Source organism: Ruditapes philippinarum, unplaced genomic scaffold (assembly GCF_026571515.1).
Source record: "Ruditapes philippinarum isolate M1 unplaced genomic scaffold, ASM2657151v2 ctg2370_1_1_1_1, whole genome shotgun sequence".
In the NCBI taxonomy this organism is placed as follows: Eukaryota; Metazoa; Mollusca; class Bivalvia; order Venerida; family Veneridae; genus Ruditapes; species Ruditapes philippinarum.
In genome coordinates, this window is record NW_026864186.1 from 1 (window position 1) to 59639 (window position 59639).

At 32.3% G+C, this 59639-nt stretch overlaps 1 protein-coding gene across 1 annotated transcript; it reads left to right on the forward strand.

Annotated features, from left to right (window-relative positions):
* Positions 1-8590: 8590 nt before the first annotated feature.
* LOC132724786 (inositol 1,4,5-trisphosphate receptor type 3-like) lies at positions 8591-54726 on the forward strand. The gene is given in 62 exon segments (XM_060709750.1): positions 8591-8623; positions 10687-10764; positions 11483-11563; positions 12044-12147; positions 12995-13082; positions 13327-13414; positions 13750-13857; positions 14397-14575; positions 15175-15253; positions 15679-15767; positions 16273-16398; positions 16640-16690; positions 17456-17592; positions 18243-18372; positions 19423-19647; positions 20032-20139; positions 21365-21433; positions 21946-22072; positions 22646-22731; positions 23164-23304; positions 24039-24168; positions 24510-24603; positions 24810-24862; positions 25078-25189; positions 25421-25508; positions 26371-26478; positions 26982-27118; positions 28930-28997; positions 29355-29410; positions 29856-30017; positions 30310-30542; positions 30760-30841; positions 31447-31634; positions 31915-32028; positions 32893-32971; positions 33176-33262; positions 33884-34060; positions 34816-34945; positions 35358-35496; positions 37369-37521; positions 37919-38075; positions 38815-38912; positions 39364-39463; positions 39722-39823; positions 40067-40100; positions 40102-40343; positions 41816-41944; positions 42253-42402; positions 43134-43235; positions 43587-43682; positions 44207-44275; positions 45862-45967; positions 46573-46691; positions 47296-47465; positions 48435-48527; positions 48995-49147; positions 49671-49773; positions 50647-50770; positions 51202-51296; positions 51772-51921; positions 53781-53858; positions 54499-54726. Coding segments are annotated over 62 exon segments (7200 nt in total). The 3' UTR covers positions 54712-54726.
* Positions 54727-59639: the final 4913 nt, after the last annotated feature.

Genomic DNA, 59639 nt, shown 5'->3' on the forward strand with positions numbered 1-59639 from the left:
TGAGAAATGTAGGGAGGAGTTGCCGCACAGAAGAAAATGGTTTCACATATATTAATTCTATATAAGGAAAAAAAAACAAAGGGGGCCATAATTAGGGGTCAAATATTAATATCCAATCGCAAAACCCCGGGGAAAATATGCGCCAGGGCACTTGATGAACAAAGTTCTTGTGAAAAGTTTGGTCAAAAGTTCCGTTGAAAATGTAGAAGGAGTTGGCGGCACAGAAGAATTGTTTTACGCCCGCCCGCCCGCCCGTCCGCCCCGCCGCCCGCCGACATACCTCAATCTAATAAACCAGTTTTTTTTCCTTCGGAAAACCTGGTTAAAAAGGACTTTGGCTGTTGTACGGGCCGTTTGGTTTTAGTAGGTTGGCCTGCTGCAAAGCGGGTGAAGTGATCAGTAAATCACAAAGTTATATTTTTCATAACCCCCTTTGCAGCCCCATTTTAAAAGTTTTAAAAAACCCATACAGACTAATTAAAAGGGGTTTAAAAAGATTCAAGGGGGAACAAAAAACCACCCCAGAAACTTTGAAAAGGGTTTTTTCCAAACCAAATCCCACCCGGGGGCATTTTTTTGAAAAGGGGAATGTTCAAAAAAATTTTTCTATACCAGGCAGAAAAACCTCGCCTTTAAAAAACTAAAAGTTCTCTCTCTCGCCCTTGATGTCCGGAAATCTTTCATAAAGGGCCCTGAAAACAAAATATCAGGGGAAAATTTCCCGGGAAAAGAACCAATTTTGTTTTAAAACAAAAGGGCCCAGAAACATTTCCTTTACAAAAAAATAAATTTATGGTCTTTGATAAAAAGAAAATGACCTTCCCAAAAAAGGTTTTAAAAAAAAAGACGTCTGGGTTTTTTTTTTCAAACCTGGGGAAACTAAATGTCGGATGGCGTGCTATGGCTACATCTTTTCCCTGTTCTTCAGCCCAATCAATATCAACTTAAATTGGTGTTTCTAACGGTTCATCACCCCATCTGCATCGGCATGGTCCTAACACAGACTGAGAAAAAGAATTACACTCAAGAGAGGGGATTCCTGGGGATCAACTTTAAGTACCAAGGCAAAGTGCCTTTACTTACATCTGAAAATATAACAGTACCAGGACAAGAAGATGTAGGTAATCGTGAAAGTGGCGTCTGCATCAACGTTCGACTTACCACTGCGATAACTGATTGTAAAATCGAAAAAATTAGCTTAAGAAGCTAACCAACGGTGAGACGTTGCATCAAGTTTCGCAGTGGAAAAGGAACATAAGTCAAAGGATTAAATTATCATACAGGAATTGGAAAGAGTTTACCATACAGATAGTCTTTAAAACTTACATCCAGGCCCATTTTAGAGAAAGAATCTAAATGAACCCGGGAAATTGTTCTTTTGGTTTTTCCCCAAAGATTTGAAAAAGCAAAACACCCGCTCTTTTCCCTCATGCCCCGGGTAAAAAGGGCCAACCAAACCCCCAAACGGGTTTTTCGAAAATTCACTAGAAAGGACGGGGAAATCAGCATATCCAAAAGGATGGGGGGGGAAACTAAAACATGAAGTAGCAATTTAAAGGCCGATTTTTTGATTAGGCCCCCCTTTTCCAAAAGGTGTAGCTTTATTCTTGGTTTTTCCCTGGCTTTTTTGGTGGGGATGACCAATAAAGGCAAAATCGTTCAGGGGTTTTTGGTTATCTGAAAAAAATCCTTTATGTACCCCCTTTTATTTAACCAAAAAACCTTTAAAAGTTTCCCTTAACCCCCTTTGATAGATTTTGGGACAGGCCAATTCTTTAAAACAGCAATCTTGTCGGGATCGGTTTTTTCGACACCATGTTCACTTGACAATATGGCCCCCTAAATACTTCACACTGGTTTGAAAAAAATTCACATTTTAGAACCTTTAAGCTTGAGACCAGCTTTCTCCAAACCTAAAAAACATAATTAAAGACGCTGAAAATGCGCTTTCTTTTTTGGATTTAGAAAAGATGATAATGTCATCTAAATAGATGAGACATTCAGTAAGGTTGAGATCACCATAGCACACGCTCCATCAGAGGCTGGAAAGTAGCAGGGGCATTGGTTAGGCCCAAAACCCATACGGGTTACACTCGTAAAAAACCGAGTGGACCAACCGCAAAAGGCTGTCTTAAACTTGTCGGCTCCTTCATGGCAACTTGCCAGTAACCTGATCGTGGGGTCAAGTTTAGAAAAAAATTTTGGGCCCAATTTAAGCTATCAAATTGGTCTGGGTTATCCGGGGGAAAGGGCCCATAGCACCCTTGATGGTTCTACTTTTTTGACCGAGGGTTTGGGTCAATAAGAATTTTAAAAGCCCCCTTTTCCTTCTTACGAAACAAGGATACATTCAAAAGAAAGGGCCCTTTTTAGATTCCCCTAAGGGCACCAGAGCTAACTATCTTTCGTGTTTCCCTGATTCAACATACATACCCGGGGGAAAACCCGGCCGGGAAAAGGGCCCCTTAAAAAGGGGTGGGATTTTGAAAAGTTCAATCCCCATGTTCAAACAATTTTTGGTTTTAACATTCAAGAATCTGTTGGGGCCTAAATTGAAAAATATTTTTTCCAACTAGAAAAAAAATTTTCTTTGGGCCCTTAACAGGGTTTCATCTACTGTAAGAATATCAGTAGGAACAGAAATACCAAATCCTCAAGTGACTTGTCTGCATTTGTTCATCTTGGCAGTAGTGAACCTTTCAAAAGGATCTATTCTTCTAACGGACATCTACATCTTGAAGACGACAAAGAAGAGAATTGGGTTTAATGACCCAACAGGATGGGCAGACATATTACACATTCTCACAGGTATCCTACAAAAAGAAATTGTAGGTTTCACATGAACAAGGTTTGGACAAAACAGATACTGATACATTATTGTCAATATTCTCAGTAAACAGCTTCAGACATATTACAAAACATTGCGAAACCTTGCCAATAACAGTTTTGGTCTAAAAAGGTGGGATCTGAACACTGATATCACTAAGACTTCTGACCAGGAAGGCCAATTTACAGAAGATAAAACATTTAAAAACATCACTCCATTCAGCTGGTACCTGACAGGTTTGGGGCCAAAGTTTTAAGAAAAATTTTAAAACATTGGTACCTACAATTAAAGGAACTGAAAAGAATACTTGGTATCGCTGAACCACTAACAATGGAACAGAAACAGGGTTTAAAATCAACCCTTTGGTATACCAATATCAACAATAATATAACCAATGTAAAGGAAACAGAAGAACCATTAGCACTGGAAATATCCAAACTAAAATCTGTAAGGGCTGTGAAGTTCTGGTCTAGGAACTAAAGATGAATAAAAAAGATTCACTAATAGAAGAAACCATGCTTCGGGAATCAAGAAAGACCTTTACATTGAAGTGTCACAAATGAGAACGTTCAACCTCATTGGCATGACCTACCAAAGGTGCAATATATGGGCCTTTAAAAAATGGCTGACCTCCTGTTGGGCCCTGTTGAGAAGGTCACTTCCGGTTTTAAAGGATTCTCTGGAACCTTATCTGCAACAGGCTTGTCAGTAGCCTTAGGTGTTTCTTTGGCTGGACCCTGCTCCTTACTCTTATCACTCCATCTGCTCCTATCTTGGTATCCACCCTGGTAATTTCTGGACTTCTTCAAACCCTGAAGTTCCTTCTCAACAGTGCCAACCCTGGAATTCAGCTGCTCAATCTGGTTTTGGTCAAATCCTGTAACTGTTGAAGAATCTTATTCTCAACAGATGAACATTAACAGGGAAGCAGGTTCAAACCTTGACATCTGGAGTTTTCTTACCCTCAGGGGATTGAACAACATGGGAGGACTTAGCCTTACTCACTGGAAGTGTGAGAGAAGATGGACTCTTCTTATTTAATTCTAAGTCCTGTTCCATCTGTCTGAGCTCCTTCCTAAGTACTCCATAATCATGGGATACTTTCAAATTTATACCTAGAAACACTTCTGAGATGTTGGTCATACAACCCAGACCACAACCTATTACATAACATTCTCATTCTTGGTGGAACTGCTCAAACCTAATGTTAGACTCGGACCAAAAGCTGTTCCAATCTAAGGCTATAATCTGCAATAGATTCAGCAGGTAGTTGCTGAGCACAATAAAACTTCTCCTTCAGCTTCTCACCACTGGAGACAATACCATATATAACCCTCCAATTCAGACAAAATATCCTGAACAGAAGCATCCTCGCCAAGATGTAAAAGAACTGTACGGGCTTTACCCTTCAGACTTTTCCTGATGGATTCAAGCAAAATATGTTTCAGGATACACACCATTCCTGATCAACAGTTGATCTCATACCTTTCAATAAATCAAAAGCACAATCAATCAGGATCCTCAAGAAAAACTCAGGCAACTTAGGTACTCTAGAAGAGAAAATTGAGCAGGGTTTTGCTGTAAACCTATTAAAGAGTGAGAAAAAGAATACTGTATGGGGTGGAGAAGGTATAGGGGGTGGAGGAAGTGGAATTATTATCAAACAAGTTGGTGTATTCACATAAGGTTTAGGAAAATGAAAATATCTGGCAGCAGGGGTACATGGAAGATTCTCTCCTGGAACCCTGTATTAAACAAAGAATGCCTACTGGGATGGCTGGTACCACATGCACCAGTTTTCCTGGTAAAGGGGTACCAGTGCTATATCTTAAGCAGCAAATTCTCTAATCAGGGTATGAGAGGTTTCCATGGGCAAAGTAGGAGGGGCTGGTGTGCTAAGATCCACATAATAAAGATGGAACTTTCCGGAACGACGGATAATATCAGCATATTGTTCAAGTGTCACGGTCAGTATAGCCTGATGCAGTATTATTCAAATCCATGACGACAAAAATTGACAAACAAGGTGACAACTATGGTAGAATTGTGCAAAAATAAAAATCACACAATTCAATCAAATAATATCACTTCTATACAATGTACAAAAATGATATTTCAAACAAATAGCTCTTAAAGTAATATACTTTAAATACCAAGTACTAGGTATAGTTACTTTACATTTAAAAAATAATATGTCTCCCTAGTATACCATATATATTTTCTTTTTTTAAAAAAAAAAAAATAAAAGAAATATCAACTATACAGGTAGAACTCTATCTCAGGTTAAAGTATTGTAACTGTATATAAAACAATTGCAATAACAAAACAAGAATCAAATTCTTTTGATCCTACTGGTACACCATACTTTCAAATAAATTTCAAAAGAAATTTCCACTATCTGGTAGAACTGTTTTTTAAAAGTACCTGTATTAACAAACAAGTGCAACAACAAATTAAGCTCATAACTATTAGGCGACAGACTTTTGACACCACTAGCATACCTTAACCTTTAGATAAACACTGTAGCACAACGTCTCCTCAAGGTCAAAACTATATCAACATTTACCAAAAATAAAAAAACAAAACCAACTTCAGTTTATATTTGCTTTAATATAACAACATTTCACATTTCACAATACCTTTCCTTACAGTATTTCGCCAGCAGCTCCAAATAAAAATACTTCCATCGACAAAAAACATGAAACAACTTCCACAAAATTTCGCGCAAACTGTCTTGCTAGCAGTACTTATCTGACTCAATATCAAACAAGATCTGCTTTCAAGTATATATCTTCTCAAACTAAATAATTTATAACATATACTAGTTATAAACTATCACTGGTTTCAGTAACTTGTATCAATCAATTAAACCAACTTACTATTTCATTTATTTGAAACAATATTTAGCTCAAACTGAAATATTCTTCACACTGATTTATATTCATAGCTGTTGGTGAAAATAACTTGTGACCATCTTCTGCACTACAGCATTAACTAACTCATTCCTGTTCAAACACCTAAAGTACTAACCGGTAAAGAAAAATATCCATTACAAAATAATAAAGTCAACCGTCAAAGTCAATTTGTCAATATTGTCCACAGGGCTGTAAAAAATACTATTTATAAATATTATGACCTACAGTTAAATTAAATGAATTTTGACAGACTACTTTTTTTTTTTTTTTTTTTAAACAAACCAGCTGTCGCTATGCGAAACTATTAAGCCAAAAAGTAAAAGTATGCCAAAAATACCAAAAGGAATAATAGCTGGCTCTGTGAGGAAAAAAATACAGTATGAATATGTAGATACTAGTAAATATCAGTCAAAGTTTACAAAGATATACTGGCATGCGAGCAGTTCCCGTACAAAAATCGTAGTTACTTAAACATTATTTTTTATTACGCTCACTCACCAAAATTTGAACGTTACACATCAATATTCGGCTCGTCACACAAATCATGGAAATTCCATCATGTTCTAAACATAGAATAACCCTTAGTTATGAGGCCTCATATGGGGTACCGAAATAATCCATTATTTTGTATGAAGAGAAGTAGTTTCCCGTACATAAAATTTAACCCTTTATAATTAAACAATTTTATTATATCGGACCTATTTTTCATTTATAATTGTTGAACAGACCATTTTCTAAGAGATATATAGATGTAATTCAGGAAATAGAAAGTAGACTAAACGCGTGTATCTATTACCCGGTACCGTTACCCCCAACGCATTCAACATGCGATGGCATGCTTGTATGCATGATATTTTACGCATCAAAGCCATTAAATTTATTTTATATTTAATATTGGTCAAAATTCTGATAATGTAACAAGTTTTCATCACATTGCCTTCTTATCTGTAAACAGGTGTATAAGTGGAAAACCCTTTAACATGCCTCACGTGTAAGTATGTTTGCGCATGCGCGCAAGGACGGAATTCCCCCAGATAAAACAAGGTCACGTTTTGACAACGCACAGGTGAAAGTGATTTAAAATGAGACTTTTTAATACGTACTGACGAACTGACACTTAGATTTTGTCTCGTTTATGTATCTGCTTGATTTGAAATGAATTTTTGAAGAAGGCATGTAAAAATCAAGCGTTTTAAATGAAAAATACGGGTACTGCTTCTGTACGGGAACTGCTCGCATGCCAGTAGGGCTCAAGGGAATATATTATTTTATCATGTTAATATTAATCTCACCAATACCAATTGCTGTGAAATGCTACATGCTTTACTGTGTCTGTTACTGTGAATGGCAGCTGACAAAATCAATGAATTCACCCAGTTCTGGAAAAAATAATGTAAACAATTACACAATGTACATGTATGATAAAATGTAAACAAAACAGTAACTCAAGTATAAATGAAAAGTTTCACTACATCCTAATTCAGTAAAAGACTATATGAAGATGAAATATATATAACTACATGATATACTGTTACAAAATGGTGTACTAGAAAAACAAAAGCTTATTGGTAAATCACAATCTGTTAAATGTCAAGAGTCTACTTTCACTTTCAATTCCAACGATGATAAATCCTGTAAACAAAGTGCACTGTAATTATTTTGAAGACCCGTTAAATATGATGATATCTAGTTGAAATAAACCGGTAAAATTAATGTAATCCAAATAAATGAAGAGTTAGATCGATCTATATAATAAACGAATAAAAACAAATCACTCCATGCTACTTAGGGAATTCCATGTGTATATGCAGTGGACGTAGCAGAAAAATGTGTAGCGCTAGCTATGGCGTTGATTGGCTGCTCTGAGGAAGTCCTGTGACGTCATGGGAAACACCTCGATTCGTCCACAACGGCTTCGCCCCAAAACACAAAAGTCACACTGGCCACCAATTTGTTACCTTCTATAATCGTCGAAGGGTTTTTATAGTTCTCTCTTGTGATTGAGACTGTAAAAACACACAGAGGCAGCAAAATAAATAAATAATCAACACAAAGACAGGAGTTAGGTTTTCACTCTACAACTGTAATTCAAATCTGCAGTGCATTTCATAAATATACAAAACCGTCAAAAATCATGAAACAAACGATGAATGAGAAAATGAAGAATGAATATATATCAATACACTTATATAAGTAAATTACCTGTAAAAACACACAGATGCAGCAAAATAAATAAAATAATCAAACACAAAGACAGGAGTTAGGTTTTCACTCTACAACTGTAATTCAAATCTGCCGTGCGCGCATGCGTGGCGGTAAATCATGAGCGAAAAAATGAGGCCCGTCACCAGTTACTATAGTTAGTGTATGATATATGATGAATGATATAAGGCTATGGGAGTAAATATGAGATGAAGAGTGGATGGGCAAGGAAGAATATATTTATAAGAAATGCACTATATATCATATTGGATATAATAATGGTAAAGTATATACATGTATATATAATGACAAATGACCCTGTGACATGTCCTAACATCAACTCAAGAATGTTGACCTTTTGCTCACGGGTTTTCCTGTCAGCTTCGGCTACATCCTCACCGTCGTTCACAAAGCCTCTGTGGGTGCAGTTTTGGTCTTTTTCTGCCATTTAAGCCCAGCCACGAGAAACGGAGCAAAGTTCTTGTCTAAAGAAAGGCTGTAGATTAAGTTCTGTCTCCAGTTTTCAAATGAGTTTACAGTTTCATGTTTGGTAAGGCACCATTGTTTTGGCGCGCGGGTAGAATTTGCCATTGTCAATGTTTTTTGTTTAATACACTTGCGTTCACGGTAATAATTCTATTACGATATGACGTACACAGGTCTTTATCGAGCGTGGGACGTAAATTCGCTGCCACCACGCCAGTATAATGGATGTAGATCAACACACAAGAGTATAATCAAATACGTGATTTAATATGAACAAATGGCGTAGGACAGATAAAGGGAGAGAAATACATCATTTAGTCCGAAACAGGCAACGTTCCGAATGTATGTAAATACACAGTCTGACACAGTCTGGCGATGTGTGCTGTCATGTAAAACACGTGAACAATGCCATATATTAATATCATAATTAATGAAGGTACATTGTAACTTTTATTTATAAAATCTTTTGTGAGTGTAAAGCTTAACTTTATTTTAGTATTTTTAAATATCATAAAAGGACTTGTCCACCTCTCACTTGGAGTTAAAATCATTTATAGCTCTTTGTGTTTACTATTATTTTTGTCCATGGGCCCGGATTTGATCATTTAATCACTTCGATTTACAGCTAAAAATAAATCCGCATTCAAGAACTCCTTTCGATTTCAATATTGGTTTCCCCTTCGGTGATTCGCAACACGTCATATTAATGAATGAGAACAGGTAAGCAGTTCTGCTGTACATGAATTCGAAAGCAATGTTCTGATTTTTGACACTTAGGTTATACATTTGTTATTTCCCTTTTTTAGTAGTACATGAAATTATAATTTGTTACACTTTGAATTACATTTACACACAGCATATCAAGTATACTATTAATGATTGAATTTGTCAATATAAAGAAGATTTCAGGCAGAAGACTTTTTTAATTTTGCTTTTGATAATTATTCTTAATTTATATTTATGAAATTAAATGTTTAATAATAACATGTTGATATATATATTGGTTGTTTTGAAATAATTAAACTTAAGTATATTAGGTTACATTTCATTGGCGACATTGATACAGCACACCACTTTGTGCGTTAAATTGGTATGACTGGTGACATGTCCGGGGCCGTACTCGACAGCGAAACCTGTATTTTGTGGCCTTACGAGCGGAAGGACCCTCATTAAGCATAGGCTATAGATAGATAGCATCATTGATAACAACAGAAACTTTGATCTGTATTTTGAACATGAAGTGTAATGTTTTTATTAATGGTTTTAAAGCAATTCAACAAAAAAGTACATTGATCTCCAAATAAATCAATTAACAAAAGATTTTTTATATAAATCACCAATGTCAAATAGCTTTTATATCTTTGACTTGCACGAACATGATGTTAGTGAATTTCCTCATACCTACCTTAAATTCAGGTAACAGTCTTCTATTACATTAATAAATACTGCATCACCATGTAACGCGTGTATAACATACAAAAAATTCCTGAATTTGGTCTTTTTGAAATTCATCCCATTTTTTTTTCATTCCAGAGTGTGTTCTACTTTCTGACTTTCAGTATTGAAAAAAACATTTTTTTTTAATTTGACATGAAAAAATGCATGTAATATTACTATATTATAATAGCAGTCCCTTTTGTTACTATTTGTATATTTGTTACAATTTTAATAATAAAAAAACAGACTTTGAAATTTTTATCATCTTATGTTACTGACTACAGTAGTGACACAAACAGAACCATAGTACAGTCATGTCACATAACATTTACAAGTCTTGTAAGTCTTGTTTGTATTCAATGGAATTACTTTCCTTACCAAGTAGGCATCAGTGAAAGCTTTTTTTATATTAAATATCTTTCCCCTCTTTTTAATTAATGGACAGTGCATAAGATAAGTATAATTATGCAAAAATTGGTTTACAAAGCATTCGGAAAAAATTTACAATAGTACTTAATCTGAATATAACATGACCTGTGCGTAGGAATAATTTGGTAAGGTATCTGTAATGAGCGCAATTTTTTTGCGCGGAGCTTCTCAATTGCTGCATTGCAGCAACATTTGTACTTGTCATTTTTAGAAATTTCAATTTATGAAGTGTAGTGCCGGCTGATTATGGTTTGCACTTGTCGCAGTTGTGGCCTTTAGGCTAAGTTCTAATATAAGTCAAAATGTAGGTCAAATTGGTACTATATGCAATATCAGGTTTAAAAGTGAATTTTGCGTTCGTAATGTTTAATGTCCTTGTTTTATTTCTAGTTAAAGCACAGATTTACACGGAAGTATATACATGTCAGCACAGCAGCCACATCTCCTACAGAAGGGAAAAACATGGCGGTAATGTATCATACAGTCTTCTTTTTTTTAAATGAAATATAGAGGAATCAATCGAATCATATATATCATTATCGTCCTCCTCCTAATCATCATTATCATCATAAACAACATCATCAATAACAACAGCAGCAGAAGCAGCAGCAGCAGAATCACCACTGTAATCATCATCATAATAATCATTATCATTATCATCCACAATCCTTCTTCAACTTTTAATGAATACTTGTATTAAATCAAGTCAGTTTACATCATTATCATCAGTAACATCATCAGAGGCAGCAGTAGCAGTAACAGCAGCAGAAGCATCATTATCATCATCATCATCATCATCATCATCATTATTACAATAAGTATTATCTATATTTAAACCTCACTTTATTATTATTATTGTTTTCTTTTATTATTATAATTCTTATAATGATAATAATAATAATAATAATAATAATAATAATAAAAATAATAATAATATTAATAATAATATTACTTTTATTATTATTATTATTATTATTATTATTAAAGGCATCCGTATTAAGTACTTATGAAATAACGGTAAAATTTGATCCATATTCCGGTGATACAATGTTCATACACCACTAAATTATGACAGAAATTAAGCGTAATAATACTTAAAAGCAGTCAGTCAATTTACTATTGAATTAGTCAGACTTTGAATAATTTCACAGGTATTAGGAAAAAAGGTTTCTTTTACGTTTTATAGATTGTTTTGCTACCATATAACGCAAAGAACGCCCAATTCAAGGTGATGCCGAGATACAAGGTCAAGGCCGAAGGAGATGTGGTATATATCATCACGTTGTCATATTCTCTCATTTATAATACTAGTAATACTAAACAAGGTCTATCCTCCCTCACAGCCAGTCATTTTTGACTCAGATGTAATTTTAAATTATCATTAGCTTTTCGGCCGAAGACTGTTTGTTACATCTTGACTTCCGGTGAATTTATGGAATATTCGCCATTATTTTCCCGGTATATGCCGGATATTTTAACAATGACACGCTCAACATTGTTTTTGCTAAAATCTGTTATTAACGATGAAAAGAGGCTTACCTTGGCCAAATATATTTACGATATTTCTGGTTTTATCATTTGAAGAGGTCATGACACATGACAACAAATATGATAGAATTTTACATATTAACCTTAATGAGCTTCTGTTTTGGACACAAAAATAACACAATTTCATTTTAATGTAAATTCAGGCCTGATGATAAATTAACTATATATAATTATATCATTTTTAAAACTTTTATTTAAGGTACAAGAAGGGGATCAAATAGTTTTTGAAAGTGTTAAATCTGCGGGGCATTACGTACACGTATCAAAGGCAACGTTTGGTAATCAGTCTGTTTATCAAAGAAGGTAAAGAAGTTAGCTAGGCATTTATCTTACTATAAAAGAAATACTGGACGAATACATTTTGTTAATCTAATTCTCTTCTCTGTTTGGAAGTCCCCATCAGATTTGTCTCTAATCGTTTAAACGAAAAGTATCGCATCCGCCTCAAGGTAGCAATAAACTTTTTTATTTTACATTTATCTTTTTCTAATAAAATATTAAAGGATACCGATGCAATATGACCGTTTGCAATGAGACATGACCTTTTTTAGCGTACATAACCATTCTGTATTGAGACATGACTATTTTGTAATGGGACATGACCATTTGTTATCGTGATATGACCATTTGTTATCGTGACATGACCATTTTTATTGGACCTTGACCTTTTCTCAATATGACATGACTATATCTAATTACTTTTTTCCAAAACAATGTGATCAGTTTTAATTCCGCATTCAAGTTAAATGACATCCAAATTGTTCTAATTTTCCATCTCAATGACAAACATTTTATTTTGATTTTCATCTCAAGACTTTTACATTGTTCTATTCTTATCACCAATGAAATGCAAATTGTTCTAATTTTCCGTCTCAATTATAAACATTTTATTTTAATTTTCATGTCGAGACATTTTCAATGTTGTATTTATATTATCAATCTCATGCAAATTGTCCTTTAATGTTCTTTACATAGACAAGCAAATTGTTCTCAAATTCTTCTTCGTAACATGTAAATTGTTTTACATGCATACTGTACTAATTTTCTTCTCAGTAACATGCAAATTGTTCTATTTCTTTCGTCACAATGATATGGATTTTGCTGCTATTTTCTTCAACCTATTATGCATATTTTCTATTATTAATTTTAGCCATGAATTGAACTTATCAGTCCAACAGTCAGGATTTACAATCTTCAGAAAATATAAACCGACACCTGATGACAATAAGAAAGTCAAGGTAAATTTATACTTATTGTATGTGAAGTGTAGAAGACGAATACCACTTTTTTGTGGGTTTTTTTTCGCCAAATACAAATAATTGTTAGATAAATATTTTGCATACAATTAGTACTGGTGATTCTGTAAATAAAGAATTTCAAAAATAGCTAAACGAAAGAAAAGTGTCGAATAAAAAAATAACAAACCCGCATTTTCTCAAATACAAAAATATTTTATACTAGAAATAATACTCTTCATTTTAGATCGGAAATATAGTGAGATTTTACCACAAAGAAATGGAAGCTTATTTGGTCGCAGAAGGACTTTTCGATTTTGAAGTAACAGAAGATGGTAAAATCTTGTTTCGGTTATCTAAAGATTCCAGTCTTCAAAAAAATCTCTGAAAATAAAAAAGTAGATTTGAGTTCACTCGCCAAGGGAAGATTTGATATACATATTTTTTCCTTACACTAATTTAAAATTCTAGAAGCTTAAAAGACGAAAAGAAAGTCCGGTTTATGTCAATGTATCTTATCAATGCTTCTAAAGTCCGCATCTTAAGTCCGTTTCTATTTCAATGCATCGAAAGTCCGTTTCTATTTCAGTACATCTAAAGACCGTTTCTATTTCAAAATATTTAAAGTCCGTTTCTATTTGAGTACATATAAAGTCCGTTTCTATTTCAGTACATCTAAGATGCAGACCTGTTGTTCCAACAAATCCAAAGAGTATGATTCCGAGCACATCCGCAGTGACCTATTGGCAGATAGAACTACAAGAGGGATGTGTCGCTGGTAAGTAGGATTATCTTGTACGGTTGTCGCCATGTCCCTGCAAGATATAGTCTGTTTCAACAAATGCATTATACTTAAATGTTTGTAACAATTTATTTTGTATTTTAACCTAATCTTAATTCGAAATTTTACGTTGAGGTAAAAGCCCAAACCCCTAACCTAATCAATATGTCCGTGAGATTTCCGCGTGACATGGTCGTTTTCTGGACCGTCGATTTGTTCTTTTTTGTATATAAATGATCGTAAAAAGAACCATTTTCTCGAGCCAACCGTTTAAACACCATTTGTCCGATTCCTTTGCAAATTCGATTTGGTACAAGTTTTGAGCGTCTTCCTTACACATTATAAAGCCCAAAGTCCTAACCCAATCAATATGTCCGTGAGATTCATGTATTGTGTTACGTTAAAGTCTTGTAATTTGGAATGCCATGCACTTTAATATACGTACATGTATTGTATTATGTAACAGTCAAGTAATTTGGTATACTGTATAATGTTTCAGTTAGATTATTTTATATGCTGTAATTATTTGAATTCAGGTGGAGTATTTCAGTTTGGACAGCAGTGTAAGTTACTTCATATGTGTACCCGGAGATATCTATCTGTAGAAAGTTACGAAAGTGCCAGAGGTGACAACAATAAAGACAAGTTTAAAGTGAACCTGACCTCCGATCACCTTGACCCGAAAACTGTCTTTAGACTGCACCCAGTGGACAGAGTATGTGTCTTTTTTGTATTTATTTGCATTACTAGATCTAGAATGATAGTATTTTACGTAAAGTTTGGATGCATGAATTTCCAGATTTTGTACAGATATGAGGAGAAATACCACTTATATTATGTGTCTCCAAGATAAAAGCCCAGCACGTCCCTGGCTAAGTAAATCGGGTCGTTGACTTCGGTCCACTCGGCCCTCACCGCTGATGATTTTGAACTTAGGATTCTTCCACGTGAGGTAGCTAGTAGCTACATTGTATTATTGTATTAGCTAGCTTCCGGAATGTCTGTGGCATTTCAGGTGCAGGACAGATATGTTAAGAGGGGGGAGCATGTGACGTCTTCCTACACAAGATAAACTAGAAAGTCTTCTTTAATGTGTTGGTGTCACTTAAAAACTATTCAGCAAATGCATGATAAAACTTGTCAACATAATAACCATGTTGAGTGATTATGAAAACAAGATGTGTTGCAGAATTTGAAGAAAATTGCATACAGTGATTTACAATTTAAATTGTTAATTACTTCTAGCTATGTTTAGATGATGCAATTCATTTCTTTGAAGCGTACATTTGTAAACGTTTGTCGATTTTATTTTAGGACAGTGATGATATAATTGATGGAAGTTACTGCAGAATAGAGAATGTTGTATCAGGACAGTGGCTGCATGCTTCCACAGGTATGATTTCACCTTACTTTTGAGCTTTATGCATTCGTATAACGCCACCTGGTGTTCGAAATTAATAAATTTGAATTTCCTTTGGCCATTTATTTGCTTTTGAAATGAATTCTAGTTAAACTTGACATCAAGAACGGTAATGGTTGATAAATTATTATTCATTTAAATGTATGAGTGTTTGTACGTGCGTGCGTGCTCGCGTGTGTGTGTGATTGATTTATCTAAGCGCATATGACTTACTTTGCTTCCCTATCGTCTCAAAAATATACAATTACTTTGACTAAAAATTGCGAATTAGGAATTATAATTATGTTTATATTAAATCATAAGACATTTAACATAATGTTAAAAATGTCACTGAACCATCTTATTGATAGTTCTAGATGTTTTTCATTGGCATTGTGTTATATCATATGTGATTTTAGATGAATACATAAGAAATCAAGTGAAAGCACTGAACGAGGAGAGTACATCTATGGGTTCTTTAAAATGGAGTACCGCTGCAATGAAGAAGGTAAAGATAGTTATATTATGTGTATTATACATGTCAATGAAACATTGTAAAACAATGTAATTAGTATTCTTTCATAAATTGTACTCTGTTTTTTCGAAAACAATATTTTCTTCTGTGGCTGAGATACAATCAAAACTTAACTTTACTTTCCGTTTAAGTTCGAATTTTTGTTTCCTCATGGTCATATTGGAGCTCATTTGATATTCAAATGTGACGGAAAGAAGCAAATTTTTCCGAATATTCAAAAGGTCTGGACAAAAATCATGTTTTACTAGTACGAAAACTGTGTATCAATACCTGTATAGATGATGTTGATGATGATGATGATGGTGATTCTAATAACGTTGAAGGTGATGATCAGGATAATGACAATGCAGATGGGGTTGATGATGATGATGACAATGCAGATGGGGTTGATGGGCTGAAGCAGGAGTAGATGATGATTATGAAGATTATAAGATGATGATAATATTGTTTGTTATTGTTGTTGTTGTTGTTTTTGTAGATAACAGTGGCAGAGGAGCAGCAATATGACGACGCGTTTACAATACAGACTGTGTCTCCGCCTCTGGAGAACATTTTCAGCTTTATGGCGGGAATGGTTCCGTTTCTGCAGAAACTTGTACATGATGTTAGTTGTTTTACTTGTTAATAAATTATCTACTTGCGGTATGTCGCACTGAATAAAATATAATTATGCATTTTGTATGCACTTGTAAAACTTGATTTGAATATAATCGGTAAAGATGTGTAACGATGTGCATTGCAAGCTTACTCAAAATAAAAACCAAATAATTGTTTTTTTGTAACCACTATTTCTTTTGTATTTATAAAAATTGTTTTTCATTTCATATGTCTACATTCATTCGTAGAAAAACGCTGGGGTCATACTGAATAAGAAGACGTCTCACGACGCCGTCACGGTAAGTGGTAGTTGACACATTTATCATTACACCTTTTGAGATTAATAATAATAATAATAATAATAATAAAAATAATAATAATAATAAAATCTTTAATTCAAGAAGGTTAAATATAAGCGTACAAAGTTAATAAAAACTAAAATACATCTTGCTTTCATGCGGCCTAGCCTTTCAAAGAAGAAAAAAATAATTAATTATCTCAATAATAACAAGAAATGTTAAAAGTAAAAAGAGAAACAAACAAAAACCCTAAAATCAACAAGAGTTAAATACTTAAACATGTATTCATTTCATGATTTAATAAATAAATAATTTGACGGTCAAATTTACTGGGATTGCACAAAACCGAGCAAAGAAACACGTGCATTTTAAATAGTTTTTAAGCTCTTTGTGCATCATTATAAAGTAAGGCTTTTTGCTTTTGAAAATGTGTAACTTTTTAGACACTTTTTAATAGTAAAATTCTGCACACTGTATGTTTGATGAAGTGAAGAAAAAAACAAAACAAAAAAAAACCCACTAAAATTTTATATTTCGTACGTTATTCTGTTTTCAAGGTTTTTGTCGCATATTTGACACTTCTACCTGGCCAAAGCGTACAGCTAGCTTAAATCATTATTGTACAACAACTTTGTTTTATAATGTACAGAATCTAATGCTTTTAAAATATGTATTTATTTGAATTAATTGGAGATGTCACTTTTGTTTCTCTGCCTTAAATGAACTTGTGATATAATCATTGATTTTGTTGTTGTATGAATATAGGGATTGGAAGAAATTTGCAAGTTCTTGGTTGTCGAAGGAGAACCGATTAAAGATCGACAAAAGTTAATGAGGAATTTGAGAATTGTAGAGCTGCTTGTTAACTTGTTGAAATGTAACTTTGATGCACCAGAACGCGTGTAAGTAAAGTTTCTAATCATGATATTTCCTGGCAATCTCCGTAACTGAACAGTTTAAGTTCGAGGGGAGAGACATGTTATATGTGAGCTCGAGTGGAGAGACACGTGCTGTGAGATCAAGGGGAGAGCCATGTGGTGTAAGTTCGAGGGGAGAGCCACGTGGCATGAGCTCTAGTGGAAAAACACGTGGTGTGAGATTGAGGGGAGAGCCATTTTGTGTGAGGTCGAGTGGAGAGACACGTGTTTTGAGATCGAGGGGACACTTCAGGAAGTTGCGGGTTATTCGACCTATAAGTAACTCCATACCCTTTAAGCTAACCTTGAGAAGAATCTAAAGTCTATCACATTCAGTAAATTATTTTGACAATCATATGACCTTGATATTAAATTCATCCAAAACATATAAAAAATATATATAACTATATTCATGAATGCCATAGTCTCCATGTGAAGTATGTAAATGCTATAGGCCTACACAAAATTTAAAATATTCCGTGTTTAAGTTTGTTCGGTAATGAAAAGAATCATTTATATATTATACAAGTTTTTTCTATGTCTGACTGTAAATTTTATTGCCAAGACTATAATATTATATGTACGGGCTTGAATAAATGTTTAACTAACATTCATTTATACAACTAATTTTATAGGTACAAGGTGAACATTTTTCGTGTTGTCTACAACGTTCTGCGCGTGTATTTGCTAGGACGATCAAGAAAAAACAAACTGTATATCGCTAGATACATAGATTTCTTCCGGACACAGTTTGGTAGTAACGAGGTAAACCGTTAAGTCTTTCAGATTTCCAATGTGCTGAATACATGTGACGTCATTTTAAGGAATCTCGAATAGTAGTTTCTGCCTCGCTTTGAAAGAGCGACTTCCCCGCATATATTTCATTTATTCGTCAATTAAAATGCTTAGTGCCTGAGTGGGAGAGTGTTCTATGCTGATATACACAGGTGATTCTAAAGTCTGATGTAAACTGTTTTTGTCATACCGGTGCTGGAGGGCCCTTGACAGAAGGTGCTGCATTTTTCATCATCTCTCTTTGCTAGACTCTATCAAACCTATTCTTCAATTTTTATATTATATTATTGTTTTCAGTTCGTACGAGGGATCACCGCTTTTCCAGGTTTTTTTGTTTGCTTTATTACTCGTGGTAATGTCACACTGATAAATACTGTTTATCAAAATTTAAATACTACCTCAATTCAATTTGCAAAAATCGAATACATTTTTTTTGAAATTCAAGGTATTGTAATAGGCCGTGAGAAAAAAATCAACATTCCCTAAACTTAATTCGGGAAGAATGTGTAGATTAACGTTACTTATATCTAGGTATGAAAATCAATATATGGAACAAACTTTTCTTAATGTCCTAAGAAGTTAGCTTTGTTTTAGTTTTAAGTATTTCAATTATAATTTGATTATAAAACCATGACGCCTATCTGTCGGTATGAGGTTTCCTTGAAAAATATTGTTATATTTAAGATTTCGATGATAAATTCAAAATTTGTGATTAAATGTACATCGTATTTAATCTACATTCCTTTAAGTACACCTTACAACCCAGCGTCTTACTCTTCGTGGCTGTTACATATTTAGCAATCAAACTAGTCCTTACTCAAACGCTTTAACGTTGGCATGACAACACTTGAGCTTAAACTTACAATCTCTGGTTGTTCCCTGTAAAACGTCTCTCTTTTGTGGTTAGGCTATAACCTGTCCAATTCAATGTTAAAACAGTGAAAACACAGCTGATTTCCCCGAAAACTTTTGAGTGTTAACGGGTTCAACCCTGATGGCACTTGAACTTGAACTTTTTAGGCTGGACTAAATGCTGTTCATATGGTCATGGAGTCCATCAGAGACAACCGAAAGATTGTGGACCTGATAACAGAGGAACACATTGATGCTTTTGTTGAACTGCTGCTGGTCGAGAAAAATTATCGATATCTTGACCTTTTAAGCGTGTTGTGTGTTTGTGCTGGTGTGTCGATCTCCAACAATCAGAACTATATCACTAAAGCCTGGTTGATTACATTTAAACTGGTAACATTTTTAATGTCGAATCTCAACCAAAGATTTTGTTTCGTTAGTTCCCTGGAATCTTAAAAACATCAACATGTTTAGATTAATGAACAGAAAATGACATGCTCTTGAAATCAAATTAATTTTATTGAAATGTAAGAGCTAAACACTCATATTGTTATCGAATTTTGTTAGATTTTGTCACATTTTTCATCTCCTTCAAATTAAAGACAATAGCAGCAGTCATTCTCAAATCGTCTAGGAGTTAAAAACGAATGACACAATATTCTGGATTGGTTACAGTTGATGAAACTTTAACTTTCGAAGTATTGCTTATAAAATGCAACAAAACATGATTATTTTTATTAATTTTGCTTAAACGTTATAGGATATTTTCCTCTACAGCTTTGCGTGTTTCAAACAAAAATGGCAAGCAAAGGTTCGAGTGGAGAAACAGTATGTGTAACCACTGATAACGGCGAAACATGGATTGACCTAGTCACATTTTCAAAAGTAAGGAGTAAAAGGCTTTTTATGAATAAAAACATAAGATAGAAGCGCTGAGTTGAACAAAAATATTTAAAAATGATGCACATTTTAACAAATATTTCCTTTTAAATAGCTATGGTCGTTGACTGTTTGCCACTGTAATGTTAATGATCTGAGGATTTGAATTTATTTTTATGCACCCACAAAGTGGGAGCATATAGCGTTGCACTTGTCCGTCCGTCCCGAAATCTTGTGAACGCAACTCCTCTTACACCGGATGGCAGATTTTGCTTTAACTTCCAGGGACGAAAATCCTTAATGTGTAGATGGTAGTAAATGAAGGATTTTTTGCTGCGACCAAATTAAACAGAATAATGGCCCCCCTTTGTTGATTTTTTTTCACTATATACTATGTAGAAATTTTGTGAACGCAACTCCTCTTAAACCAGATTGCAGATTTTGCTTAAACTTCCAGAGATGAAAAACCCTAATGTGTAGATGGTAGCAAATGAAGGAATTTTTGCTGCGACCAAATTTAACAGAATTATGGCCCTTTGTTGATTTTTAGTTTTCAACTTGTGGCACATGTAGTCCAAAAAATATTTGACCTAGAGTCATAAGATTGACAGAACAGTGGCGTGTGGGGGCATCCGTGTCCTATGGACACATTTCTAGTTATGAGTGTAATATGCTTATCCATCCAAAGGTAAATTGGTGGTTCTATAAAGTGGCTTGCTCTTACTTCAAAAACTTAAGTCAAGCTCGTCCGAAGGATAAGATCATTCATTGTAGCAGTAACACCTTATTTTTCTCCATGATGCATATAATTGTCTCATAGGCCTCCCTTGCATCAAAATAGTAAACATCAAAAAACTCGACTTGCATGCATATTTAGTATCATTCAGTGAATTACGGAATTCAAAATTTATCGGTCACCTTTAAGTAGACAATAATCTTTAAGAACATGAATAGTAACATGTTCGGGGTCCAGTGCCTGAATGGGCGTATGGACCCTCATCAAGCATACAATACATACATACACCAAATACATCAAAGACTTTAAGGATCGATGTAAAGGGGCAGAGGGGCATCAGTGATGGCTTCAAACCATTTAATGCTTGTAACAAACTCTAGATATTAATAGATTTAATCTACATTTGATTTAATACCACCATTTCAGAGTTTACAGAATTGTTTTTCCTAGTAATAAAAATGATAAAACAATCTAATGTTTTTTATTATATTTCAGAGAAATAAAGATTCCGACGAGTATCTGTTTTTTGAAGGTCAACTGAAATTGTTCGGATACCTTGCAAGAGTGCGTACAAAAAATATGATAGTTTATTCATATATCTATATTAATATACAAAAACCGTTAAGCTTACTTATCGTAAATTTGCATTATTTACAGATTTGAAGTTAAGTAATACTTTTGAAATTTAAAAAAAATCTTAATCAAACTTGTTCAAGTTAACTGCCACAGTATTGCCATTATTGTGAATTAACCTTCATAAGTTTACAGGTTCACATAGTCGTTGGATTTGATACGTGTGATTAGGTAATAGTATATCAACAAACGAGAAAAGTTTGGTTGTAACTATTACAATGACTTTTGTATATGCCGCTTAAATAAACACTGACAATATTAGACAAAAGTTACAGCTTTCAAATATTTATAAACGAGTATGATCTACATAGCAACTGTAGAAAGTATTGAACCATACTTTATCTGCAAGAACCTTATTTGCTCATTCATCATTGCTGATCTTAATAGCAACCATAATTTATCTGTAAGAACCTTATTTGCTCATTCATCATTGCTGTTTATAGGGGCAGAATGAAAACTCAATTTCTGTTATCACGAATGAATACCTTACATGGGACGAGTTGTTCATGTGCCTCTGTAACGAAAATCTTCCTGAACAGCTTCGTGCACTTTGCTGTGACCAAATCATAAGTAAGTAAATACCTTATTAGTAGTCGTTTCAGTCGTTTATTATTATTATTATCATTATTCTAATTCTTATTCTTTTTCTTATTATTATTATTATCACTTTTTTTTAACTTTATGCCTTTTCTCAAAGATAATTTTAAAAAGACCTGTTTATTCACCGACGATCAAATTGAAAGCATTTTAACATTATATCAATGTACACGTATATTACAAAAACAAATGTTTCATAAAGAGTTGTATATAAAGCTTTGCAACACTGTTCAGGGTCATGTGGTGAATTTTGACATCATCTTAAGAAAGAAAAGAACAGATTCTTCATCAGGCACTATTTGAAGTACTTCAAGATACCTTCAAGTTGGTATAACAAATAACCTACCGTAATCTAGCTATAAGGTTTACATGATAGAGTTGCACGCTCATCGAAACAAAACGATCAGAGTCGAGGTTCTGATTAAATTAAGCTAAAATACCTTAAAGATACAAGTTATAGAATAAGATACTTGTGATTATTTTTGTTTTCTCATTCTTACTTGGAGTTATTTAGTTTACTTGTGCGATCTATTTGTTTTATTCCAGCACTGTTTGTAGACAGAGGAGGGAACCGCTCGGTCTTGGACAGAGTCAAACTATGCTATGTCTTTGATGACGTAGCCAGTGACGATGTAAGTCTTCTAGTTCCGTTTTTTATTGGTTGTTGGTTGTTTCTTGTCAAATTGTTCGTTAACTTTAATTTGTAACTATTTGATTATTAGATAAATGGATTTAATCTATTTAATAAAGTTAGAAATTACAAACATTAATGTATGTATGTCGAGTGAACTAACCAATTTGTTGTACTCCAAAATCTTTTTTAATTAAATTGACTTTTAATCGCAATAATTAGTTGTCATTCCGGTTGTTTTTTTCACTTTAACACTGCATTTTACTGACTAACCTAAAATAATTTGCATTTCCTTATTGACTCCAACCGTGAATTTATAGATTTATGTTACTAAAATATCGGTTAACCAAACCCCATTTTCTAGGAAAATAAACTTATGGCTACATTGTTTTCATATGTACATATTTAAAACATCTTGCCAATTTCAATTTAGGAACCTGAAATCCTCGCTAGCAATAGTCAGTCTGAAACATACAAATATTTCCCCCACCTCAGTCATTGGATAGCAGACTTCCTCAGCAGGAACACAGAAATGACGGCATCAAATATCGGGAACAACATTCTCATAAAGCAGGTAGGATCTAAATGAGCGACTGATGGACTTACAAATCAAATTAGGAGAAAATTTCATATAAGCCTCAAGCTTTCTTCTAAATCCTGGTTGTGATTTATGTATTGTAATTTTGTTTAAAAATATTGATGAAAAAATTGATATTGTTTAAACCAACTCAAATAGTTAATGAAATCATAATCACAATGTGTGTTACGTGACACTGGAAAAGAAGTGGTCGACATATTATTGTGCAGACTTGTTCCTCTTGTCAAGATTATCATGAAAAACTTCTGTCTGGTCGATCAAATGTTTTGCTATCATCTTATTGTTGAAACAATAGTTCTAATAATGCACAATCATGGTGAAATCGATGGACTAAAATATGATTTGTCATAAAGTTTGACTTATATAAACTTCTCTGGAGTGATTCCCATTACGAGTATGGGAAGATGTGTTAATCTTATCTTAGACTCATTTATGGAAAAAAACCGGAGTCAGATGATGTACAGAATAATGCCTTTATTCATTGGATTATCTTTAATGATTTCTTATGAACCGACATATTAACTTTGTAATGGCTACATTTACAGACTGACTTATTTATTCTTTATTTCATTAAGATTGGTAATTATTGTTTATTAAATTAAGATTGGTAGTTCTTGTCAAATACACATGTTCAAAATTCATTTAACTTTTTTCAGCATCCACAATACATATACATTGATTAATTTTGAATAACTTCTACTGTATTTTAGGTATTGAGACTTGTGTATTACCTCGTGTCCTTTGGATTCTACGGAAAATATGAGGACATTAAGAGACTGCTGGATCCACTTATGTCACTTCTTGATGGGCGACATGACAAACCGTATCCAAATATTGAAGGTGATTCATACAAGTCAAATGAGCTCTTACACTTGGAGTATTTTTTACCTGAAGCTATCGATTTTTAAAATTAATAAAAGATTATATTCCGTTTTTACAAGCTATTTCAGAACATTATCTTTAACATTATGAATCTTTCCGGACAATATTTTTTTTGCATTGACATTTGCGTTTTTATGAGAAATATTATCCTGTATTCATGTACTCTATTTTGTTCAGTCTCAAATGGAGGATTCTACAAGTTTCCTATCCACGTTCTGATACTGCGTTAGAACCATATTTGTCTTTAAGTTATCTAGATAGTTTCTAACTAAATGTTGTTGTTTTTTTTTGTATTTTAGGAAAGGAGGCAAGGGAAGTTTTGTTTTCGTTTCGTCAAAAAGATAGATTTAAACCTAGTCCCGAAACAAAGGCGATAATTGAGGCTAAAATTCAGTAAGGCTTAATTACAAAAAATAATTTTTGAGAGGTTCAGTTGTCTGTGTTTTCAGATTTGTGTTGATATTTTAAGCATTAAGGCACATTTATGATTTGTTGAATTAAAACACAGTATTTACTATACCAACTGCACTAGATAAATAAAAACGTAGATCTATACAACGGGTGCACCTTCGTTACTTGCTGCAACACTTTCATTTCAGGGCTCTGGAGGTTCTTGATTTATTCTTCAACTTAAGGTTCAATAACAGACTGGAGGAGGAATATGACAACATGGTCAATTCGATAATTTTGAGCAGGAGGATAAGTAAATGAAATCACTGTTTGAAATTAATATAAGCCATAAAAGATTTATTCGTACATGGTAAAAAGATATCAATATGTTTCTGTCATCAGTTATGACTCAATTAACATGGTATCTGTATATACACTTTATCTTTATAAATTATTTAATATAAAATTTTATGTTTCAGAAATTTATCTTTATGTTCAAAATTGTTCACGAACAAATGAATAGACCAAGAGCGGTGTCGGAGTTTGCCCCTTTGATGAATGAGGGGTTTGAATTAGAGAAATATACAAGGTAAGACATTTTTTAAAATTATAATAATTTTTTGTCGATTTCTTTAAAATACATAACGAATCATACTCGTAAAGAATATACAATACCGTGTGTCAATTATTTTTTATCGTTTTTGATAAATGGAAGCTATGCAATGCTAGACTTCATAGAAATTGTACTTTACGTACTTTGGCAGTAACATTTTGTGAAATTCATTTTTTTTTTCATATATAATTTACAATCTGTTTTCAGACTTGCTAAGAGAGCAAAAAAGAAAATGGCTGATATATTTGATGCAACAGCTTTCATGAAGCAGTACAACATTGTAGAAATTCTGATTGTAAGTTCTAGATCTTGTATAAGCAGCATCAATGGACACTAACGATTTCATTTAAAGTGTATGATTACTTCATTTTATTTCATGCAAATTCGTCGAAGAAAATATCAAGTCCTGTGTTGAGTTCGAATTAAAAGCAACGCTGAAAACAACCACCAGCGTAGTTGTCAATGAAGATAAAGTATTTTACCTCACTATGTGGAAAGGCAACAGCTATTTTATATTATACTGTACAATTATGATTTATATGAAAGGGAAAGTATTTAGTTTATGCGAGTTCATTTTAGTTGGATTGTGTTATAAGCTATAAGCTTATTGAAACGATCTTGAATCCGTACCTTGAACTAATCAATACTTAGCAAAGAAATGATCCTTGCTTACGTAAACAACGGCTTGAACCAACGCGGGTAGATATCCTTAGATCACTAGTCCTACTCGTTAACCATTCGGCCACGCCGGCACAAGCATTTCACATTAAACTTTAAAACTAATCTTTATTTCAAAAAAGTTGAGAAAAAGTGTCTTGTTTGTATAAGGGAAGGAAAGGGCAGCGCAATACAAGACAAACACTAACTGTGATCAGGGCAGTTCTATTTGTGCGATCAAATCAATGAGAAATAATTTAAAATTAAGGTACTCTGGCAATGAGTGTTATAATTAAAACCCATAACTATTGTAACCGTTACAATACATAATGTCACTAAATTCCGGACTATACTCATATGCATCCACCTGGTCGTATTTGTCCAAGAATTGCGTTTGTCGCAGATTATAGACATATACATACGAAAATCGTGTACCTTTCAGTAATTTCTTCAATGATCAAGGAAGGAAGTTCATTGTAAAATCACATCTTTCTTTTCAGGACCTGTCACAGTATGAGTATAGTGACATTGTGAGGAAGTCAATGCATTTACTCAACAGATGGTTCTCGGCGTATCAAAATCTTTTCAAAAGGGCTGTTCTCACTCAGGTATACAACTTCGTCTTGAACACATGATCATTCGTTATCATTTACGCCATATCTAGCTCATACCATCTTGCATTTGTATACCAGAAATGTAACTGTCCTTTGAATTGTATGCTATCTAGTTCAGTTTTAATGACTTTTGATATCAATTCGACGATACTGAACAGGCGCAACACTTACCTCACAGCAAGGAAATTCTGCAGACTGACTGGTTCTATACCATGGTTCTATCACTTATAGGGAAAGGGAATAAAGCTCAACATGCAATCATCGATGGATTTCTCACTAAACCTATAGTTTTATTTTTGGGGTATTTTGCATTTAATCATTATGGTTCTTTGTAAGCGTTTATAAAGTCGATATACTTCCCCTCGACACTTCGTCATATTTCCCTTTTATGCATCTTGTTCTAATCAAAAGTTACATACGACAAAAAATGATAGTTGGTAGACTAATTTGAACCGGACAATACATAGATAAATCTTCAAAAACGACGTATGCTTCAGGTTTTGATCACGGATGAATCTGTTAAAGTTTATAGACGTGTTGAAGAATTATTGCCAGAGTTACGTAGACTTGCAGCAAACAGGATGGGTGACGAGGAAGCAGTGCAAGTGGTGACAATCCTCCAAGAAATTATAAGGTCAGTTCATTACAATAGAAACTTTTAAGTTTGGGTGTTAAATTATTTGTTATGAAGAAGCAAAATTAAAAGTGGTGTCTTGGCTTCTATGCACAATACAAAATCACTATGACTGTACTTAATACCAAAATGCAATGGAAGCAAATGATGTGCAAATATGGTTAATGAGAAGCTTATTTTGGAAATTGTGAAACGACTCTAAAAAGAAGAATTTAATTAATATTTTTGGTTAAAAGGGCTTAATATGGATTACATACAAATACCGAAATAAATATGCTGTACAAAAGTGGTTTTGTCAAAACATTCATATATTGTATATAATAAATGATTTCCTATCTAAAGTATGTATGCATGTACGGACTTTATATATACGACGGTCATTCAATAATTGAAAGAAAATTATGTGATATAGACCTACCGTATCTATATTCCTTCAAAGTAACTGCCCTTGTTTATAACAAACGCTTTCCAACTGTTCGACAATTCCCGTTGTGTGATGTGTTGAAGCTCTGTGGCCACGGCAACTTTAAGTTTCTCTAAGTCATTTAATCTAACACTCCTGAGTGACATTTTGAGTTATGGAAAAGGGTCATTTTCACAGGGACTCATGTCCGGCGAATAGATGAGGGGGTTGAGGCAACACTTCCAAGTTATATTCCTCGCCTTTTGACGTCACTGGGTGCGATCCATGCAGTGTTGCGTTATCATGAATTTACATGCCCCTGTTTTTAAGAGCGCTGGTCCTTTTTTCAGGATAGCTGATCTCAATTTCTCTTTCAAAAATGTTTCATAATACTTCTCGTTAACTGTATGTCCAACAAGAACATAACCTTTTGCCAATACATTGCCATAACCTTGGCTATAATTGCGAGCTCTTTCAGGTTTCCTTAAACGTCGAAATATTGCTGGCCTTGGCGATCCTAGACTGCGCCATTCTGAGGACTGTGACTTTTTTTTTCGGGTTCATAACTACGAAGCCATGTCTCATATATTGCAGTGTATTGCCACAATGTAGTTTGGATACTGTTCACCTTTATTTTCATATCTTTTTAAGTGATTTTCTACAATCACTAACCGGTCCGTTATTTGGTCCCGCGTGAGATAATGTGGCAACCATCTTGCAGACACTCGGCACATTTGCAAATGACGTGTAAGAATTGTATGAATTGACCCAAAAGAAATACCAAAAATTTAGCTAACTTGCTAACTTTATGTAAATCGCCGATCTTCATTCAATTGGTCCCTAACTTTTTCAACATGGAACTTGTCAGTAACCTCCGCTACTGGGACCATCGAAAACATCAAATTTTTAATTTGAAAATCGCCATATCCATCTATCAACTGTATTTAATGAAACAGCAGATTTACTGCAAGATTAAAAAAATGATTGTGTATTTCCTTTCCCGTTTTCTCCCTCAAAAACTCTATTTTTATATATACAGCCATGACCCTTGAGCGACGTTCAAATGACGTCATATATATGTGACGTCATATGTAGCACGAGAATGTGTTCTATGCCAATTAATAGCTTAATTAGTTTGTCATTTATACATAGTTTAATTATTTTAAAATGAAAGACAAAAACGTTATGCGGTCATTATCAAAACTTATTGAATGGTCCTCGTATTCTAACAACTAGCAGAACTGTATAAGCTGTGAAAGGTCTCTATACCTAAAATACAAGTAAATTAGAATACTGTGGTAGGTTAAATGCAATTTTGTTTTAGCTTTCATTCATTGGTTTTAAAACTGTAATGTAAAGTGTAGAATTTATATAATTTTTCCTCATGAGTTCTTATTTTACATTTCAGTTTTTGTCATTTACCGGACGCAGAGGAAGAACCCCACCCTGTAAACCAGACAATTCTTTTCAATAGTGGTTGGTATTCTTAAATAAAAATTAATATGTCGCAACTTTAGAGCATTTGCAACTTTCATTGGTGGTTGTATTTAGCTATAAATCCGAGGATCGCTAGTTTGATCATTTTTCAATCAATTAAAAATTACTTAAAATCTTCTCTGAACCGAGTTCTTGTGCGTTGATGTCTGCGTCGTTTTTCAAGCATGCAAATACATGTATTTTGTTCTCATTTAGGATTATTTGAAACCTGAAAGCTAAAACTATTTTCGTCGGTAGTCATATTTTATTTTAGATATTGACATCCAAATTATCGTTAATGTTTTAATCGTTTATAGATACAACACAAACATAGCTTTAAAAACTTTTCTTTTTCAGGAATCCTAGAAATAATGTTCAATTTTCTGTCAAAAGAGATAGACGTGAAGATATTGGTAAGGTTTTCGATAACTGCATTTGTCAACACTACACGCGTATTTCCCTTTTTATCTAAAGTATGAACAGCTATCATTTATGATCACTGTAATATCAATCTACATAGATTCTAGATAGATCTGTTTTGATGATTTTTTTTTATTTTACAACAGATATTTGTCTATAGTAAGCACGTGTAAAATCATAAAAACAAACACCTTTAGATCGACAAATGTGTCATGGAATTATTATTCAAAAGCTACCTGATTATTATGCTCATCAAAGGCAAACTATGTAATGGGTTTATTGTCATTTAAACTGTCTGGAAATGCTTTCGCTTTTTTTGATATGTTGTTGCTTTAATGTATACGTTCTTGTACTTATACAATTAAATAATGAATTGGACGTTAGATTTTTTATTCATATTTTACTCTGTCATTATAAGAGTAACTTAAATTTGTATAGGATCACTATGCAGGGCTGCTTAAAGTGTTTGAGTGTAGCTTTGTTATGCTTAAACTTCTGGCCAGTAGCAACCATGTTATTCAACAAAGGCTCTATGATCGCCTTGAACTAGTTCTGTCAAAGAAAGGGGGATTTGTACAAATGGCTGAGCTTGTTGCAGAGGTAAGAAATCTATGATTTAGTTAAACCACTTTTATCAGAAAGTATTTTGTTTTATGGCACAGAATGTTAACATATATTTGTTGCATCTCAGATATCAAAGATTTCATATACTGTTTTAACATATTTAATCCTTACTCCTTAAGTCTAATTATGGGTATTATTCTTGAATACTGACAGGAGATCAAATTGTTAGAAAAATAAAAGGAAAAGCAAGACAGTAAAAAAACAAGACTCGCTATGTGTGAGTACAAACAAAGGTTTTTTAATACGCTGATAAAAATTGAATTCTTAGATATTTATTGGGAATACACATACAAGTATGAAGATAACAGAACATCAGATGCATCAGATAATGGCATTGGTGGTAAGGCATCGAATAGAAGTGCCACAGTTCATTGGTGTTCTAAAGTCTGTGATGAAAATAGAAGAGTCGGACATGTCACTGAAACGTAACCAGATCATGGTAATGACGACTTTCATGCAGTACAATACCGAACTAGCTATCAAAGAAGATGAAAATGAAAGGTAGGTTACAAATGATCTTCCACTCGAAACAAATCACTGCTTGAATATTGTCAGCAATTTAGCTATTGTCTTTTAATTAAATTTTATATAGGATACCGTAACGTCTCCAAACAAAATATGCAGTATGCATTTTTAAGTGTTTTACATTTTACTTTAGTTGTTTTTCAGTGGCTAGTTTCATATAAATAAGTATAGGCGTTTTATACTGTATTTTCAGAATGAAGTTACTTTTGTCCGATAACACAAAAGAACTTGACTTTTTCATTTCCGTTGTGGATTTACTTGCTACTTGTGCAGAGGTAATAATTTAGTCTAACCTACATCGGTTCACTGTCTGTCTTTATCATAGACGCAAATATAGAGGTGATAGAAAAGATCTTTCTCAGTAATATAACATTATGATTGATCTAGAATTGTTAATCATACAGTGTCGTTAACTTAAATGTTTTGTTCACAAAAGCTTAAGGAATAACATTAAAATTAAGTGTACAAGATGACCAGCAACAATAAAGATAATGAATGAATTAAAATGCATTGCAAATGATCAAAGAAACTTTACAGGGGACAATTTTATAAATCTTTCGGAAATAAAACGTTCTATTCATGTTGTATGTAAAAAGAAAACTTTGACATACAAAAAAGAACAAAATATGTACTGCATCTATATTTATTTAAATAATTTTAATCTTCACAATAAAAAGAGTTTATTTCATGAAAATTAATAAAAGACATATTATAATCAGCACCAAAAACATGATGTTCTCGATCTTACCAATGTGTATGATAAGGAAGACGGTTTTTGAAATTTGGATGCATGTGATATAGTTACATGGCACTCTTGTTATTACATATTTAAAACTATTGAAAATTTGTATATATTATACGAGTTGTTGTAATTTTACAGGGAGAGAACAGATTCATCGAGTCCATTTGCCAGACTATATTCAAGATTCCGGAAATCTTTAAAGTGCTTAATCATCCAACGATCAGTGATAATCTAAAGAGACCTTATCTTACATTCCTGATTGGTTCCTACATGCATACTGCCAGTGGAATGATTGAAAGTGGGACCGGCGATATTCCCCATGACCCGTAAGTATTTATACTTTGCATTACAAGTTGGACACATAAGCGACTTTTTTCAATAGAAAAAATAACCTATATTGCCTTTACAAGAAGAAATAAAAACGTTTCCAAGAAAAGATAGTAAATTTGCATGCATAATTCCAGAGAAGTACTATAAGTACTTAGTAATTATATTTAGAAATGTACAAGATATATAAAACACCCGTTATAAGAAAATACTTGGATTAATGTCGTGTGACTAATGTAAAAAACTAGTATTGAAGTATGGTAACATTTTCTATTGCAGAATAACGTGGGAATATTTAACTAATGTTAGTGCGGCATTAGCTAAGGTGACAGGGTACACAAAGAAAAGTCGGCAGCAAGTCAAATCACTTTTGAAGAAACGACCAGCAAATGGGTTGGTATTATATAACAATAACATGTCCGTCGCTGAACATTAAAGGTACCCCGACGTGACAAAAATGAAACTTGTATCATTCGCAAAGACCCCCACAATTAGTGAACAGTTTTATTTGCAAGCAACCATCCAAACCCGCTAGCCCCGGCGGAAGACGAATTCGTATTTTAAAATATAGTTTGATATCTAATTTATCACTTTTTATTGTTAGAGTATAATTTAATGAATTTTGATTTAATAGATGAAAACATTTAAATAGCTTGAATTTGAAGAGTAATTGCAGTTGGTTGGAATAACACTTTTGTTTAATTATTAACTTTTTCGTAAAAGAAGTGAATATTTTAAAGCCATTACTTTTCAAATTATTCCTTTAGTATATTCTAATACCGTTATTTTTGTTGAGACACACATCCATTTTTTTTAAATAAAACAAAAGAAATGAATCAATATTCAAATAATTGAATCAAAAGTATGAGTGAAAGTTAGATAAAATAGTTAGTTGTTATATATTTTAGTTTGAATATTTTATTTTTTCATCATATTAGTTATTTTATGTTATAAGTTTTTTTCTTACCTTTTATTTTAATTACACATATTGACAATACTATAAATTGAAGTAATCTAATTGTTGGCCTATTTTTTATAACTTATAAATGAGCATATGGGTGCTATGTTTTATATTCTTGTTATTGGGAGTGAAACGAGAGACCTTCTCTACATGAAACGTTATTTGCCCTGTTAGACCGTTCCAATAGTTTGGTCGAATTGGTTGTTGTTGTTGCATTTAATTGTTTAATGTTCTTTTTATGTCTTTTTATACATATTATGTTGAGCCTTTTGAATGCAAACAATTCTTTATTTCAGCGCATGTAATGGAAATGAAGTTGAGGATATGAGTGGCAGCTTACATTATTTGTTCGATGGTGTTATGCCCTTTCTTCAAGTAATCTATTTTTATTTCAATGCAATGTTACAATATTAACGTTTCAAAAATTCTATTTTTATTGTTCTGTCCTTTTAATAACACAATTATATACTATTATTGTGTTTGTCTGCCTTTAGCATAGTATCTTACTTCTTTAAACACACAAACAAAAAATGTTCGTTAATCACAATAACTGTCTGACTTATATAATTAATATATCAGGTTTTCTGTACAAGTTACTATGAAGTTGATAAGGAACACTACCCGAATGAACCAACACAGTTGAAGATTCTCGCTGAAAATTTCAAAGTAAGTATATTTAATAGTTGCTTTTCTCGGTGTTGTTTTTATAGTTATGCAATTACGAATGTCGCTCTATGTTTAATGCTACAAAGTATATTAAAGAAAGAAATAATAAGCAAACATTATCAATATAACAACAGGCTATATATTACTTCGAATGTAATATTGTTTGTCAATAAGACAGACATACATAATGACAGTCCAAACGTTCTGCATAATTGGTATTTGATCTTGCAAATGATTAAAATTAGCAACACAATACTAAGTCGAACCTAACAAGTTAATGGTTGCTATTATCATCAGACTTGCGATTACGTCCGACCAATGTAACTGAGTGCTTATCAACTATCGTCATTTGTCCAAAGAACAAGGTGAATATAAATTTATCACATGAAATCCATTTTTGTTTATGAACAAAAAATGAATAACATAATGTGCATATAACATTTTATTTTTTCCTTTAAGAATACAAATATAATTCATAGCAAGGTTACAAGTGCTTATTACATTATACGGAGAGAGTTATAAAGTTCATGACGTCACTGATTTGGTATCTAATTGGATACTGTTATTCCGACACGTTCTTTGTCATTGTAATATTATGTTACACTTCGGTATAATTTACAGACATTCTTTGAGGAGATTGAGCCACTAGTTACCAATGAGAAACAGCTACAGAAGATGATTACATGCATGGGTCTTCTGTTCTCCACCAATGTTCTATCCACTGAAGACATGGACTTATTTCAAGAAAAGTATGGGCACGGTATGGCTTCGCATGACGTCCGGAGTGACGCTAAAAAGGTCAGTGCCTTAAGACTGGTAAGGGAAACAAGCAAAGATTCTAAATGCTGGCCAAACTACTTTTGTTTGGAATCATTGATACATGCCATTCTAAACTTATGTTAAAACCCATTATGCCCCAAATGTGTTTTTACTTTTCAGAAGATTCAATATTTAGTATGCAGTTATTATTTACAAATATACTTATTGGCAAATTGCCTGAACAATCTCTTGCTACTGCTGGGTTTTTGCATTTTTTACAATAATAGTGATTTAGCGTTTTGGAAAACAAAATTCTTCTTTGTTTACATTTTGCTTTTCGATGACAAATAATTTCACATTCAGAACTGCATTCGTCTGGTACTAATTATCTAACATGCTCTAAAACCATTACTTCAACATAAAGAAATAGAGAAAGCAAGAAACTAACGTTTGCTCTTCCTCAAAAGGAAATAAGCTCGTTTTAGCACACAATGTGCCTTTAATTCGTCTTTAAAGTAGTACAAAGCAAGAAACTAATGTTTACTCTTCCTCAAAAGGAAATAAGCTCGTTTTAGCACACAATATACCTTTAATTCGTCTTTAAAGTAGTACAAAGTGTGTAGAAAATTGTATGTTTGGAACGTTAGTGGCGTTGATATAAATACTGAGTTACATCAATGTTTTCAAACGTTCTTGCACCTGTTTACAACTCAATATAAACACATCCTAATTAGATAATTATTCACTGAAATATGACATATTACAAACAGACTCTTACTGTATAAAACTAACAGAAATATGACGAATGCTATAGTGGAGAAGAAGACATCAGCGAACAGCTAAGTGTGTTTGCAGTAAACATGAGTGCCGCTTACGGTGGTGTAAATGATGTTCAAACACAGATTGGATTCCCAAGCAAGCGAGGTTATTACATCTACAATATTTTAATATCATTTTGAATAATATACGTAGTTCTTTTGTTTACTGGGATTGCCGAGCTTTGCATTTTGTTTCTTTAACTCAATATTTTGAGCGACTTCAACTCATCACTACATTCCGGCCATACAATCATTTTTGCCATTGCGATGCAAATAGTTTAATTAAGTAGGCAAGCGTTTTCATTCCATTTCTATTTTGTTTGAATACTTGTAAAGTTTTATTCCGAAAACTTTTAATTAAATATTTGTTTTCATATTTATTCATAACAGTATAGAACAAATACAATTTTTGCCAATATTTTTAGAATATCTTTTAAATTATCTAAAACTAAGAAATCATGTCATAGTTTAGTCTTGATTAGATAATGTGCCTCAACATAAATTCTTTTCCATTACAGCGTACTCAGAAATAGGAGGGGATGAAATGTTACCTCTAAGTGAAGAGTTTCAAAATCATATCAATGTCTTTATTGATCACAACGCAAAATCACCGTTGCAAAAGTATAAGCTTAGTGAGAAACTGGTTCAACAAATGTCGTAAGTATTCTTTTATTGGCTGATGCTCTTTTCTAGTCTTGTGATAAGGTAGAAGGGATATATCAGAAAATATTCTAATTGGCTGTTGAGCAAGACCGAGAAAACTTTTATCTGTCAAAAATTATGAGGTTTTTGTTTGTTTCTTTGCTTATTATTTTTTGTTTTGTTTTGGAAGTCTTTTACTTAATGTGTTGTTAAATTGAGTTTGGGTTTGCTGCTTTTTATTAAGTTTATTTTCTTGATTTTAATTTTGGGAGGAGAGCTGAAAGTGTAGTTTAGATGTAACTTTTTACGTGCACAGGTGATGTCATGATATAATATTTAGAAATATTGCGTGTATGATGTTAATTTATCTATATACAAGTTATTTTATAGGAATTGATAAATTCTACAATAACTTTTACTCCAAATAAAGAATACCGTGTGCTTTATTTATGCCCTTTGCCAGTATACATCTGCGGATGTTTCTAAATTCAAAATTTCACTATTTTCGTGTTTAAATATTGAATATTGCTTAAGCCGGTGCTAGGAGTTGGGCGTGGATGGTAACTTGCACTTACCAGTACCGTTCGTGAACAGGCTCAATCAACCCGAGCCTGCAACATTTTCAATTTTGTTATTTTGGACGTTCTTTAGGGATTCTATTTTTCCCAATTTATAGTTTGTTACTTGCAAATATGGTAATTTGCTTTAATTGATTTACAAAATTCCTCGAATAAGAGATATTCATATTATTATTTCTACCATTTATTAACTTTCATTTTCATGTTCTTCATGTAACTCTTAAAATAAATTTGTGTGTTAGATGTTGAGTACATGTATTTCTTGTTGGAAGGTATCAAGTGCATTATTAGTACATAAAAATGAGTTTTATTTATGTTTTAAACGAGATACTTTGAATAATAAACTGACAGGGGTTGGCGCTCATAATATTAAGAATATGTAAATACTACTTATTTCCAATATTGAATAATAACCACGGTCCACCATGTATGATTTTATCCCACACCTCATAATATCTCCTTTTATCTAACATTGGAAACTTAAAATTTTCTTTGTCGTGATATATAAAATCTCATGTTTTACAAGAATGATGTTGTGAGAAATATGCATAGCTTACAATTATAAGTATAAAGTCAATTGATTCTCTACGAATATACACAGTGGTATATTGTATGTTGATCAGAAATAAACTGCTGCATCCTTTAGAATACTAATTGTTTATATCACACTATCTAATTGGCAAATAACACTTAGCAAGGTGCAATAACATTCCATGTTATATCTAACACAATTAAGATATGTCTATCTACCTCTCCATTTAGAATTAAATCATTTGCATTATTTTAAGTGCACCAAGTATACTTTTGTATAATGATTACCATCACAAAAATGTCTTTGCCATTACAAACATTATTGGACTTGCCGACTATTATTCAAATAGTCGGCAAGTCCAATAATGTTTGCACAGCTAGGCATTGATCTGAAATATATCTCTATTCAACCGTATTATATTAAAGCCGACCTTGTAAAATAACTGTATGTTAACATCTAAACATAGAACAAATTTCATTTTTATTTTAAGGCAAATAAATTTAGTTTTCATTTTTGTTGCAAGTAGTAAAACTGTAGAATAAAAGTAATTTTTGAAATGGTTTTCTGTTGTTGAATGTATATATGTTAGCTATGGCTAACGACTACTCGTATGATGAAATCTGAATGAGTTATCTCGTATGCATTCTAAAATCAACCATACAATTCAAAGCGCTGTCAGTCCAATTCTTTTGTACATCAGTGGAACCACACTGAAGAAAAAAACGTGACCTGTTTGCGATACTTATATAATATATTTATTTTTCATTATGAGTATAGAATGCCATGTCAGTTGTCAAAAATGAACGAAAAAGAACGTTTGGAACAGCTTGAACTTGACCTGAAGTGCATGCAACTACTTAGGGGTATGGTTCACAACGAAATTGTCAAGTTGCCTGAAAATTTTGAACACGAACCACAATCTTCAAAGAAGTAAGTTGATGCAACGAAAACTCAAAGTGAATATATAGAGAACTTCTAACATTAAATGAACTTGAATTTAATAGTAGGAAGTAATTCATAATATTGGTTACCGATTCCGTCGCCTCTGCTTTCATTAGGGTACAAGGGACTCATGCTGCTGCAGCACAGGAACACCGGGGTAAGTTTATGTTATAAGTATTTGGGTACGGCGACAGCTCTGACACCTACGATTGTCTTAGCTTCCTGACTGACTACACTTCATCCAGTCTATAGCTGACTGGACTAGCATACAACTTGAAATGCTTAGATAAATTAATAACATGTTCTGCAAATCCTTTCCAACCCATCAAATACAATAATTGTTAGTACCAAATGATAAATTCATAATTTCTTGAACTATTTTTAGACAACTTAAAGTGATAGAAGATGTTCAGAATGCCCTGAATCACTATGGCAGTATTGCAGGAACTTTGGAACATTTGGCACGTGCAAACGATGATATAGTGAGAGAACTGTTAGCATTTTTGGTGGCGTTATTATTCAATAGTAATGCAGCTGTACAGGTATGTGTGGTGATGTGTGGTGAATATAAGCACATTCAAAGGTGTATATAACAGTACCATGATATAAATAAAACACTTCGAAAAGATTTATAATGAATATTTGTACAGTTGTAAAGCTACCTTCTGGTTAAGATTTTATTATAATTATGAATATGTCACTTCAATTCGTCGTGGTTACAAGGTTTTATGATTATATAGTTCTTTTCGTAAATAGTTTAAGGTAATATTTTGTAGAGAATTAAACAATCAATGTGTTTATTTTGTGCATATTGTGATGATATTATACTTTGCAATGGCAAATGACCTGACTGTGACAATAATACAAAAATGAACTATGTATGCATGATAATTGCTTTAAAATCAAATTAATTGCCGAAAATATAAAAACAACTTTTCCGTCCCCTTATGTAGGTCGTATTTGAATTGTACAACTTTTAAAAAAATTACCAGATTTGAAATTCAATTTTGTTCATATAATAAGACAGTTATTGTATGAAGATTTCGGTGAATAACCAAATATATGGACCTTGTGCTCGTTGAATATCACATTTTCCAGGTCCATAACTTCAGTATTCACCTCATCGTCATATTATTATTGAAAATTATTTTAAGCAATATATTTAAAAGCAACAATGTCTGGTGATATTGAACAATCGATTGTATATAAAATTTTAAACCAATTTATATGTACTTTTATTTTAATTACTTTAGTGTCATGTTAATTGTTATTTTGTTTCAGTCAACTCTTCATGAATATTTTTTGTCTGCAAAGGACGAAACTTTCGTGTTAGCAATTAAAAACAGGATTAACCTTTCGATAATTGCAACACGCGAAAAGTAAGTTCAAAATACCCTAACATAGAAGTTGATGTCGAGCGAGCAAGTTTCACGGATGATTTCACGTAAAGGCTGTCGTGCATTAACTAGCTCAATAGCATTTTCATCGTTTTAGTTTTGTAGAGATAACACAAACGGCGTATAGGGATAAAAGAATCCTCAATTTCGTAGACATTAACATGTTCCATTTTGTTCTTGAAAGTTATAATGAGCGTTGCAATCCTCATATAGTAATGGTATATTATTTAACTATTATGTCATTTTTGCTGGTGTATTTTGAAGCAATTCTTGCTATTCTGACGTTAGAACAAACCTATTTTAAATCAATTATATCATAATTTTTAGAGCTGTTGTATTCAAAATATACTAATATGATATCCTAATTGACATTATACAATGCTTCGTTATATAAAGCTATTAAAATGTATAAAGATATTTTAATATTTCACAGACGAGTGCTCCAAGCATTGCGCCAATCAAAGATAGAAGAAACAGTTGCTCAGGCAAGAGCTTTGAAGAAGGCCATGAAAAACGGGTCATTGGCAAATTTGGTATATTGCTGTTTGTTCTTTGTGTTGTCTATTCTTTAATAATTCATGTTGGGAATTGATTTGAAAACATAAATTAAAAACAAAGAAATAAATATCTTTAAACGAAAATCCTTGACAATTAACTAGTTTTGCAAACTTATTTAAGAAAATTTAATCACCAGGAATTAACGCAAATGACGTCATGTGAAATTGATTGAACATTATTTGAAATGGTTGAAGTGACGGAAAATACAATTTGACTTTGTTGTTCTGTTTTAGGCGGTGTCATCTCTCTCAAGAAACCTTAAAGCTTCAATGGCGTCGATGAAACAGTCATTTTCTTCTTTACCAAGAGCCCAAGGGAGTAGTGTTCATTTAAAGGTAAGACATACGAGCATAATATTTTAAAAATCTTGACATATTCTAAAAGAATAGTGTAAATAAAGAAACGATTAATGCTAAGTTTGTCTTAGCTATAGTTTTTAGGTAGGGCAATGCTTTATGCAAAGTTAAATCTTATAATGCAGGTCTGGCTGCAAATGGATACAGTTGTTAATTTAAGGTTAATCCGGATCTGGTTGTAGTCTTTGCTTATAATATGTGTTGTTTGATTGCTTTCTTCAGACTGGCCATGAAGTAAAAATTAACGGTCATCGGTACTGAAGTACAAATGAACGGTTCTCGGCATACTATGGGCGTTCCAGACCATACACGTGTACCTAATGGTCTATCTGACACAAAAATGTCCAACACTCAACCACCAGCGAAGTGGGTGTCACCAAGCAAAGTAGCTCCTGTGGCGAACGGCCTACATGCTGAAATAACCGTTCAAGGCATCACAGTAGACGTTGCAGTGTCTAAACTTAATAACCAAGATGTTAACAAAGAAAACGGCCAGGAGGTATTTTTTTTACAAATGTGTGGTTTCTTGTGATTTTGAACTGATAGTTTATGTAGAATAAATAAGCTTATTGTGTACCAGAAATCTTTCAAGTTAATACATCTTAGATACAGTGTAAGCTCCTTGGATAATTTGCAACAATTTCTAAACCAAACTGAATAAAAAGGTGTGATACAGCTATTTCTGAAAAGTATAACAATATAATAAAGCTACATATTTTCTGATACAGGTTCAGTGATCTTATTTTGCTTACACTGAGGAGTAGGTACTTCATTTCAAAACCAACTGTATCTTGCTTAATGTATTTAACTATTTATTGTATATAAAGCGAAGAGTTATCTTGATCTTGATGATGCCTTTACATTTATGCCTAGTTAATTACTAGTATCCTATTGCTTTACGTTTTTTAGTTGAAAGTAGAAATAAATGCTATGAAAACAATAATATATTTAGTTTTGCAAATGTCTTATATCTATATAAGAGTTATAGCATACTTTTTGTTGATAAAAAACAAAGCAATTTGCGTATATCAGAACAATAACATACCGTTTTATATTTCATATATACCTGCTTTATGCCTTATTAGAAAGATAACATTTCCAGTTAAGCACTTAAGCATGCTATACAAGTAGAGTATATATTAACTTCATATAGACGTGTTTTGACGGCTTTTCAAACCCACACCCCACTTTTGAGGCCTCAAACAGTGAACAATTACCCTATTCAGACCCCAAACACAGTTTTTCGTTTGGAGAAATGTTGCTAAAAAAGTGATCACTTTTTCGGCGCCGCCCCATCAAAAAGATACATCAGGGGGATTGCCAGAAGAGGGATGTCTCCCCTTCTGTTTGGGGGGTTTGAAGACAAGACATTTTGGACTTGCGAGAGGCTAAAAATGACCACAGGTTAATCATATGGTAATGTTTAACCAACGCTGAAAGGCCTTTAATTGACTCCATCTCAATTCATTGAGAAGTTGCAGCACTTTGAAATAAAATTTGATGGAAAACATCAACGCAAAATAGTGATTTTGGGCAAATTTGGGATGTCCACTCGTTGCCATGGTAACTGGAAATTTTAGCATGTCGTTACAAAGGCAATGGTCTAGTCAACATTTGTGCCAGGTTTGATTAGTATTGAAGCATTTATCGTAGTTTCATAGTAGTTTGAACTTGTAACAGGAGGCTTTTCAATGAAAACGGCCATTTTTCACAATATGCTCATGAGGGAAAGGGTTAAGTACAAATAAAACTGTTTTTGTTTCTTTTGTTTCCAGCACGTTAGTATTGCAGACTGAATACCGCTTTTTAATACCGCTTACACCGGTGCTACGAGCGTTGGGGATGTTGCACTTTTACATTTATTATGATAGACACTCAACCAAATTTTGATATAATACTGATGTTTAAATTGCTTCCGAGGGATCGCCACTTTTCCAGATTTTTTTACCATTCAATCTTTATTTATTACAGATAGAAGATGAGTTTGAAGAAATGCTTAACGGAGAAATGCCAACGTTTGAGTTAAAAGATGATGGTTGCATAGAACTTGTGTTGAGACTTTTAGGGAGAATGTGTGATAGCCAACATCAGGGACTACAGGTAATTGAACGAACATTAGTATGATTTAAAAATGCAACAGCGCTGACATGAAATAATTGGGAACTTAACTTTTGTCCGGAAAAAATCATAACCGTAATCAAAACAGATGAAACAGAATAACCTCAAAGGCAATAGCAAAAAAAAATCTTAAAGAAAGCTGAACACGGCAAAATTAAAAACTTTTCAGGCTGTTTTTATTGAGTCTGTTCATGGACGGTATTGATAATTGCAAGCTAACGCCCACGCCCGTATAAACATCCGTATAAAAATGTACCGTTCATATCTACTTATATTACATTTTTCTTCAGAACTACATACGAGAACAGTCAACTAATATCAAGTCAATCAATTTGGCGGCAGAGACAATCAATTTCCTGAACATCATGTACACAAACATCAATGCTGGATCTATTGTTCTGATTACCGAGATATTTGAAACTCTTGTTGAATTCACATCCGTTAGTATTCTTAGATTTATAGTTATCATCAAAATTTCATGATGTCTGTTTAATTGCTAAAACTTGGTCCAATGTTACAAATGAACCAACTTTTTGCGATATATTACAAAAATTGAAATTTTACAGTCTTTTTGTAACTTTATAAAATAACCAACCGTAAGTCAATGTTTGTAAGAGGCGGACCTGTATGTTTGTATATACCATTTTCGTTTGTGATAAGACACGTTTCTTTAATACTCAGAGTTCTTATATATGATATTTGTTGTAAATACTATAATACAATATCGCAAAAGTTTGCTTATATTTTTTGAAAAAAGAAAACATACAAAACAACAACATAAAATGAAAAATCAATCTTTCATAAATTCTGTGCAAGTGTGTGGCTCTTGCGATAAATCTATGTAAAACATTCTAAAATAGCAGTTGCCTACATATAGAAATATCTGTATTTTTATATTTTTGGGGGGACGATTTAATGAATTTGTATCTTACTTAAATCATGTGCCAAACTATAAGACACTTTTTGCTAATTCTGTTTTACAAATATGTCCATTATAATGATTTTTATACGAGCTTTTGTGCGGTGCTTACAATAAAACAATTTTGATCAATTCTTCTTCCTTTTCTAAGATTTTATAAAATAGAAGCAAGTGTATATATTGTTATAAAATTCATAGTGTATCTTACCAATTAAGGCATTCAGCATCTTTCACATTTTAATATGTTGACAGGGAAATTACACCAACCAGGCATTTGTCTTTGACTACAAAATCTGTGACTACATCAACCACATTCTACGAGCAGATGTTTTCAAAGACTGTACAGATTGGCAGGTAAGATTTTATTTGCGGTTAACGCTCATGTGTCTAAAGTTTATTACCAGAACGTTGTCGAGGAAAGTCGATAAGGTAAACTGACCGCCGAGATATGACATTTTGTTTAATAAGGTAATAAAGAGATAAACAGACAAACATTACAAATTAACACCTTAGTGTTTTCCTGTACATCTTGTACACATGAGAATATTTCTAAAAGTTACAATCTAAGATGTTTCGACGATATGTCTTTTGCAGTTTAAGAACACTTTCTTCTAAACTTCCTTTCTTTTTATATGATATCTGCCATGTGTATATAGTTTATATTATGTTAAATGTATGTGAACCCAATTTCATAACATATTACAGGTGTACTCGTTAAAACATGCTATAGGCAACCTTGTTCGGTGTTTGACAGAACAAAACTTTAGCGAAGACGATGATGTAAAAGCTAAATTGGCAAAGGTAAATTCAGTTATAAAACGTGTTTCAGTTATATCTTTTAAAGATGAACTCAAACAATATATCACGAAGTGGACGCAATGTTTTCATAACAAAACATATACTATTTGATCCAGTATGTTTAACTCCGAAGATTTAAATCTAATTAATAAATTACCCTTGCTTCTTAAAACAACATACTTAAGCAAATTTAGCCAAGTATATTCCGGCCTAATTGTCTTAAATAATGTTGACAGATCTGCTTTTCTCCGCGTCTATCAGCTAATTAGTACGTATTGCAATGTATGCCGAGATGAAAAATATTTGATAAAATGAATGCATAACTGTGCATACGATAATTGAAACTCACAAAAAGGTGAAGTATGATTATTTGTATATATAGCAATACTGAAATAAAGTTATTTTGCTAAACAAAATAAGTTTTTACATGATGAATATTTGAAGACTTTTAGAAATGTATGCAAAAATGTATCATTTTCTATAATGTACTGATATTTGTATTTAATATTTTATGTGTATTTATGAAGGAGGTGATGGAGTTTTTAGACACGGCTGTTCTGGTAAATGTTATGACAGACGCAAGGAAATTGCATATGGTAAGTAATTTTCAAACGGCAAAGACCTTAATAACAAACCTTTGAGCTCAAATGATTTTAAAACATGTATTATATACAAAAGTGTTTGAAATAAATGGTCATTTTTAATAGAAAATGTTATATTTCTACAAAAGGGTGTAGACTGATACAAAGTTTGAAAGGATATTTCTTTTTTCTTTTTGTTTTCCTGCAGCAGATGTTTTAGGTGACGGCAATAACTTTTAAGTGAACATGTATTTATTTAATAGTTTTTTAAATAAAGACTAGCATGATATAATTTTATTCAACTCGTTCAATAAATTTAGTATTAACCTTCACTCATGCAATGCCTTCTCTATAACAATAGTTTAATATCATATGAATGTGTTTGAGTTCTTATACAAAGGTCACTTTGTATCAAACAAATGTGTACATACCGATTTTTTTTTATTGAGAATGAACATAATTAATGAAATTTAGCCCCATATTTCAGATCCATAGCAAAATATTGGCACGATTATGCAACGAAATCAGTGAATTTGCCAATCAGAGAGTAACAACTTTCTACAATATTTATATTGTTTTCTGGCTTCCTGATCTTATGTGATATTTTTGCAAAACAGCTGAGTACTTCAGCAATAAATTGTGAACATAGCTACAAAGCTTAATAAACTGACCAACAAATTCTTTTGCATTATTAATGACAGGTTAAATTAAAAGGTTTTTTTTCTATTACTCTACTTTTTGTTATGAAATAGTCAGTAAATACTGATTTAGCTTTCTAACTAGCATGAACTACGTGAACATAAAGCAACTTTTGTAAGATTGCATACAGCACTATCTTAAGATCTTTGCATTACCCCTTTACAGGTGCAAACTTAATTCAATGCATTTGGTACTATATAAAGATCTTAAAACCGTTCACCTTTCTAGTCCATAAGTTACAATAATATATTAATTTATTGCAAATGGCACTAAAAAAGCTTTCAACTTACATTCCTAACGCTTTTAATTGTGCATTAAATGCATGTAGTGATGTTTGAACATATTTGGACCTTCCATAAAATATAAGTTAGATTTAATCAACATTAATATTGACATTTAGTGTTACATGTGAAAAGTTTTAGGTCTTCTTGTTCCATAGTTACATTATCTATCCAATGTATTAAGTACTTTCTTTCCAGTTCCGTATTCAATTTGCATTATCTTAATATCTTAAAATGACATGACCTTCCACACCGATGTCACACTTTTAAGTCTTTAATACTTTTTAAAGACCTTCACTCTTCCAATTCTGTAAGTTACTCAATTAACCCATTGCATTTAGTTGTATTTTAAATTAATATCATCAAGTACACTAGCTATATCAGTTACAATATCAATTCATTAAAATAATACTGTATCTGATAAAACAACTGCATGGTGAACTTAAAAATGCGAATAGTGTATGGAAAGACATATCAGATTCTGAGGCTAAAAAAAGTTTTCTAACATCAAACTAAGAACTCGGGTATATGATTGGTCAAAAATTGCCATAAAATGTACACTGACCAATTGAACCCCTTCAACTTGAGCTAGTGACATGTTCTAAAGCCATTGTTTTACAGTACAAGATGGAGGAGGACTTCACTACCTTATTACAAAAAGTTGGTTATCAGTATTACCATTTGCTGACCAGGAAACTTGACCTGTATCCTGACATGGAAAGAGACAGTGAGTTGTATATTTTGTTACTTCATTTAATCATACAGCATACAGGCTATAGACCCATTTACTTGATGTTGTCCATGTTTGCGCATCTCCCAATTTCTTTTACATTCTCTTTTATTTGCTTATTGTTCGGTAAAGTCAAACTATTAAACATAATATTTGCTTCATTTTAAACTAGTTGATCATAATGACAAGAGATAAGACAGTGTGCTCGACTATTCTCAGTTCTTGATAGTAAAACAAAACCTTCGATCATGTAGAATATTTTAACTTCAAAAAGGTCCACAATTCTGTTGAAATTCTTGATATGGTCATTAAACAGTGACCTCCCATTACGCTCTCAAATAGGTATCTGGAGTTTCATTGCTTTTCATTCAGTAATTATACAGAACGATACGCTCCCTTCGTAGCTCAGTGAATTCAATCCCATTTCTTCACACGAATGAGAGATAGTGAAACATTCGACCGATGCACAGGACAGTAACAGAACAATAGCTCTCCCTATTCTGCGTGTTATATTCATGTTATTTTAATGCGTATTTCGTAAATGTGCTTGAAACCTGAACCACGTTCGTATTATTAGACAAATATGTGTTTTATATCATCAGACATGGTAAAAACTGCAGAAGAAAGAGCAGCGTTGGATTTTTATGCTGAAAATACAATGTCTATTGAGATAGTGAAAAATGGTGTATTACAAAAGATGTACTTCCAGGTCCGAGACAAGGTAATTTGTAACAAATTTATATATGTTTTTATTAAGAGATAATGAAAATGAATAAAAGTTTCTCCGTTTCTTGTGTAGGCACGTTGTTTGTTGTTTAAACAAAATACTGTTAAGGCTTCTTAACGCGGCTCTCCCTAGCGGATATTTACTTTATGATAATTCAATGTGCTGGAATTGACAGATAAAAAAAATAGAAAACGCAGTTCAATTTTTTTCAGTAAAGTACAAAAAATAAAGTGTTCCTCACTATTGATGTCACTAACTTCAGAGCCATACGCCGCTTTTCATGGGATGGCGCGAACTTGTAAACTTGGAACTTGAACGTTCCATGATAACCTTCGTATGAATGCATCTGCTTATGTTTCTAAATTCAAAATTTTAACCATTTCATCTTGTGTGTTGTATTCTCCTTGAGCCTAAACTTAAGGGCGTTGATGGTGCTTTGCACTTTCAAGTACTGTAAATGAGCCTGCTCAGTCAAACCAAGCCTGCAACATTTTTATTTTTCCGTTGTAGACGTTCTTTAGCGATTCTCTCTTTTTCTAATTCATCACAATTTTAGATTTTGGAATATTATATTGCATTATGTTATATTGTCATACAGGGGGTGCTGAGGGAAGAAATTAAAGAAAAATTCAAATATGAGGTGGATAGATCATCTCCTAGCAACAGAATCCGCGACTTCATGGAATGGGTGAGAGATATAATCAAAGACATAAAGTACCAAAGAAAAGTTCGGTCAAATCCTATCGGAAAGTTCCTTGTAAATGCTTGGTAAATATACCTCTATCATGATTCAACAAAATCCTTACTCTCCTGAAAAAGAAAATCTTAAGCCCTTGCCACTAGTGTAGAGCCAGGACTGCAATTCATGGAGAGTCCTTATTGCTAGTGTTTAGGATTAACTAAGGACTATCCATAAAACGCACGCCAGGTCAGCTTGCACTTCCTTGCGTGCAATCTGACCAGGCTGTATACTGCTTGATGACTTATTTTTCATCCTGATAACCACTAAATTTGACAGTTCCAAAATATGGAGGCAAGAAATTTAGCAGTTTTAATCTTGTACCACTGTGATTGTATTTCATGTATTATGGAAATAATGTTTAATAAATTATGGAATTAATATAAGGATCGTTTCAAGCAGACTTCTAAAATTGTGATTTGCTTTATAACTCCGGTAGCTGTTGTGATTTATTTAAATTGTTATACATCAGTTAAGTTCTGAACCTTACGCAAAAATATCTTTTAGAAAAGTTTTACTTACAGAAGCGTTACAGGGCCTTTATTAAGTTCGATCATGATTTGTCAGCCGACTGAATTTAATGCTATTTGATAAAATGTTTTTAACACATTTTATTTTAATTTTATTCACAAAGATTAAAAAGGATACGGGTATTTTTTCAAACCTTTCCTTGATATGCATTTTTGTCTTGGCGAGAAAGTATATTTTTGTGTTTGAAGAAAAAAAACGTTTTTCGACAAAAATTTGCCAAAACAGTAAAACAATTTGAGAAAAGTCACAAAAAGACAAGAAACGGTCTAGTCTTGGCGATCAGATGTTAAAACATTACTAAAAATGAATCAAAATCAGTCGACATAAACTTCAAAACGAAATCGCACAAATCAATTCTCTGCAGACAACATTATTATAATATTTTTGGATATTTTTACAACAATAAACATATTAATTAGCCAAATGTATAGAGATAAAATGTAATCTTTTTCATTCTGTTGTTACAGGTCACCTTTAAATTATGCAGTCATGTTGGTGACCTTTGCAATCTGCGCATTGATTATGGTCACGTGGGAAGCTGGCAGCAGTGATTCTCCCAAGTATAACTTACTACCAAATTGTTTAATTCTTTCAATTAACTATATTTGTTCAGAGTAATAATACCAGTATACCCAATGTATATACGGAATATTATGTTGTGGTAGCAACTTTCTGAGGCTTTGTTGTTTGCTACGAGCAGCATGGGAAAATTGATATCTCGTGAGATCAAAGGCATACCAAGCATATTCATAGAGAGCAATGAAATCTTGATTCTATACAGTCTGTTTTTTAGAGATAATGAAAGGTGTAATACCTCTCATTACCATTACTCCTAACACAGGCTAACGCAATTGACACATACATTAATTTATTTAAGGTTTCCTTACATGAAATTATTCACTGTCGATCTTTGAGCACAAGTTATGTGAAGTGAAGTGTTCAGCGGTCTAAACATTTTAAATTAAGACGTCACATAAAAAGCCAATTTAAAAAAAAACCAACATTTTCGTGTGTTTATTGTTTTCAGATACAATCCATCTTTCACCCATGCCGTCGCTGAAATTCTACTGTATGTTCTCGGTGGTATACACAATTTGTTGTCACTAGCGATTTTCCTCAGCTTTGTCATATCCAACAGACCAAAACTTCCGCCGTTGATTGACTATATTAATTCTTGGAGGTTGGTAGAAAATATAATATCATATAAAAATGTATGTATCTTATATACATGTCTATACATGTATATAAAGATTATGAGACCTACATTTTATATTATTTGTAAGCGTTGTTTGATTAAGAAAAGAACTTTTTAACTAATATAACAGTACGTCAATTGTTGTTTTTTTTTAAATTATTTGACTTTTAAATAATTCTTAATACTGCAAAACGCTGAAGAAGTACTGTTGTGTCTTTGCCTGATTCTAATTTATTCTATCATAAATATTTTTATATAGAAAAAGGGCATTAATAACATTGACTATTACTGATTTATATTAAAGCTTTTAGAGGAAAAAATGGAGAAAGAAGAAAACTTTAAATGCTGGCTCCAAACAAAATACTGCAAAACGCTTAAGAAGTTTTGTGGTGTCTTTGCCTGATTTTAATTTATTATATCATATATATTTTTTCTATTAAAAAAATAAAGGCACTGATATCATTGACTATGACTGATTTGTATTTGAGCTTTTTTGACATTATTTTAGAGGAAAAACGGAAAAAGAAGAAAACTTTAAATACTGGTTGCAAACAACTAAAGACTCTCATTTAGAAGTGAAGGCGTTCGGAAAACATCCTATCTATTATTTTGTATGGAATAATTTACTTACTCCTACTTTTTAAAAGTCCTTATTTCTTTCTTTTTTCTGTTTTTACTCCTATGTTAATACACGGATTACCTGGTTATTCAACCAGTAATTACCAATTTCTTCGCAAGTAATCGGCTACTAATCCCACACGATTTCCGAATTAGCTGTCAGTGAAAAATGACCATCCAAACACAATAACTCACAGGGATTAAACAAACTGTACGAGTACTTAAACAAATGGAAATATCCCGGAAAAAAATGTTGAAAAAATGTTGAAAATATACAAATTAAGTAGACAAAAGTAAAAGAAAAATGTTGAAAATATACAAATTAAGTAGACAAAAGTAAAAGAAAAAAAATGAAAATATACAAATTAAGTAGACAAAAGTAAAAGAAAAAATGTTGAAAATATACAAATTAAGTTGACAAAAGTAAAAGAAAAATGTTGAAAATATACAAATTAAGTAGAAAAAAAGTTAAGTACAATCCCTGATGTGAGGATAATTTACAAAATATTTTAAAGATTAAACTCTCCTAAAGGACCAGTGTAGAAAATTGAATGTTACTTTTGTTTGACATATGGTCGCTCATAAAATGTTTTCTTTACAGTTGCTCTTACATAAAAATGAAAATGAGTTTACTGTATATTATCTTTATTGCAAGGTAATTTTTTACACTGATTTAACTGTTAAACAATGTATCATTGTTTAGAATTGATAATATCTGTAATTAGCGACCACTATCTTTTCTTTCAAAGTATGAGATCACATTGATTGTTGATTATCTAATTATTTGCCCAGTCGACCTGTGAGATATTATATTTTAGATATTTTGTAATTAATTTTGAAACCATGGAAACATTTTGTTATTTCAGCTTTTCCTAGGGTTTTCTATAGCGGGCACGTGCACCGAAGGTTATTTCTTTGCCTTCCATATGTTGCATATAGCGGAAATGAACCTGTTACTAAAGGGGGTGACTCGTGCTATAACAACCAACGGTTTGTTTCATTTTGATATTTAAATTAGTTTAAATTTGATTGTGAATGAAATTTCTGTTCAGTGATGTTGTAAGACGTTCCTTCTTTTGTTGTGTTAAAAACCTTTTTCCTTTTATTATTTTTTTTAGGGCACGAGAAAGTAAAAAATAACAAATCGAGTATGGGGCCTTAAAAATAATTAAAATTTAATAGGGGTTTTAAAATTTTAAAAGTTTACTTTTAAAAAAATTCAACTGATGTCTTTTTAAAAAAAGTACATTAATTTTGAGAAAAAAAATTTTTTTAACCCAAAAAAATTAAAAAAAAAATAACAAACAACTTAAAATGTATTTTGGAAAAAGAACTTATGATGGTAAACAATTCGGGGGTTTTGGGGTAATTTCTTTTAAAATTTTACGCATTGGTCCCTTTTTGGGTTTTACCGTGAATGGTTTGTGGTTGGGCTAATCAGGGAAGACATTGTCGAACAGTTTATGAATGTTTTGTTTCGATCCTTCACCATGGGCTAGCTGGCGAACCCTACAGTGTCAGTATAATTTTAGGACTATTTTCGTATTAGAATTTCTTTAGAAATACAAATACATGTATCATATTTAGAAATATGTTTTAGAACTGTGATTATATTAAAACTTTGAAATATAATTTTGGAAACATTTTTTTAGAAAGATTTCAGACAAATTCAGAAATATCATTTAAGGAATGTTTTAAAAGTATGATTTTTAGTACGGAATTCTGTATCCGCCATCGTCTGTTGACCTAACAAATACACGAAAACAAGAATGTAATTAAGCATGTAATTTTCACTTTCCGTGGTGTAATTTTATCACGAAATGTCGAAAACGTGAAGTTTTTATCGCAAAAATGGTCAAGACAGTTTTCGAGTTGTCGACCAAACATTGAAATTAGAAGTACTAGTTAAAAACTTTTTTCGCTGTGATATTCCCTCGAAAAGTTTTTTATGGGGTCTGCCTATTTACTCCATCATATACTTTTTTCTGTAGACTTTCCATGGTTTGATGGGCGACAATTTCGGACAAGCTATTGGCATCACAGTGTTTGATGTTTCCTTCTTCGTGATCATTACTGTCATCGGTCTCAATATTGTTCTTGGTATCATCGTCGATACTTTCTCACAACTGAGGGATGCAAAGGTATATCATAATGTTTTCTTTTCAAATTTGAAATATTAAAATGTTCCTATGTTTTGTTTTTGTTGCTTTTTTCTGGTCTGTTGTGATCATTGATTCCAAAGCGAGGGGGCGTCCGTATCCGAATGGTTACATTCGTTGACTTCAAACCACTTGCCTCTCATCGCTCATTGGCTTAGCTTCTAACCGCGCCAGGATCTTTGAGAAAGCTATCAAGCTTGCTTCCGAAATATCGGTAGTTCTGCTTAGGTGCCTGTTTAGGCCTGAAATAATACAAAAAGGGCACCGTGGGTCTTCTTTCACAAGTAAAGCTGGAAAGTCGCCTTGTAACCTATATACTGTATTGGTGTGACGTCAAAACCCACCAAAAAAGATTCCAAAACGTTTCCTGTTGAAATTTGAATATTGCCTTAGCCTGCTGCGAGAGTCTTATGAGAGATGTTGCAATTACGATTATATCTCGTGAACAGATTCGGGCGATCCTATTCTGCGATATTCATTTGTTTATTTCAAGTTATTTCCAGTGCTTTCCGTGTAATATCTCTTTTACAGAAGTTTACATTGGATATAATATTAAACTTTAATTTGTCAACATTTAGACCTACTGACTACAAGTGTTAACCTATGTCTACTAAACTAAAAAAGTTCTAAGTGAATTGAAAAGTATTTTTACGAATTCATGTAAAAAGCGCGACGATACATATTTTTGCCTTTTATCCCATGTAACTTGTTTTATAAATTTCAAGCTGTCCGTACTATTTTAAATGTTTAATTTACCAACTGATCTAGTGTTTATCAGAGCTAAATTAAATAACTTACAGTTATACGATGATCAACTTTTGTCTCATTTGGCAAAGCCATTGAAATAACCTGTTTATGAAAATCTGTTAAAAGAATATGGAATCAACTTTTGTCTAATTTGGAAAGCCATTGAAATAACCTGTTTATGAAAATCTGTTAAAAGAATATGGAATTAACTTTTGTCTAATTTTGCAAAGCCATTGAAATAACATGTTTATGAAAATCTGTTAAAAGAATATGGAATCAGCTTTTGCCTAATTTGACAAAGCCATTGAACTAACCTGTTTATGAAAATCTGATAAAAAAATATTGAATTAACTTTTGTCTAATTTGGCAAAGCCATTGAAATAATCTGTTTATGAAAATCTGTTAAAAGAATATGGAATCAACTTTTGTCTAATTTGGCAAAGCCATTGAAATAACCTGTTTATGAAAATCTGTTAAAAGAATATGGAATCAACTTTTGTCTAACTTGGCAAAGACATTGATATAACCTGTTTATGAAAATCTGTTAAAAATATGGAATCAATTTTTGTCTTATTTGGCAAAGCCATTGAAATAACCTGTTTATGAAAATCTGTTAAAAGAATATGGAGTCAACTTTTGTCTCATTTGGCAAAGCCATTGAAATAACCTGTTTAAGAAAATCTGCTAAAAGAATACGGACTTTATCAAGTAGTAGATTTTGGTTTCAAATAGCCACTATGAGATTATACAGCATTAAATGTTGATAAAAAAAGAAAATAATTTCATATCACTTTTAAAAACATGAATATATTAATTTTGTGTAATGAAAACACATATAAAAGTATTTCCACTTAGTGACCTACAGAAAGAAAAGACAAACATAGTATTTCTTACATTTATTGACATTAAGTGATAAAATGACTAAAATACTTAGTTTGAAACAACACAGAATTGTTTTTTCTAACAGATAATAAAAGCTGAAGGCCACTTTAATTTCGATAATATCTAATACATGTATATATAACTGAACATAACTGCTATAAAAACGCAAACATGAATCAATAACTAAACAGTAACATTTTTGAAAATTTCAGTTTGCAATTGAGACGGACATGCATAGTACGTGTTTCATATGCATTCGAGAGAGTTACGAGTTCGAGACAAAAGGAGGGGTGAGTTTTGTAAATTTTGATGACATTTATTTAAAATGAAAAAAAGGTCAAACAAGCATTTATGTGAAAGTTTGTTTTTTTTCTCAAGGTTTTCCAAGTTTATTTGATTATCTCAGTAAGCTTTAAAGACCCATCATACCTCAGAAATGCTATGAACATTTCACAAAAACTTTAAATTTTAAATCTTGTTACAGTTTCAAAATAAAAGCACCCTCATTTGCCATATAGATGAACAATCTTTGCCTTTTTTTGCTTTGTTGGCATTTGGTGTGTAATTATAGTAAATTTGTATTTTGTATGGAATTCACAATACTACTTTGTTGTTAACATTTTGCTACATTTGTACCTTTTCAGCGCTACTTTCCGCAGCTGTTAACCATCTAACATAATCTCAATCCATTGTTAAAACATTATTAAATAAATGTTTGACATTTCTAAAGAATTTAATAAATACTGACGCATAATGTGCCTTTAATAAGGGGTTTTATAACGAGAAATTAAATGGAATCTGGCCAGACTGCATAATGTGCCGACTAGTTGGGATCAGTGCAGTCTGATCAAGATCTACATTGGTGAAGTAATCAAGTCATTACCTCCCCTTGTGTTCATAAAGACAATGTTTTACTTTTACTCGTTTCAGAGCGAAGGCTTTAGCAGGCACGTGAAACTTGAGCACAATTTGTGGGCCTATTTGTTTTTCTTCATACACCTTGACGAGACACGGCCTAATAATTACTCAGCTCTGGAATTCTATGTTTATAGACTTGTAAGTTATACATATTACGTTTCTCTTGAACGAATATGGATTATATTTGAAACATCACCTATTTTAAACACCCTCGCACTGTTATAGCACAATTTTATATGAACAAAAGAACACATACTTTACAGAATGGGATATTTTCAGTATCATTAACAAAAAATCATCGTGATATCGATTTGATAAAACATCTTTAAGACTTTATAGTAAGTGATGTTCAGTAGGTGATTGATATATATCATATCACATTGGTAAAACATCATATTTCACTGATAAGAAATTAAATATTTCATGTAGGCCTAATTTATGGCAATTTATAGGGGCCAAATTTATAGTTACCGTTATTTTACTAAGGACAATATGTGCCATGTAACGAATAGGACTATCGTAAAGCTAGTTATTAAATCTCCATGTAAGAGATACATTGTTCATTTCACAAGCGAGAAAGTTCATCATATTTCGCCGTATATACAAAGAAACACACGCCATACACCACTAGCACTAGAATAGCTTATTACAACTCTGATTTCTATATATATCTCTTACAGGAGTTTATCAAATGATCGTTTTAAGTGTTGTTTTCATCTCTTGCATAGTTTAGATATCTTTATAGACCCACTATGCCTCAGAAATGCTATATTTTTTATTTCTCAAAATTTTTCTTTTTTTTTATTTTTGCAGTTTCCGAAAAAAAAAAATACATATTTGGCACATAAATGAAACTATCTTTTCCTTCTTTTGCTCCGTTTGGCAATTGGTAAAATTAGTATTTTTTGTTTTGACGTCAAACTACTACATAGTTAACATTTTGCTACATTTATTACAAATGCAACGTTCACAAAAACTTTTAGGGGTTTTTTTAAACATCCTTTAAACTTGGCTCCAAAAATTTTAAAAAAAAAACCATTAAATTTTTTTTAACTCTTTTTTGACTTTTCTAAAAAAAATTAAAGCCAAAATTAAAAAAAAAGGGAATTTTTCCTTTAAAAAGGGAAAAATTTTTTCGATTTAAAAAAAAATTATTTTTAAATTTTCCAAAAAATTTTTCCCGCTTGTCATAAATTATAGGGGTTTTTTTAAAAAATTCTCTTTTTGAAAAAATTTAATTTTTTAAAAAAAAGGTTTTTAAAACCCAAAAAAAAGGGGAAATGGTTTTTTTAATTGGTTTTTTTCTTGGAACAAAAAAGTTTTTTTTAAAATTTCAAAAAATTTTTCCCTTTTTGGGAAAAGAACCTTTTTGAAACTTTTTTTTCCCCAAAAAAATTTTGGGCCGTGGGGCTCTTAAGCTTAAAAAGGAATGAAAAAAAGACCCAAAAAAAAGAAAATTTTTTAAACTTGGGAAAACCCGTTTTTTAAAGCAAAAGTTAAAATTGTTTAAAAAATTTGCCAAAGGGGGGTTTTTTTTTGGGGGGGAAAGGGGGGGAAAAAATTTTTAAAAGAAAAAGGGTTTAAAAAAATTGGGTTTGGGTTTTTTTTTAAATGTAAAAGGTGGGGAAAGTTAAAAAATTTTAAAAAGTTGAAAATTTTGTTTTTTATTGGAACTTTTTTTAAAAAAACTTTCCAAAAATTTTAAGGTTTTAAAAACAAATTTTTCCCTTTTTTAACCCCCTTTTTATTTACACTAAAATTTTTTTCTTTTTTTTTTAAAAAAAAAAGCCCCGGGTTAAAAAATAAATATTTAAATAATTTTATTTTTGAAATTTTTTTTGTTTTAAAAATTAGTTTACAAATTTAAGAAAATTTTTTTGTTTTTTTTGGGCTGCCTTTAAACCCAAAAAAATTGGTTTTTTTTGGAAAAATCCCGATTTTAAAATTCCCAAAAACGTTCCAAATTTTTCCGTGGTTTTTTTAGAAAAATTTAAATTTCCCGTTAATTTTTTAAAGGAAAATTTAAAATTTTGGCCTATAAGTTATTCTGTTCGCCCAGATTTATTCCCTTTGCCCAGATTTATTCCCTTCGCCTAGATTTATTCCCTTCGCCCAGATTTATTCCCGTCGTCCAGATTTATTCCCTTCGCCGAGATTTATTCCCTTCGCCCAGATTTATTCCCTTCGCCAAGATTTATTCCCTTCGTTCAGATTTATTCCCTTCGCCCAGATTTATTCCTTTCGTCTAGATTTATTTCCTTCTTCCAGATTTATTCCCTTCGCCTATTTTTATTCACTTCGTGCAGATTTATTCCCTTCGTCCAGATTTATTCCTGTTGTCCAGATTTAATCCCGTCTTCAAGATTTATTTCCTTCACTCAGATTGATTCCCGTCGTTCAGATTTATTCCCTTTGTCCAAATGCATACCATTCGCCCATATTTATTTGTCCAGATGTATTCCTTTTGTCCAGATTTAATCCCGTCGTCCAGATTTATTCCTTTCGTCCATATTTATTCCCGTCGCCCAGATCTATTCCCTTTGGCCAGATTTTATTCCCGTCGTCCAGATGTATTGCTTTTTTCCAGATTTTTCCCCGGCGTCCAAATTTATTACCATCGTCAAGATTTATTCTGGCAATATTAAATAAACTTATGTATATTTCAAATTGTGAACAGGAGATGGAAATGATGAAGGAAAAGGAGAAGCAGAAACAGAGAGAGTGGGAGAAGACCTACAAAAAGCGAAAAGAGAAGTCTTAACTCAGTTTCAAATCCACGCATAAGCGATTAGTCGTTAGAGCTGCAAACAGTTGACATTCTAAAATTCACATGGCCGATAACGACGATTTTAAAAGTCAAACCTTTTTCGAGGAAACAGATATGTTGCCTAAATATCAAAGTTAAAGTAATGGACTTTGAAATATGTTTTTTAAGTATTTACAGACATTTTCTTTGAGAACGATGCCAACACCGAGACAGATTCACACATAACTGGAAATATTACTTTTAAGATCAGCAAAAATCATCAGTATGTTTAAAAGAACTTTCATAAGCAAAAAAAAAATAGAGTAGTGAAATTCCAGAAAATTGTGAATTTATTCATGCATTATCTCATGTGTTAATTATTTCACTTATAAAAATGTTGTTACCATTTTGGTTACGGGGTGTTATCATCGGAACGTCACTGTATTTCTGTATTTTCATGGTGCATTTGCCAAAATTGAAATATGTGAATATGTAAAAATACCACTTATTACGTACATAATGTATAAGTATTTATAATCATACCGGTAATCTAACTTATTCATAATAATATTCAATTTGTATTTGTCCAATTCTTAATTTGTTTGTATTTGTCCAACTCTCAATTTGTTTGTATTTGTCCAATTCTCAAATACAAAATACAAATATCGTTATTTCTCTCAGGTCAAGACATTGACAACATGAGGTAAATAAATATTAACAAAGTTTCGAGGCTCAATAGAATACATACAAAAAACATAAGCATATATAATACATGTAAAGGGAGAGTACCTTGCGTACTTTTAACATACAAAACATGTGCATGTAATAAATTTACACGTGCTATATGCATTTAATTTTCATTATATAAATTGTTCAAATTTATCCCTAATAAACATACATATTTTCTTATATTCGAAATTACTATGGTTGTTTATATTCATAAGTTTATCAAAATAATACATGTTTCGTCTAATATAATAATTGGGTCGTAAGTATTTTTTCTTTGATGAAATTCATCTCCAACTGAGGAATAACAAAATGTACATTTTCTCATATTAAGTTCTATCCCATGCTAAGATCCAGTTTCTACTGGTAATCTATGGTTTCTTGTTCTAAATTTAATCAAATATCTAAGTAAATTAGGATGTGTATTTGTGATATACTTTTCAAATTCGAATTTGTGTTTAAATAACTTGTAATTTTTACACTTTCCAGAGGTTTCTTGGTTTGAATACCAGCTGTTAAGAAACAGGTCTATTAGCTTTTATTAGTTTGATCACATTATCAAACGCACTTTTAAGGTCAACAAAGGCACAAAACAGTTTCTTTTTCCTTTTTTTAATAGATCAATCAAAGTATTTAGTACAAACATATTATCAAGTGTAGAAAATTCTTTTCGGAATCCAGCTTGGTATTCGTTAATCAAATCATAATTTTCAATATATTTTTGCAGACGCATATTTAAAATTGCAGTGAAAGTTTCCCCATACAACTTAACAATGTTATGGGTCTATAATTTGACGGGTCACTAACACCCCCTTTATTTATTCTCAATTTGTTTGTATTTGTGCAATTCTCAATTTGTTTGTATTTGTCCAATTCTCAATGTGTTTGTATTTGTCCAATTCTTAATTTGTTTGTATTTGTCCAATTCTCAATTTGCTTGTATTTGTCCAATTCTCAATTTGTTTGTATTTGTCCAATTCTCAATTTGTTTGTATTTGTTCAATTTTTAATGATCGGGTCATTAATAAGAATATAGACAGAAATAACAAATCTATTGTGGTATTAATAAGTTATACTAAAGGTCCTGATTATAAATTCATCCTGTACATGATTGCTATTCAGTTTAATATTATAAATGTACATGTCTTGTGAAAAATAATGCGTTTTTAAATGTAAACGGGCTGTTGTTATGCAATAACAGAATTGAGGTGTAACCTATCTCTTTACGATATTTCTTGCAGATCATTATGAAAAAATAATACATGTAATAATAAACGTATTATATTTCCATGGCGTCAGCTATGTTATTATTTTATATTTACTATGCATGTATATTTGTGAACTTATTTGTAAATGGAAATTGTATAAATAACATTTATTATTAAAAGGAAACGTGTGTGTCTCAAATCAAGTTATGTGATGCTATGACTTTAATGGATTTATAATATGTTTTGTCCTTATTTATATTTTTGTCCACATTTAAAATTGAGATATGTTATTTGTATTTTACGATGGTCTATCTTTATGTGCTACCTTTCTTCAAATAAAGTTATTGTTATAATTATCATAATTGTTGTTGTTGTCGTTATACGGGTGTACGCTTGTGCGCACTTTTGGAGATATGCTGATATGATAAGATTTTAATTTTAAAAACAAAAGAACTTTTAGATATGATTTCACA